General features: G+C 45.0%; 2 protein-coding genes across 3 annotated transcripts; both read right to left on the reverse strand.

The window, feature by feature from the left end:
• Window positions 1-24,835: 24,835 nt before the first annotated feature.
• On the reverse strand, window positions 24,836-37,172 carry LOC142312421 (uncharacterized). Of its 2 annotated transcripts, XR_012754381.1 has the most exons (3): window positions 37,108-37,172; window positions 26,873-31,097; window positions 24,836-26,385 (listed from the first exon to the last, which is right to left on the reverse strand). XR_012754381.1 is itself a non-coding variant. In XM_075351361.1 (2 exons), the coding sequence occupies exon 2, from the start codon at window positions 29,366-29,368 to the stop codon at window positions 27,965-27,967; it is 1,404 nt and encodes a 467-aa protein (XP_075207476.1). In that variant the 5' UTR covers window positions 29,369-31,097; window positions 37,108-37,172; the 3' UTR covers window positions 24,836-27,964. The 2 variants fall into 2 exon arrangements, 1 of the variants encoding a protein (XP_075207476.1); XM_075351361.1 differs by having other exon boundaries at window positions 24,836-31,097.
• On the reverse strand, window positions 32,411-48,310 carry LOC142313092 (uncharacterized). The gene is made up of 5 exons (XM_075352079.1): window positions 48,130-48,310; window positions 47,821-48,000; window positions 47,435-47,554; window positions 47,147-47,237; window positions 32,411-37,265 (listed from the first exon to the last, which is right to left on the reverse strand). The coding sequence occupies exons 1-5, from the start codon at window positions 48,205-48,207 to the stop codon at window positions 36,067-36,069; spliced, it is 1,668 nt and encodes a 555-aa protein (XP_075208194.1). The 5' UTR covers window positions 48,208-48,310; the 3' UTR covers window positions 32,411-36,066.
• Between the last annotated feature and the right edge of the window lie 23,779 nt (window positions 48,311-72,089).

Consider the following 72,089-nt stretch of genomic DNA (forward strand, 5'->3'; position numbering starts at 1 on the left):
TGGGCTGCAGTTTTTCGCACCTAAAAATGGCGGCAAAATTGGCGACTTCTGAAAATTTTTCAACGGATCACCACTGACTGTCCAATTCAAGGCGCACTTCCACCAGGTAGGTGTGGGGTTTGAATCCTGTTCGTGACGCCAAGTTTCAGGGTGTGCCACTCCCGTGCCAGCAGCCGGCGCTGCTCGTATCCGGACCAACTGCGTGGCTCGAGGGATCCTCCGGACCCGGCGGTCACGCGGACACACCAAATGAAAAGGGGGATGCAGTTGTACGGCCTTGACAGTATTCGGTTCGTGACGCCACCCATGGTGTGTGGTGAAGTGGGACACCACCGCTGCTGTTATGGGATACCCGGGGGAGATGTAATGGCAGCCGGATGTTAACCCCTCCGTGGGCAGGGATTGTTGCCCCGGGGCCAAGTGTCTCTGTGCAGGGTATGGCGATGGCAGGGGCTTGCGCGCCCGGACGGATCAGGGAATGTTTGGTTACTCACAAGCAAATGAATCACACGAGTCTTTTGGTAAACTAAGGTGCTGGTGGCTGGCCGCCGCGGCCGGTTGTACTATGGTCCCCCACCAGGGCTGGTGGTCGCCGTCTCTTCCTCTGCACTAGTTGTGGTTATGTATTTGGCCTCCCGGTATGGAACACGGGAGTCCGCTCCCGACTGGTTGTGGGCCTAAGAAGCCGTGCCCGCTGACACTGACCCGTGGGATCTATGGGCCCTGGCGGTTGACCTATCCCTCTCTGTGGCTGGTTGTCTGCTTTTGGAACTTTGAGGGCAGGATTATAGGTCCTGTCCCAACCAATAGGTTGATTAGCTAGGCCGTTGGTTCCGGTCCTGGCTTCAGAGTCCGAGTACCCCCTCTGTGAACGGTTTCCGGTTTGGGTCTCCGGTGTCGGTACCGGCGGGCTCCAACCCTGCTCCGGTCCTCCTCGGATCTGCTGAGCCGTCTTCCCGTCTCCTGGTGATGGAGACCACCGTCTGCCACCTAGCCAAGGTACCAGGGCTCCGACCCTGGCACCGTTCAACTTGAACTTCTCCTCCGCTGGAGCTACACCAAGCTCCAGCCCACAATCCTCTCCACTTGAACTACAACTCAATCTGGACTTGAACCCAAACTGACTGTTTTTCCGCCCTGGGCTGTATAGACCCCTAGATGGGAGTTCCCTAACCGCCTGGTCCCGCCCACTGGTGTGCCGGTCTTGCCCTGGGGGGGGGTGACTAGGGTTTCAGGTCGGCTGTATGTAACCTGGGTGAAAGATGGTGTTATGCGGGGGCCTAATGTGTGACTACCTGTTTTTGCCAGGGCATCACAGCAGTATATAGGAAGATGGGGCTATACCAGGATGAGGGACATATATACAGTCATATGTTAAAGTTTGGGCACCCCTATTAATGTTAACCTTTTTTCTTTATAACAATTTGGGTTTTTGCAACAGCTATTTCATTTTCATATATCTAATAAATGATGGACTCAGTAATATTTCTGAATTGAAATGAGGTTTATTGTACTAACAGAAAATGTACAATCTGCATTTAAATTAAATTTGACAGGTGCATAAGTATGGGCACCCTTATCAATTTCTTGTTTTGAACACTCCTAACTACTTTTTACTGACTTACTGAAGCACTAAATTGGTTTTGTAACCTCATTGAGCTTTGAACTTCATAGGCAGGTGTATCCAATCATGAGAAAAGGTATTTAAGGTGGCCACTTGCAAGTAGTTCTCCTATTTGAATCTCCTATAAAGAGTGGCATCATGGGCTCCTCAAAACAACTCTCAAATGATCTGAAAACAATAATTATTCAACATAGTTGTTCAGGGGAAAGATACAAAAAGTTGTCTCAGAGATTTAAACTGTCAGTTTCCACTGTGAGGAACATAGTACGGAAATGGAAGAACACAGGTACAGTTCTTGTTAAGCCCAGAAGTGGCAGGCCAAGAAAAATATCAGAAAGGCAGAGAAGAATGGTGAGAACAGTCAAGGACAATCCACAGACCACCTCCAAAGACCTGCAGCATCATCTTGCTGCAGATGGTGTCACTGTGCATCGTTCAACAATACAGCGCACTTTGCACAAGGAGAAGCTGTATGGGAGAGTGATGCGAAAGAAACCGTTTCTGCAAGCACACCACAAACAGAGTCGCCTGAGGTATGCAAAAGAACATTTGGACAAGCCAGTAACATTTTGGATGAAGGTCCTGTGGACTGATGAAACAAAGATTGAGTTGTTTGGTCATACATAAAGGCATTATGCATGGAGGAAAAAAAACCACGGCATTCCAAGAAAAGCACTTGCTACCCACAGTGTGGCCAATGCCGGCCCCGGGAATCTCGTTAAAGTTGAGGGTCGCAAGGATTCAACTCAGTATCAGCAGATTCTTGACAATAATGTGCAAGAATCAGTGACGAAGTTGAAGTTACGCAGGGGATGGATATTTCAGCAAGACAATGATCCTAAACACCGCTCCAAATCTACTCAGGCATTCATGTAGAGGAACAATTACAATGTTCTGGAATGGCCATCCCAGTCCCCAGACCTGAATATCATTGAACATCTGTGGGATGATTTGAAGCGGGCTGTCCATGCTCGGCGACCATCAAACTTAACTGAACTGGAATTGTTTTATAAACCGGAATGGTCAAAAATACCTTCATCCAGGATCCAGGAACTCATTAAAAGCTACAGAAAGCGACTACAGGCTGTGATTTTGCAAAAGGAGGATCTACAAAATATTAATGTCACTTTTATGTTGAGGTGCCCATACTTATGCACCTGTCAAATTTAGTTTAAATGCAGATTGCACATTTTCTGTTAGTACAATAAACCTCATTTCAATTCCGAAATATTACCGAATCCATCATTTTATCAATTAGATATGTCAAAATGAAATAGCTGTTGCAAAAACCCAAATTGTTATACAGAAAAAAGGTTAACATTAATACGGGTGCCCAAACTTTTACATATGACTGTATATACAAGGCAGGAGGAGCATTACCAGGATGGGGTACCTTAGTAGAGAATTTGGGGACATTAACCCCATAACAGTGTCAGCAGCAGATCCTCGCCCCATAACAGTGTGTCATGACCACATTTTTTGCTTAAAATTTTATTTTCCTATTTTCCTTCTCTAAAACCAGGGTGAGTCTTATGGTCCGGTGCGTCTTACGGTACGGTAGTTTTGTTGCGCACTGAAAGCTAAAGTTGGATTTTAAAAAGTATTTTAAATGATATAAGATGTAACCACAATCTAAATTCCCTACATTTATGTCTTTAGAGTATGGGAGGAAACCGGAGAATCTGGAGGAAATATGCAAACACGGGGAGAACATACAAACTCATTGCAGATGTTGCCCTTGGTGTTAACACCTGCAAGGAGTTGGTCACCACTGAGCCACCGTGCCGCCCTGTATCATATGTCAGTATTATGCTTTATAGAGAACCTATCATTAGGATTTTAAACTTAGCATAGAAAATAATTTTAAAAACTTGATCACACCAGATGTTCCCACAAAGAAGTAATGGATCGTAGATGGAAATTATAATTTGTAATATGCGCATGTTTATTATTGTAGTATAGAGAAGTTACAGACATTGGTCAGACATGGAGATTGTGCGCTGAAAGTAAAGCGGGCTTTACACGCTGCGATATCGCTACTGATTTATCGTCGGGGTCACGTCGGTAGTGACGCACATCCGGTGCTGGTAGCGACATCGCGTGTGACGCAAATGAGCGACGATCAACGAGCGCAAATACGTGAGATATCGTAGCTCATTGACACGTCGTTCATTTCCATAAAATCGGTGCTGCAGCAGGTATGATGTTGTTTGCCGTTGCTGCGGCAGAACACATCGCTGTGTGTGACGCAGCGGGAACGACAAACATCTCCTTACCTGCCTCCAACAGCAATGCGGAAGGAAGGAGGTGGGCGGGATGTTATGTCCTGCTCATCTTCGTCCGGAGGAGGGAATGAGATTGGAGCGCACCACTAATCATGCAAATAATCAAGGTGGGTGCTCCCTGATGCGGTGTAGGAATGACCAGGAAGGGAGAAGAAAAGATACCGCATAAAAAACAGGGGCACACCTACAACAATAATAGGGTGTACAAATAGGCTTTATTCAAAACACACAAAGGTAAAAACATTTAAAAGAACATGAAGGACAACACACTCTGAGCAAAGCTTGAACCAATGCCCATGGCAGAATAATTATACATGCGTAAATATAACGTTATCTGTATACATATCCGTACATTCATATGAACTTGCACATGTCTGTGATAAGGCACAATGTGTTCCTATAAGTTTAATGCCTCAAAGGTAATGAACCACAAAATCCCATGCAGAGGGGTCAATCTATCACCTATATTCATGTATAAATGTTTCAGAATGGATAGCCAAGGGAATGCTAGTATGCCAGACTCTAGGGTTGTAATATGCACATATACCATAAAGACAACTTGTTCTAATAAAGCTAATAACATGGAAAGGACAACAGTGTCCTGTAGCAGCAAATGAACATTACCATGTGTAAGAATGCAAAAAAGTAGTCAGTATAATGGGGAACACTATGACCGTGCTGGTATGCAAAGAGTCCGGCAGTGATAAGACTGAAACAGCCTGTCCTAGGACGCCGCAATCAACATATGATGTTAGTACCCACCAACTTAGAGCCCTGGGGCTCAATATATGTGGTCTAGCCAATGTATAAGGAGCATTGTAGCCATACAGTTATATATAAGAAGCTGGGGTTAAAAGAAGGGCTCAAGCAACCTATCAATGAACGCCGCAAGCAGCATATAATATTTGTAACCCTAAGCTGGGAGCCCTGAGGCTCAGCTTAATCATATCAATAATGCAAAGACTCCACAATCGGCATAAGATATTTATAACCCTCAGCTTAGAGCCCTGGGGCTCAGTAAATACGGTCTGACCAATGTATAGAGGAGCAATATGACCATGCTAATATGCATAAAGGTGGAAATAAAAGACCTCAAGCAGTCTATCAACAACCGCCGTGGACGGCATATAATATATGTACCCCTAGGCTTAAAGCCCTGAAGCTCAACTTGGTCATATCAAACATGCAAAATAAAGGATAGTTCAGTAACATTACATGCGGCGGAAGATTACAGAGAGCAGAACAAATATAACATGTAGGTACTACCCATACAAGGGAGTGAGAATGGTCGAAAAGAGCTGAAAAGGGGGCAAAAGTCCCTATAATGCAGAGCGTCCAGCAATCAGGAGCTCACACAGGCAGATAACCATCATGAATCACAGGCAGTAAGAAGCCATAGAGTTATCATTGAGGCATCTAGCCCAAAAATACAGGATGGCTAGTAAGGGGAACACAAGGTCCAAAAAATACTGTTACCATGTGGCAAGCATAAGATGGCTCAGAGTGGGCGACCCCACGCGTATCGCCACGAAAGTGGCTTCATCAGGGTGAGGTGCTGGAGTGTAAAGAAAGACGCCTATATATATTAAAAGTAAACCACAACAAATGCACCCACCTGTGATGTCAATCGCATAGCACAAATAGTGTTGAAAAGCTCCAAGTGTGCTCACGCGCAGCATGACCGGCGGAGGTCTGAAGTAATTAAATAAACAGCTGAAGACAAAAGATCGTCCCTCATGCGAATGCGCGGGGCTCTGCAAAGCTCATACAAGGGGAACCCACGTCAGTGAGAGACTCCCCTGCAGCAACACCATATATGGAGAGGAACCCATGCGCCTGCGCAAGATGTTATTTCAGGGACCGCAGTTATATAGTGTTATTCAAGTACATTGATGGTAACGGCTATTTATAAAAAAAGTGAAAAAATGATGAAAAAAAGGGGGGGGTTTGAGCGGATATATGGAGAGGTAGAGTCTGATGCCGGACATATTAGTGAAGGCGTAGTAAAGGCAAAAAAATGCAGATGTACACATATAAAAAATAATTTATGCTCCATGCCAAAAAGGATACCAGGCAAGACAGTAAAAGGATGTGAGATGTGGTCATACCTGGTTAAGATGTAATACACACATACCACATGTGATGAGTTTTTAGAAGGATAGGGTAAAGTATTAAATGACATGCTAAATCCTTAATAAAAAAATCACTGATGCATGATAAACCTGTCCCAAAAACGCTATTATGAAAAGGAGAATATATTGAAGAGTTGTATCACTATTTCTTTATTAATTAACAATCATGATGCTCCAAACACCCCATCTATGTATTATTAACATTGCGCTCATGCGTGATAGAGATGTCACATATACAATTAGCGGATCACGCACTATAAATACCAATGCTGCTATTGTAAATATTCACAAACGGGGCTGCACAGATTACAACACCCATCTGTAAGATGGGCACCCGTAGGACTGAGCAGATCTCCCAGGGCCAGCAAAGGGGTCCATGCAGGGAGAAGCAGACCAGGTGAGGAGGGGGGGAGGGAAAGAGGGAGGGGGAAAGGGTTTGTGTAGTGAGGGGGTACCATGGTGTAAATATACCATCACACAGGAAACCCCATAAAACAGCGATCTAGCCAAGGAAGAAAGGGTTCAATAAATGGGGAAAGACACATGGGTTAGGGACTAGTGAAAACAAATTAGAGTCACAAAAAAAGTATAAAACTACCAAATTGCTGATCTAGGGAGGCATTACAGTCTAATGTAAGACAGGCTTCCATGCATACCAGCAGGTAAAGGACACATAGCAATAAGTAGGCCCCCAGGAAGATTCCATTGAGGACTACTACAACCTAGTTTACCCAACATAGTATTGCATATCAAACACTGGGGGTCATGAATCAGTCACAGGGGCCATATGAAGAAACACGAACAAGGAGATGCTGACAGAACGATCAAAGCATGAGTAAATATGTATGCTGCAAAAAAAAAAAAAAAAAAAAACCCTAAAACCTGAATATATCAAAAGTCCATATACCCATTGACCATAGGAGAGGAACATGTCCAAAGTTGGAGATCCAATGGTCATGGGCAAGCGGAGATCCAAAAGTTGAGGCTTCAGTAGATGTACCAAAAGGAGGAGGAGACCATGCAGCGCATGGTGGTGTAAGTCCAGGCGCTGGATGTTGAATAAAGTGGGGGAAGGGCCTGTAAAAAAACGGAAAAAAAAGAAAGAAGCGATTAAGGGACAGATACTTAGCCCAAAAAAACAGTAAAAAGTAATTCTTCATTCAGGCCCCAGGGAGCCACTGAGTGTAGCTTGAAAATCCAACGAGCCTCGTTCTGGAGGACCCATCTAGTGCACGAGCCACCTCTAGCGTTGCTCGTGTGTTTCTGAAGACCATAAACACAGGTACCACGAGGGTGGCCGCGATGGTAAGTTAAAAAATGAGCGGCTACCGGAGTTAGTGGTTTACCTTGTCTGGAGTCAGATGCTGAAAGGTTGATGGTAGAAAAGTGCTTCTGAATCCGTTTGCGCAATTCTTGTGTAGTTTGCCCAACGTACACCTTATCACAGGGGCACACCATGCAGTAGATAACATTTTTACTCTTGCAATTAATGTAAGAGTAGATAGAATGATCCGATGAATCCTGGGGGTTATGGAACACATTGTGAGTGGCTTGCATATACCTACATATATTACAGTCCCCACATGGAAAGGAGCCTTTCAAGACAATGCCACGTTGGAGTTTGTGCGTGGGTCTAGTGAAATGGCTGCGTGTTAGCAGGTCCTTCAAGTTAGGGGCCCGACGGGCAGTGAGGAGAGGATGGGGAGCAGTCACCAAAGACGTCTGTGTGTCGGTAGTTAGTATCGGCCAATGCCTTTGTAAGATCTCTCTTACCTGCCTCCACTCGTTATTATATGTAGTGATGAATCTCACAAAACCATCCTTTGGTCTGGGCGATGTTCTAATTAAGGCAGCTTGAGTTTTGGACTTAGCACTTTGGTAGGCTTGCGAAATCACCCTTTTGGGGTAGCCACGGTCCACAAACCTACGGGTGAGATTAGAAGCCTGTTGAAAAAAATCACTATCCTGGCTACAATTCCGTCTGACCCGTAGGAATTGTCCAGTAGGTATACCTGATTTGATGTGTAATGGATGAAAACTTGTAAAATGCAGTAGACTGTTCGTGGCAGTGGATTTCCTATAGAGATTGGTTGAAAGTTTTTGACCCTTGATTGAGATCTCCAAATCAAGAAACGTGACAGCTGTGGACGAGATACTGTGGGTGAGGAAAATATTGAGAGTGTTAGTATTCAAATTTGAAATAAAAGTATGACACTCTTCCTCAGAACCCTTCCAAATGAACAGAACATCGTCTATGTAACGATGCCAGGCAAGTACCCGCTCCTTAAAGTCACAGGATGGGAAAACAATGTTGGATTCCCACCACCCCAAAAAAAGATTTGCAAAAGAGGGTGCGCACCGCGCACCCATTGCCACTCCAGAGACCTGTCTATAATAGGTACGATCAAAAAGAAAATAATTGTGGCGCAGTATAAAATCCAGAAGATCCACCAAAAATGAGTCGTGCATGCGGTCTGATTGTGTCTGTAAATCCAAAAAATGAGTGACAGCCCGCATGCCATCCGTGTGCCCAATATTGGTATATAGGGATTCGACGTCACAGGTGACCAGAAGGGCACCTGGAGGTAAAAGAATCCCTTGACACACTTTAACCATATGGGTGGTATCCTGGATAAATGACGGGAGTTTGTTGACCAATGTTTGTAAAAAGAAGTCAACGTAAGTGCTGGCCTTTTCGCATAAACTCCCTATACTGGCTACAATGGGTCTACCAGGGGGTCTAGTTGTAGATTTGTGGACCTTTGGCAGCATGTAAAAAGTAGGGGTAATGGGGTCACTGACCCACATGTACTGTTTTTCCTTTTCTGTAATAATACCCAAACGATGGGCAGAGGACAGGAGGTGGTGAAGCTTAGACAAAAAAACCTTGGTTGGATCAGAGGGCAACTTGATGTAAAATAATGTATTGTTAAGTTGTCTGTGGGCTTCTTCCAGGTACATATGGGTGGGCCAGAGAACCACATTACCCCCTTTATCTGCTTCCTTTACAAGGAAGCTGCTGTTGTTCTGAAGCTGCCGAATGGCCTTATTCTCTGAGATCGACAGGTTCGGGGCCCTGGGAGTACTAGAAGTAAGTTTGGTGAAATCATTTCTTACCAGTTCAAAGAAAATTTTGATGGCGGGTACCAAGGAGAATGAAGAAGTGGCAACAGATTTGTTCTGAAGGGGAAAGGATCGTCTAGTAGATGCCTCTGAGCTCTCGTCCAATAGATCAAGAAGATCTTGAAATGTTTGTCGTTCGTCGTGTTCCAGTTCATCCATGAGTTGTGGTCTCCTGTACATAACGTGAAAAATGAGGTTCCGACAGAACAGGTAGAGATCCTTAATGAGCACAAACTTGTCACACCCATGAGTGGGTGAAAAGGTGAGACCTCTCTCCAGCACTGAAATTTCTAGTGCTGATAGGGGATATGAAGACAAATTAATAATTTGTAAGGAATCCCTTACCTGGGGATGGTTCATGGCCACAAGATCACTGTCGATGTCTAAATTCTGTACTTCGAGTGTCGGAAGGGTAATGTCCGGTTAGCATGGCCTGCTTTTCTTCTTGTGGGCCTGCCCCTTGCGGCCCCCTCTTCTGACCCTGCGTCGGGGTCACTGCTGGTATATAAAAAATCACTCGACCCACTGTGATGTGCTACAGAAGAGTTTTCCATGGTCTGTCCATGTGATCTGGTTGTATTGGGACCCCTTGGGTTGCCTTTATGCCTCCATTTAAAAGCCATCCTGTTATCAAAATCATTTTTGTCTCTCTGGAACTTGCCACATTTTTTGTCAACAATCTCCTTCTCATACCTATCCATTTGGTCTTTCAGTTTGGTTTGGAAAGAAGTGACCAGTTGACGGTCCTCAACCCTTGCCAACTTGGCCTCCAAATCCTTGATGTTGGTTTTAGTAGTAGCAAGTAAGACTCTATCATGTTCCAACAACATATTAATCAAAATGTTTGAACATTTAAGCAAGCCCTGTTCCCATGTATCTTGGAACGCAGCAGAGGGTTCCCAAGCGGGAAAAATGTTCACACGTAGACCTCGTGGAACAATACCAGCCCTGAGGTACTCCTCAAGGCTGCGTATGTTCCACCATAAACGTATACCCGTTTTGTGGGCAGATGTTAGGTCAGAAGTGAGGAGAGAAAATTCATCAGAAATAATCGGGGTAGCCCCTGAAGAAAATATATTGTCAGAACGCTCCCGCCAAGCAGCCTCACGAGTATCCCAGTCCATAATCGACTGCGAGAAACCGCAATGTGAACAACCGGGGGTAGATCCAAAAGGTTGTGGAAAAATTGAAAAATATATAGACTAAAATCAATAACGTTTGTATATAACGGTGTGCTGCACCAAGAATATGTCTCAAAAGAGACAAACCAGTTACAAGAGGAGGGAATGAGATTGGAGCGCACCACTAATCATGCAAATAATCAAGGTGGGTGCTCCCTGATGTGGTGTAGGAATGACCAGGAAGGGAGAAGAAAAGATACCGCATACAAAACAGGGGCACACCTACAACAATAATAGGGTGTACAAATAGGCTTTATTCAAAACACACAAAGGTAAAAACATTTAAAAGAACATGAAGGACAACACACTCTGAGCAAAGCTTGAACCAATGCCCATGGCAGAATAATTATACATGCGTAAATATAACGTTATCTGTATACATATCCGTACATTCATATGAACTTGCACATGTCTGTGATAAGGCACAATGTGTTCCTATAAGTTTAATGCCTCAAAGGTAGGGAACCACAAAATCCCATGCAGAGGGGTCAATCTATCACCTATATTCATGTATAAATGTTTCAGAATGGATAGCCAAGGGAATGCTAGTATGCCAGACTCTAGGGTTGTAATATGCACATATACCATAAAGACAGCTTGTTCTAATAAAGCTAATAACATGGAAAGGACAACAGTGTCCTGTAGCAGCAAATGAACATTACCATGTGTAAGAATGCAAAAAAGTAGTCAGTATAATGGGGAACACTATGACCGTGCTGGTATGCAAAGAGTCCGGCGGTGATAAGACTGAAACAGCCTGTCTTAGGACGCCGCAATCAACATATGATGTTAGTACCCACCAACTTAGAGCCCTGGGGCTCAATATATGTGGTCTAGCCAATGTATAAGGAGCAGTGTAGCCATACAGTTATATATAAGAAGCTGGGGTTAAAAGAAGGGCTCAAGCAACCTATCAATGAACGCCGCAAGCAGCATATAATATTTGTAACCCTAAGCTGGGAGCCCTGAGGCTCAGCTTAAAGAAGTTGTCCAGTTACCAAAACTGATTTTTTTTTTTCTGATAAATCTTGCTAATATGTGCCCCTCAACACATCTATTATGTTTTTTCAGCAAAATTACCTTTTATTGTGCACTAGCAGCACACGGTCATTGCTGGCTCCAGCTCTGATGGGGTTAATCTCTCCTCTGACTTCCTGTGTTCAGTTCCTACAAGTCCCAGAATTCTTTGTGGCTCTAGGGCGGTGTCTAGCTTATCTAACACACCCATTGTGTCTAATACACCCACTCTGCTCCCACCCATACCCTCCTCCCTGCCTCTTCCCTGTGGATGCACTGAGATCAATCATACAGAGACAGCAGCAGCTCTATACAGCCAGGGGAAGAAAGTGTGTGTGCGCGTATATACAGTGTATGTGTATATACAGTGTGTGTGTGTATATACAGTGTGTCTGTATATACAGTGTGTGTGTATATACAGTGTGTGTGTGTGTGTGTATATATACAGTGTGTGTGTGAGTGTGTATGTGTGTGTGTATGTCATACTCGCCTGTCTGCAGGGTCCGGGTGCCATGCCTGCTTCCAGCCCCTGTCTCGGTCCCGCCGCTTCGGCTGTGTGCAGTCTCCCCGGGGCACGTACGAAGCTTGCAGGACCTGGCGGTGGATCACCTGATGCAGTCACCTGACGCATCAGCTGATCGATCCTCGTGGTGTCGCCGGCTTCTTCGCGCTCGGCCGGCTATCAGCTGATCCTGCCGTCAGGGGACTTCATCAGCTGATTACCGGCAGCTCCTGCAGTGATGGGCCAGGATCAGACTCCGCTGCAGGAGCTGCCGGTAATCAGCACAGACGTGAGTATTATTTTTTTTTTTTTTTGCACTGATGCTTCAGCTGATTGTATAATCGGCTTTTATACAATCAGCTGCTGTGTCATGTGATTCACATCCTTTAACCTGACACATCATCTGATCGCTTTGCCTTCCAGCAAACCGATCAGATGATATTGGATCCTGATTGGACGGCGCGGGACCCTAACCCAGGATTACTGCGGAGGGGGGTTTATTTCAATAAAGATGGAGTCACTAATTGTGTTGTGTTTTATTTCTAATAAAAATATTTTTCTGTGTGTTGTGTTTTTTTTTTTTATCATTACTAGAAATTCATGGTGGCCATGTCTAATATTGGCGTGACACCATGAATTTCGGGCTTAGGGCTAGCTGATAATATACAGCTAGCCCTAACTCCATTATTACCTAGCTAGCCACCCGGCATCAGGGCAGCTGGAAGAGTTGGATACAGCTCCAGAAGATGGCACTTCTATGAAAGCGCCATTTTCTGGGGTGGCTGCGGACTGCAATTCGCAGTGGGGGTGCCCAGAAAGCTTGGGCACCCTTCACTGTGGATTCCAATCCCCAGCTGCCTAATTGTACCCGGCTGGACACTAAAATTAGGCAAAGCTCACGTCATTTTTTTTTAAAATTATTTCATGAAATTCATGACATAATTAAAAAAAAAAGGGCTTCTCTATATTTTTGGTTCCCAGCCGGGTACAAATAGGCAGCTGGGGGTTGGGGGAAGCCCGTACCTGCCTGCTGTACCCGGCTAGCATACAAAAATATGGCGAAGCCCATGTCATTTTTTTTTCTTTTTGGGTAAAAAACTGCATACAGTCCTGGATGGAGGATGCTGAGCCTTGTAGTTCTGCAGCTGCTGTCTGCTCTCCTGCATACACTAGTGAATGGAGGAAGCTGAGCCTTGTAGTTCTGCAGCTGCTGTCTGCTCTCCTGCATACAATGAACATTTTGAATAAGGAAATGACATCAGACCTTTTTTTTTTTTTCATCAACAATCTTTAATGGCATTGTGCACTGATTAAAAACGCAGTGAGCAAAAACGCAGCAAAAAAGGCACCAAATCGCGGCAAAAACGTGACATGCAGCACCGCAGGTGACAGAGCAGAGTAAGTTGGTGACATGCTCTGCTCTGACACATAGTGTGCTGCATGTCACTGTATCCACTCTGGGACTTGTTGTGCAGGCAACCGGATGATACATGTCACTAACTGCCCCACTCTGTGATTTCTGCTGCATAGGACCAACTGTATACACTCTCACCTGCAGAACAAGTCCCATAGTGGAGACAGTTAGTGACATGTAGCATCCGGTGACCTGCACAACAAGTACCAGAGTGGAGAAAGATAGTGACATGCAGCACACTATGTGTCAGAGCAGAGCATGTCACTGTCTCCACTCCGCTGACCTCACAGCCCGTACACGCTGCGATGGATGCAGGGGGACACAGAACAAGTAATCGGCCGACACTGGAGTCATCTGATTACTTGGGATGAATTGAGCAGTAAAATGCTCTGGTGCTCGATGGGCGAAGCCCATGCCGATTTTTCTTAAAAAAAATTCATTAAAAATAAAAAAACAAAAAAATCACATTGTTTGTGGGCTCCCGCTGCATTTTCTATTGCTAAGGGTAACCAAAGCAGCTACTGGCTGCTAGCCCCCGCTGCTTGGTGTTACTTTCACTGGAAATAGAAATGCAGGGAAGCATTTTTTTTTTTTATAAAGGTTTTTCCCTGAAAACGTTTTTAAGAAAATGACGTGGGCTTCGCCATATTTTTGTATGCTAGCCAGGTACAGCAGGCAGCTACGGGCTGCCCCCAACCCCCAGCTGCCTAGTTGTACCCGGCTGGGAACCAAAAATATAGAGAAGCCCTTTTTTTCATGAATTTCATGAAATAATTAAAAAAAAAAAAAAAATGATGTGGGCTTCACCAAATTTTTGAGTCCAGCCAGGTACAACTAGGCAGCTGGGGATTGGAATCCACAGTGCAGGGTGCCCAAACTTTCTGGGCCCCCCACTGCGAATTGCAGTCCACAGCTGCCCCAGAAAATGGCGCTTTCATAGAAGCGCCATCTTCAGGCGCTGTATCCAACTCTTCCAGTGGCCCTGGTGGCAGGTGGCACGCTGGGTAATAAGGGGTTAATACCAGCTATGTTTTACCAGCTGGTATAAAGCCCGAGATTCTTAATGTCAGGCCAAGTTTAACCTGGCCATTAAGAATCTCCAACAAAGGGTTTTAAAAAAAAAAAAAAAAAGACATCACACAGAGAAAAATACTTTATTAGAAATAAATACACAGACACAGTAGGGACTCCATGTTTATTACTCCCTCTCACCCCTCCACGATGGAGAGATTTCTGTACTGACCATGCCAGGAGAGAGCGAGGAAAAGAGAGCGAGCGGGGGGGGGAGAAGAGAGCGAGCGGGGGGGAGAAGAGAGCGAGCGGGGGGGAGAAGAGAGAGAGGGGGGGAGAAGAGAGAGAGGGGGGAGAAGAGAGAGAGGGGGGGAGAAGAGAGAGGGGGGGGAGAAGAGAGAGGGGGGGGAGAAGAGAGAGAGGGGGGGGAGAAGAGAGAGAGGGGGGGAGAAGAGAGAGAGGGGGGGAGAAGAGAGAGAGGGTGGAGAAGAGAGAGAGGAGGGGGGAGAAGAGAGGGAGGGGGGAGAAGAGAGAGAGGGGGGAGAAGAGAGAGAGGGGGGGAGAAGAGAGAGGGGGGAGAATAGAGAGAGAGGGGGAGAGAATAGAGAGAGGGGGTGAGAAGAGAGCAAGGGGGGGGAGAAGAGAGAGAGGGGGAGAAGAGAGCAAGGGGGGGAGAAGAGAGAGAGGGGGGAGAAGAGAGAGAGGGGGGGGAGAAGAGAGAGCGGGGGGAGAAGAGAGAGCGAGGGGGGGAGAATAGAGAGGGGGGGTGAGAAGAGAGCGAGGGGGGGAGAAGAGAGAGAGGGGGTGAGAAGAGAGCGAGGGGGGGAGAAGAGAGAGAGGGGGGGAGAAGAGAGAGAGGGGGGAGAAGAGAGAGGGGGGGAGAAGAGAGAGAGGGGGGAGAAGAGAGAGAGGGGGGAGAACAGAGAGGGGGGGAGAAGAGAGAGAGGGGGGAGAAGAGAGCGAGGGGGGGAGAAGAGAGCGAGGGGGGGAGAAGAAAGAGAGGGGGGAGAAGAGAGAGAGGGGGGAGAAGAGAGAGAGGGGGGAGAAGAGACCGAGGGGGGGAGAAGAGAGCGAGGGGGGGAGAAGAGAGAGAGGGGGGAGAAGAGAGAGAGGGGGGGAGAAGAGAGAGGGGGGGGAGAAGAGAGAGGGGAGGGAGAAGAGAGAGGGGAGGGAGAAGAGAGGGGGGGGGGAAGAGAGCGAGGGGGGGAGAAGAAAGAGAGGGGGGAGAAGAGAGAGAGGGGGGAGAAGAGAGAGAGGGGGGGAGAAGAGACCGAGGGGGGGAGAAGAGAGCGAGGGGGGGAGAAGAGAGAGAGGGGGGAGAAGAGAGAGAGGGGGGGAGAAGAGAGAGGGGGGGGAGAAGAGAGAGGGGAGGGAGAAGAGAGAGGGGAGGGAGAAGAGAGGGGGGGAGAAGAGAGAGGGGGGGAGAAGAGAGAGAGGGGGGGAGAAGAGAGAGGGGGGGAGAAGAGAGAGAGGGGGGAGAAGAGAGAGAGGGGGGAGAAGAGAGAGGGGGGGGAGAAGAGAGACGGGGGGAGAAGAGAGGGGGGGAGAAGAGAGAGGGGGGGAGAAGAGAGAGAGGGGGGAGAAGAGAGAGAGGGGGGGAGGAGAGAGAGAGGGGGGGAGAAGAGAGAGAGGGGGGGAGAAGAGAGTGGGGAAAGAAGAGGGGGGGCAGAGGTGCTCTGTCACCAACTGTCTCCACTCTGTGACTTGTGGTGCAGGTGACAGAGTGCAGACAGTTGGTCCCATGCAGCAGGACAGATGGCAGAGCACAGCGGTGACATGCCTGTCAGTGTCTTGCTGCTGGGAGGAGCACACGATCACACTGCCCGACACCGGCCGCTCTCCTGACATCGCAGCAGAGCGGGCGGGTGGACAGTGTGATCACATACTTACGTGCAGGGGGGGATTCAGCTGAAGAACCCCCCCCTGTACTGCACACTGGCGCCCCGTGCCTCACCATCTGCAGGACGCTTCCGGCTCCACACTGACGTCCTCCGGCTCCTCCCCTCGATGCTGAGCTGTGACGTGCGGTAGTCACCGCCCACAGCCCTGTCACTCAATCTGAGTGGTGCCAGCCTCCTCTGACGTACCCGTCTTGTTTGAGAGCCCGGAAATGCCGGGACGTCAGAGGATGCCGGCGGCCACAGCTCCAGGGGGTCATGTGACAGGCACTGAGCGTGCAGCATAGCGCCGCTCAGTGCCAGAAATGGAAATACAAGCCAATGGAGAAAATACCTAGAATTGTAAGTAGAACTTCGACAGAAAATAAAAAAAATGGGTGAACCACCCCTTTAATCATATCAATAATGCAAAGACGCCGCAATTGGCATAAGATATTTATAACCCTCAGCTTAGAGCCCTGGGGGGCTCAGTAAATACGGTGTGACCAATGTATAGAGGAGCAATATGACCATGCTAATATGCATAAAGGTGGAAATAAAAGACCTCAAGCAGTCTATCAAAAACCGCCGTGGACGGCATATAATATATGTACCCCTAGGCTTAAAGCCCTGAAGCTCAACTTGGTCATATCAAACATGCAAAATAAAGGATAGTTCAGTAACATTACATGCGGCGGAAGATTACAGAGAGCAGAACAAATATAACATGTAGGTACTACCCATACAAGGGAGTGAGAATGGTTGAAAAGAGCTGAAAAGGGGGCAAAAGTCCCTATGATGCAGAGCGTCCAGCAATCAGGAGCTCACACAGGCAGATAACCATCATGAATCACAGGCAGTAAGAAGCCATAGAGTTATCATTGAGGCATCTAGCCCAAAAATACAGGATGGCTAGTAAGGGGAACACAAGGTCCAAAAAATACTGTTACCATGTGGCAAGCATAAGATGGCTCAGAGTGGGCGACCCCACGCGTATCGCCACGAAAGTGGCTTCATCAGGGAGAGGTGCTGGAGTGTAAAGAAAGACGCCTATATATATTAAAAGTAAACCACAACAAATGCACCCACCTGTGATGTCAATCGCATAGCACAAATAGTATTGAATAGCGCCAAGTGTGCGCACGCGCAGCATGACCGGCGGAGGTCTGAAGTAATTAAATAAACAGCTGAGGACAAAAGATCGTCCCTCATGCGCATGCGCGGGGCTCTGCAAAGCTCGTACAAGGGGAACCCACGTCAGTGAGAGACTCCCCTGCAGCAACACCATATATGGAGAGGAACCCATGCGCCTGCGCAAGATGTTATTTCAGGGACCGCAGTTATATAGTGTTATTCAAGTACATTGATGGTAACGGCTATTTATAAAAAAGTGAAAAAAAGATGAAAAAAAAGGGGGGGGTTTGAGCGGATATATGGAGAGGTAGAGTCTGATGCCGGACATATTAGTGAAGGCATAGTAAAGGCAAAAAAATGCAGATGTACACATATAAAAAATAATTTATGCTCCATGCCAAAAAGGATACCAGGCAAGACAGTAAAAGGATGTGAGATGTGGTCATACCTGGTTAAGATGTAATACACACATACCACATGTGATGAGTTTTTAGAAGGATAGGGTAAAGTATTATATGACATGCTAAATCCTTAATAAAAAAATCACTGATGCATGATAAACCTGTCCCAAAAAGGCTATTATGAAAAGGAGAATATATTGAAGAGTTGTATCACTATTTCTTTATTAATTAACAATCATGATGCTCCAAACACCCCATCTATGTATTATTAACATTGCGCTCATGCGTGCTCATCTTCGTCCCTCCGCTTCTATTGGACAGCTGCCGTGTGACGTCGCTGTGACGCCGCACAACCCGCCCCCTTAGAAAGGAGATGGATTGCCGGCCATAGCGACGTCACAGGGCAGGTAAGCTGTGTGACGGGGGAGCGCGATTTTGTGCGCGACTGGCAGCGATATGCCCATGTCGCACAAACGAGGGGGCGGGTACGCACGATAGCGATATCGTTACCATTATTGCTACCGTGTAAAGCTCGCTTAACTGTAATGAATGGCAGATCGCTGAGATTGGGAGTTAGGAAGAAGAGGGAGGAGGAATGTTGGGTAATTTTTGTGGCAGGTTTGCAATACTCTTGTCCATATAGTGAATATATAAATTTACACTGATTAGCAAAAGGGTAACAATGTTTTGAACATGTGACTTTCAGGCTCCATATCTCACCATCCACTACATATGTGAGAGTGAGACTACCATCATTTTATAAATAATCATCTCAGCTATCTCATACATAAATTTGACTTACAACTATATATCACATGATTAGATATGCAGATTTTTGTGAGGTCAATGCATTGTTACTGTTTTGCTGCTGGTGTTTTAATTTTTTTTTCCTGTGTACTACGTATTATAACCTGTTCCCATATTCCCTAATAGCTCAGTGTGTTGTTAGGTTGATTCCCAAGAGAAGGGTCACTGGTTTGAATTGAGGAGTAGCCATGAAGATATCCAAAGAAAAGAGAATCAACATCATCCAGTTCATGGAGAGCGGTCTATCGGCCAAGAAAATTGCCAAACTTCAAAAGCCAAGAGGTGGACGTCCAGGAAAAATATCAAAGTCAACTCATCACAAGATCTACCAGTTCTGGTGTGACAAACACTGCAATGGAGGTGGTTCGTATGCTTTATAATAGTGAGATCACTGGCGTCCATTCAAGTATCGTCAATAGACTAAGCTCTGATGTGTGCAAATAAGTTTGGAAGAAACAAGGGAAATACGTAATTACTTACTGGTAATGTGTTTTTTCTGAACCCATGACGGCACCACGAGAGAGGGGATCCGCCCTTCAAGGACAGGAAACCTCCAGAATACAAAGGTGCGGCACCTCTCCCTGCATCAGTTGGATTACCGAGCATGACAGGACCTCCGAAAAATGGAACATCATTAAGACATATCCTGCCACCGCAACTGCCCAGTGAAGAGGAGCGAAAAAGAAATTAAAACTATCAACGCCTAAGTGCAGGGAGGGAATGTAAGGGTGCCGTCATTGGTTCAGAAAAAAACACATTACCGGTAAGTAATTACGTATTTTTCCAGCACCCATGACGGCACCACGAGAGAATTACATAGACGAACACCTAGGCAGGGACAACAGTCTGCAGAACCCGTCTCCCAAAGCTGAGGTCGGTGAATGACAAATCAAGGCGATAGTGTTTAAAAAAGGTGGACGGAGAAGACCAGGTTGCCGCCTTACAGATCTGCTAGATGGAGACCTCTGATCTCTCCTCCCAGGAAGATGCCATCGCTCGCGTGGAGTGCGCCTTTAGACCAGGAGGCACGTCTTCACCCCTACCCGTGTAAGCAATGGAGATGGCATCCCTGATCCACCTGACCAAGGTGGACTTAGAAGCCTTAAGCCCCTTTCTACAACTCTGGAAGATTACAAACAGAGACTTGTCCTTCCTCCATTCAGAAGTCACCAACAGATACTGCTGAAGACACCGCCTAACATCCAGGCAGTGCCACTCTAGCTCCTCCTGAGTAGAAGGGTTGTCATAAAAAGAGGGGAGCACTATCTCTTGTGACCTATGGAAGTGAGAATGCACCTTCGGTAAATATGCGGGGTCAGTTCTTAAAACTACTCTGTCGTCAAAAAACTGGGTATATGGAGGAGTTATGACAGATAAGGATAGATAAGGACTGTAGGTCACTAACCCTGCGGGCTGAAGTGAGGGCGACCAGGAGAATTGTTTTGAGGGACATATGTTTGAGTGAGATGGGATCTAAGGGCTCAAACGGGGGCTGTGTTATGGCCGAGAGGACTAAGTTAAGATCCCATGACGGTAGGGGCATACTGCACCGAGGGCTAGAGCTAGCACAGGCTCTAATGAACCTAGAAAGCCAGTGCTCTTCGGCCAGGGCATGGTTATACAAGGCACTCAACGCTGAAACTTGCACTTTAAGGGTACTAACCGACAGACCCAATTCCCAACCCCTCTGGAGGAATTCTATTATGACAGGGACATGGGCCGGCTGAGCAGGATCTGCACCCGTGGAGGCTAAGAATTTGTTCCATATGCGCCCATAGATGCATGTAGTGACAGGTTTCCTGCACTGCATCAAGGTAGAGACTAGACCTGGAGAAAACCCTTTGTCTCCTAACAGTGACCTCTCAAGTTCTACGCCGTCAGATGTAATCTGGTGTTCTGTGGGTGGAAGGCTGGACCCGGAGATAGGAGATCCGGTATCTCCGGAAGAACCCATGGTTCGGTTATGGACAGATTGGTCAGCCAATAAAACCATGGTCTCTTTGGCCAAAAGGGGGCTATGAGAATCACTGCCGCTCGTTCCTCCCGTATCTTCCTGAGTACCGCAGGAATGAGGAGGGAAGGCATATGCGAGGTGGAAGTCCCATCTGAGCAATAGGGCATCCACTGAGTGAGGATGATCCCTCGGATCCAGGGAACAGAATTTGTGAACCTTTCTGTTGTGTTTGGTTGCAGAGGTCTATCTCTGGTACCCCCCACCTCTCCGTTATCTTGTTGAAAACGGACTGATTTAATGACCATTCTCCTTGGTGAAACCTATTGCGACTGAGAAAGTCTGCCATGGTGTTCTTCCCTCTGATGTGTACGATGTGTACTGCCGATAGTGATTCTAGGTGAGTCTCTGCCAGATTCATGATCCTGCTTGCAATGGTCAAAAGATGCCTGGAGCGAGTACCCCCCTGGTGGTTGAGATATGCTACTGTTGCCTGGTTGTCTGACAGAACTTTGACATGGTGACCCATCAAGGATGGTAGGAAGTGACCTAACGCCCTTTCTACTGCCAGCAATTCCCTTGTATTTGAGGAACTTTGAGCTTCTCCTCCAGACCATCTTCCCTGGATGAAATGAGTGTCCAAATGTGCTCCCCAACCGTACAAGCTTGCTTCGGTTGTCACCACCACTGGCTCTGGTAACATCCAAGGTACCCCCCTTTCTAAATTGACTGGATTTAACCACCAATAGAGGAACTGCAGCATGCGAGGACTGAGAACAATGAGACTGTCTAGGCGATCTCCCTGAGCGTTCTGATGCTGGTAGACATTCCACTGCACGACCCTGGTGTGTGATTGAGCCCATCGGACTGCTGGGATGGCTGAAGTCAAGGAGCCCAGAAGGGACATTGCACCCGCGAGATATGTGCTTGGTCCGCAGAATCCGGTCTATCTGGGTCTGGAGAGCTTCCACTTTGGAATGTGGTAGGTGACACATCTGAGTATTGGAGTCCCAAGAATGTCCCAGAAACAGCTGAAGCTTGGACGGGATTAATCTGGACTTCTCCTGGTTGATCAACCAGCCCAATTCCAGCAGGGAAGCTTGCACCTGTTGTAGAAGGGCTGCGCAATGTTGAGCTGAGGCACCTACAATCAAGAAGTCGTCCAGATAAGGAATAAGGACTTCCCTCTGACGGAGACATGCAGTCACTTCCGCTATCAGCTTCGTGAAAATTCTTGGGGCTATCACAAGACCAAAGGGGAGGGCTTTGTATTGAAAATGGCAGACCCGACTGCCCATGTGCAGGGCTACTCTGAGGAAGCTTTGCAATAGAGAGTGGATCGGTACATGATAGTATGAATTGCGCAAGTTAATGACTGCCATGTGACATTGGGGATACAGATATTTCACTATGGACCTCACTGATTCCATCTTGAAGCTGTCGATCCGAAGGAACTGGTTGAGAGCTTTCAGGTTTATTATGGTTCGATATGAACCGTCGGGATTCCTCATCAGAAAGAGGGTGGAGTAGAATCCGTCCCCTTGTTCTTGTTCGGGAACCTCCATCAGAACCCCTTTAAAGAGTTGTTGGATCTCTGTTTCCAAAGCCAGTTGTTCCGTAGCAGAATGTCATAAAGGGGTAATACGGAACCGTTGAGGAGGAGGGTGATGGAAGGGTAGCTGGAGGCCTGATCTTATTAGGCCCAGGATCCATGAACTTGATGAAATCCTTTCCCAAGCCGTAAGGAACCGAGAGAGCCTCCCTCCGACCTGGGAAAGAGAGTCACTTGGATGATTTATGCTGATCTTTTGAGGGTCCCTTGAACATGAATCCTTTTCCCGGTTTCTTCAATCAGACCAGGTATTCCGATCTCTTGGCTGGGTGTTCCAGTGCACTGGCTTCTTTCGACAGGACCGCCTTGAAGATGGAAAGGACGGAAAGGGAAAGCCACTTTTCTTATCACTAGCCTTTTCTAGGATGTCATCCAGGACCGGCCCAAACAGATATTCACCTTGACAAGGGATGTTGCAAAGCTTAGATTTTGTTTGCATATCCCCCGGCCACCATTTTAACCAAAGTGCTCTTCTAGCAGCATTGGAGAGGGACGCAGACTTTGCAGCCAATTTAGTGGAGTCCGCTGAGGCGTCCGCAAGGAAGGCCGCCGTTCCCCGCAATCTGGAAAGGGATGAAGCAATTTCTTTCTTAGGTGCCTTTGATCTAAACTGGTCTTCCAGTTCATCTATCCATATTGTCAGGGATCTAGCCATACAGGTAGCAGCAATGGCGGGTCTCAGTCCTCCAGCAGAAGCCTCCCAGGTATTTTTCTGGAAGTGATCAGCTTTTTTATCTAACGGGTCTTTCAATGAACCCATGTCCGCAAATGGCAAGGCAAACTTTCTAGATGCCTTGGTGACCGCAACATCTAAATTTGGAGCCTCATCCTAGGTGGAGCAGGAGGCGTCCTCAAATGGATATTTCCTCTTAAAGGAGCCTGGAAGGGAATGCTTCTTATCAGGTTTCTTCCATTCTCAGGTAATTAAAGCTTGTACCTTATCTACAACTGGGAAGGTGCGCCGTTTTTTTTTGCTCCATGCCCCCGAACATCCGATCCTGGATAGATTTTTTGGGTTTCTCATCTGGGATGCCCATAGTGGACCGTACAGCCTTAACTACCTTCCACATATTCTCGATTGGGAAGCACTGGCAACCTCCTGAGTCGCTATCTGAAGAGGAGCGGGAAGCAGAGTCGGAAGAATCCCATTCCCCATCAGACCAATCAGAGTCCTCGTGAGTAGGCGAAGGGGGCGCAGATGACACAAAGCTTTTAGCCCCGGACAGGAGGGATTCCCTGACCTCTTCCCTTATGATTGATCTCAGATCAGAGGTAAATCCCGGCTGTTCCTCTGACAGTGTCTGCTGAATGCAGTCCCTGCACAGCCTCTAAGTCCAGGAACTGGATAGTTCCTTACTGCACAAGGCACATTCTTTATGTCTGGACTTGGACAAACATTTCTTAGGCCTATTCCGGACCTAGAAAAAAAACACAGACAAGACGACTGCCGTTTAGAAAAAAAACGGTGCACCATTGGCCATCACTCACCCACAGATGCAAGAGGTTGTACCGGGTCAGGAGGGACATCATCTGACTTCCCTCCTTTAGAGGGTTTTTTACTGTCACGGGTGCCAGAATCCACCTTTCGCTGGCTGGACCGGGCATCACTCGTCCCCCGCTTGTTTTCAGAGCCAGTGACACTGCTATCCCGGCTACCTCTTTGCTGCCGCTTCTGGGAGGCAGTATCCAGATCAGAGTGTGGTTTTGGGGATGAAGGAGGGGAAGGAGACACAGCTGACCGCTTGTTAGCCATGTCCTGAAGCGTGGCTGAACACAGACACCACTGTGAAGATTGCCGCTAATTTTTTTTATAAGAGCTGACAACCCCTCCCATCTATTTCCGGGAGATGACGTCACAAACATCTGCCCTGACGGCTCCTTGCCACAAACAGCATGGCGCTCCGTTACAACCCAGAAGCGCCACAGTGTCTGCAGCTGCGAGGACGCCACCGCAAGCAAGCGCAGCAGCAGCCCCGTCCATCTCGGCCCCTGGCACCCGCTTCCACATGATAAGGAAGGGAAAAGGATGGAGAGACCCCGTGCGCAGACAAGACCCCCGTGGGTTCGCTGCGGCGGGAGAGCGCTGCGGCCGACAGGCCCTTACCTAGATCTCGCAGGCTCCACACCGCGTCCCCACACCTGGATACTCCGCTGGTACGGGGTCACCGGAGGAGGGTGTGCTATTCGCAGGCCTGACCCCTGTGGGTCGGCTGCGGCAAATCCACAGCACCTCGGCTGACCACAGCAGGACCCGTGCCACTGCCAGAGTCTGCCAGCCAGATGCCGGAATCTGTATCTTCGGCCCACTGGGACCATACTGAATCCCAGTGGATTCCTGGAGGCTCCCTGTTCAAGGACAGGAAACCAACTGATGCGGGGAGAGGTGCCACCCCTTTTTATTCTGGAGGTTTCCTGTCCTTGAAGGGCGGATCCCCTCTCTCGTGGTGCCATCATGGGTGCTGGAAAAAAAAAAGAGGCTAACTGATGGAGAAATTGAGGAAACTATCAAGTTCGGTAAAGGAAACCTGATGATATGGAGTTGTGTCACAGCCAAATGCATTGCATACTTGATGGGGATCAATGGTGATCTCAATGTTGAGCTATATCCGAGTATCCTACAAGTTACTTCATATACTGGATGTCTTGCTAAATTCTACTAAAAAGGGGGCTGAAAGCCCGTACTTACGAAGCGCTCACTGATATCCTAATCAGGCACGAATACTAATATTCTTTATAGCAAGATACTATTTATTTTAATAGCACATGAATAGTTAATGGTACATAGGCATTTAGAACTATAGTCATAGAATCTTATACAATAACAGAAATATGCATCAACATTACCGTTTGTTGTAGCAATCCTTTCACATCGGATGGAACTCGATTTAATGATAAAGGAAACAACATGGCATCTTGCATCACAGGAGCAGTGCGTACACTTCAATGTCCTGGAAGGTTTCCCCTAACATTAAGCGAGTCCGGTGTAATTTTATAGGAAAACTTTGTAGGTTGTGTTTAAATGGTCACCAGCATGTGACAGCTGAGTCATGTTCATGTAACTTGACCACAAACTGCTGTGGGCACCAGCAGCTTCCTGCACATTTACTTGTACATCCTGCCAGTTGACAACTGACCGACCACAGTTGACCATAGTGTTAGTGAAATATTGCAATGAGCCGTAAATTTCATATGCAAGCTTCCTTAAACCTGTCTTTAAGCCAACCACAAGTTTCCGGTAAGTGGAACTGTAAATGTGACTTCCTCATTATCTTATTCTTTGGTCATAGTGAAATTGGTTATCCAAAGGACATCTCTTTGATACTGAATTATTGATAGGTCAAATAATATCTGGGATCACTCCTATCTTTTGATTATGATCCCTATCTAATCACACATTCTTCAGTCATATCACATTGGTATCACAATCGGTCCTTGATCCCAGGGATTATTTTCCATCATCAGTATTCCACTAGAAGAAGATCACTCGGAATATACCATACCATGACCAAGAAATATTGTTTGCCACAAATTTTGTTTTCTTGGTTTGTTTAGATAAACATTGCACTTTCACTACTTTTGTACAGTATATTAAAACTAAAAGCAATATTATCTGAAAAGCTCCCTTGAATATCATGTGTTTTGGCATTTGCTCGATATTCAAAGGAATCATTACACATTAAATTTCCCGATATGTTACTACAAGTTTCACTAGACCCATTTATTAACATATTGGCATAAGGCCATAACATATCATGAATTGTCCTTTCCACTAAGCTGGGTTTAAAAGCATCTACAGTATTTATAGCTGTCCCAAAACTTATTTTTATATTCCCCATAGAGATGAATCCCAGGTTGGTCAGTCCAGTCTTTTTTCTTGGTACCCAAATTCCTCCCTTAAAAGCCAGATATTGCAAATTGGTGACTGTTGCATTCATATTGCCTTGCTACCATGGAAGATTGACCCATCCCACTACAGAAATGGGTACTGTAGTATTCTATAGACGAACATTTCAAGTGTCTTTATCAGCAAGATGATCAGAACAACTTTTCCACTTTAAGATTTCATCGATACCGAGACATCCAGATAAGGGATATTGGTGGCTGTAAGCTAAGAATGTGTACAGATCCAGCAATCTGTGTGTTGAAAATGTGATGATGCATCAGAAATTTATTCGCCATAGGTTCCTCCTGATGTAGACTTGTCCATCCAACGACCAAAGAGGCAAACATCAAACACAGGAATTTCTCCATCTCATCACTATCGAGCTCTTTCCAGTAACCGATACCATGGATTCCGCTTATTTACCACACCTTCTGCAAATAAAGATACACTATTATTCTCGTAAATAACATTTTTCTTGTGGGACATATTCCCACTTCTCCACTCCTGGTCTCATTATCAGGAGAGTACGATCTTTTCCGACTGCTATTACCTCTGTCTCTGAGGGCGGTCCTTGGAGGTTTTGAATCCATATTTTTGCTCCTACATTTTTAATATTAGAGGATCCAAAACCTTTAGTACCCCGTATTGTTAATTCTGCCGGGGCAGTTCCTTCTCTTATTTCAGACAAGTTTATTAGAATTATCAACACCTGAGCCACCTTCTGGTGTTTCATCAAGATCAAAGGTTCATTTCCAAAATTTAGCATCAGTACCTTGATTTATCCCTGATAATCTCCTACTATTACCCCTCCCACCACTATGGCTCCTTTTAACACTAAACTAGAACGAGTGGCTATTTGACCATAATGATCCTTTGGTATCTGGCAACCCAATCCTGTTGAAATTGGTTTTACCTTACCTGGGGGTACCACGACAGTTTCCAATGTACTGAGGTCTAAACCTGCTGAATAAGGTGTCGCTCTTTCTGGTGTGCCCAAACAGCTGTACCTTGCAACCATGCCTCTTTTTTCCTTGTCAACTGTTGGACTGATTTGTCTGATGGCTGCTGCTTTATCTGCTTCTGAATTAAACAAACGTTCAAGTGAGTTAGTAGGGACATGAGCATCAACATGAAATACAGTGGTCTTGGTAGATTGAATAATCCCTTCAATGTCTTGCCACACTTCCCTGACCATCTCAAACACATTTTGCTGTTCCTCTCCCCAGTGGAACTCATATTTTTTCCTCGTTACTTTGTACAAATGAGCCAACATTTGTCCCAAATGAGGGATATGTTGTCTCCAAAAATCAAACAATCCAATATAAGACTGAGTCTCCTGTTTGGATTTAGGGACCGGAAAATTAATAATTTTCTGTCTGGCATTGGGCAAGATCTCTCTGTGCCCCTTGTTCCACTGAATCCCTAGAAATGTTACCACCTGAGACGGTCCTTGAACCTTGGCATCACTGATTTCCCATCCTTTACTCCACATATGAGCAACCAGTTTTGTCAATTGATCTTTCACACTTTGCTCATCTTGTCCTTGTATCATTATATCATTGATATAATGTGAGATCTGCATTTCCTTATGACAAGACATAACCCCAAAGGAGAATTTTCCTTCGGTTAGATTAAGAGTCATCCATTTTAGGATATCAATTCCCAAATTATATTCTGGTATAGGAACTACCAGCACCGTGTACTTCTTGATAGGTAAATTACCTATCTTCAAAGCTACCTGTGTCTGAACCCCGGTGATCAATTGACCACCTAGTCCAGCAATTTTTACTCGAGGTCCTTTTATTTTTTTCTGGGTTTCCATGAATTAAAGTAGCCTCCGCCCCCGTGTCAATCAAAGCTGGGACTCTTTGAACATTTCCCCCTTTCCAATGTATGCTAAGATTGACGTAGGGACGTTCGTCCCTTTTTATCAATAGGGGGGCTTGGCTGGCTACCTATGGTAAATCACTTCCTTCTGAACTTTCATTTACACAGACTTCAGTCTGTGTATTAGCCCTTCCTTCCGTGACCTTTGTGGCCACGGCTGCAGCCAGTTCTTCCCATGGATAAACTGACTGAATATCTTCCCAAGACACTTTCTTTGGGGGTTTTTCCCCTTTTCCTTCTGATTTCTTTACCTTGGGGGTTTTTGAGCCCCCTTCCACATTTGTAGTGGTCACTTTCTTTGCAGATATAACTTTGTTTGTACAACTTCCATAATTCTCCTGTCTCCTTTCCATCAATCCTTTCCTTATTGATCCCGGCTTTAAGCAAAGCCTGGAACATGTCTTTGCGAGACACTCGTGGGGCTTCCCCTACTGATTTCTCTTTCCAATCAGGATTGTTTGGCTTACTGTTACCAACATGGCCTCCAAGGGATGGTTTATCCCACTGTCCCATATCCGGTAACTCCCTCATCCTCCCTAGAACTACACCGATTGATTCTCCAGTCAGCGCTACAGTTAAGGTTAAAATAACTGTTTTGTATGCTGGAGGAGCATGTTTAACCAGCCTATTTCTTATGCTGGCTTTCAATGGGTACTGGAGATAATCATCATCCATTCCCAAAAGAGGAAGAGCATTCCTCATTGCTTCTTCCTTCAGTCTTTCCATACCATCTTTTAAGGTATACCAAGGTTTATCATTGATAGGAAAGTCTGCTTCTGATGGGTATTTGTCCAGAAAAGCATGGGCTAAGATCATGATTAAGTTTTGAGTACCATGCTCATTACGATCAACAAAATAATTTTTTATTGATCTCTGAATTACTGGGTCCCGAGACATGGTGACAAATTTTGCCACGTCTCCGGCGTCAAAGTGCACTCCACCTCCTCCGAGATCGTGCACCCTGACCAACCAGGGAATTTCTCCTTCTCCTGGTTTTTGTCTAAACTGTGTTAAAATGCTATCAACTTCTCCCTGAGAGTAATCTTCAATGGTTACTCGATTTTTTAAATGAGGAATCGTTCTCTCATTTGTGATGGCATTATCATCTTCGTCATATTGCAGATTCCCCTGACCATCCCGGACATGTTCCCGGATGATCTCATTCTCTGCCCTCTCTAGGCGCCTTCTTACTGGATTAGCCTGAATCTTCCCTTTATGGTAATCCTCCTCATCAGATGATGAAGATGAATCCCACACATCCCCATCCCAAGTATCGGGATCCCAGTTTATAGAAGCTGAGACGATACTTTTATGTACTTTGGTTTTATTTACCTTTCCTCTTCTTTTCTTATACTTATTTTGAGCAATTTTTATGGCAGCTTTTTCTGCCACATTCTGATAATGTTCCAATTTATCCTTCAACAGTCTGGTATTACATTCCAGAACTGTTTTCAGGCCACCTAATTCTATCATCTTTTGTTCCATCTGAGAACTTTTCTTCTGCATCTTTAGATTACGCTCATGCATTACACTATATGCACTTGCCAAAATCCAGATGCACCATCCTAAAGACACTACATCACCTACTTTCACAGGGACACTACCGAATACATTCACAACATCAGTAGCTTCACTACCCTTAAGCTTATCCTGCCATTGTTTGCGCCGTGCTAAAGACACTACATCACCTGCTTTCACAGGGACACTACCGAATACATTCACAACATCAGTAGCTTCACTACCCTTAAGCTTATCCTGCCATTGTTTTGCCAATCCACAAGACACTACATCACCTGTTTTCACAGGGGCACTACTGAGTACATTCACAACATCAGTATCTTCACAACCCTTAAGCTTGTCCTGCCATTGTTCTGCCAATCCACAAGACACTACATCACCTGTTTTCACAGGGGCACTACTGAGTCCATTCACAACATCAGTAGCTTCACAACCCTTGAGCTTATTCTACCATTGTCCTGCCAATCCACAATTGGCCAATTCATGTGCTATAAGATTGTAGGGAGCCCCAGTCCAGCTGGGGATCTCCACAACAACCTCCTTAACATTATCTTTAGATTTTCTGAACATTTTGACACTATGCAAAAAGATTGAAAAAAAATATCTGGAAATTTGCCAAATATATGTTTTTAATTAAAATTCGTTAATTACTTCTTATAGAAGTAATCCTGCCGACTACGCCAATTTATGTCTTGCTAAATTCTACTAAAAAGGGGTCTGAAAGCCCGTACTTACGAAGCGCTCACTGATATCCTAATCAGGCACGAATACTAATATTCTTTATAGCAAGATACTATTTATTTTAATAGCACATGAATAGTTAATGGTACATAGGCATTTAGAACTATAGTCATAGAATCTTATACAATAACAGAAATATGCATCACCATTACCGTTTGTTGTAGCAATCCTTTCACATCGGAGGGAACTCGATTTAATGATAAAGGAAACAACATGGCATCTTGCATCACAGGAGCAGTGCGTACACTTCAATGTCCTGGAAGGTTTCCCCTAACATTAAGCGAGTCCGGTGTAATTTTATAGGAAAACTTTGTAGGTTGTGTTTAAATGGTCACCAGCATGTGACAGCTGAGTCATGTTCATGTAACTTGACCACAAACTGCTGTGGGCACCAGCAGCTTCCTGCACATTTACTTGTGCATCCTGCCAGTTGACAACTGACCGACCACAGTTGACCATAGTGTTAGTGAAATATTGCAATGAGCCGTAAATTTGATATGCAAGCTTCCTTAAACCTGTCTTTAAGCCAACTACAAGTTTCCGGTAAGTGGAGCTGTAAATGTGACTTCCTCATTATCTTATTCTTTGGTCATAGTGAAATTCGTTATCCAAAGGACATCTCTTTGATACTGAATTATTGATAGGTCAAATAATATCTGGGATCACTCCTATCTTTTGATTATGATCCCTATCTAATCACACATTCTTCAGTCATATCACATTGGTATCACACTGGAGTACTCTGCATATGAAAAGGACGACAGTGTTGCAGAAAGACGACCTGAAGCATACTTCGAGATTGGTGAAGAAATGGTTCAATGACAATAAAGTAGAGGTGCTGGATTGTCCCCCACAGTCTTCAGTCCGCAACCAACACTTGTGGGTAGAGTTGAAGAAAACGCTGTATACATACCCAAAAGAGTAAACCAGTATGCACAAACATTGGGACTGTGTAGAATAGACCTGGAATCAGATTTCGGTCGAGACATACTTGAATCTGTTCAAGAACATGCAGAGAAGGCTTCAGGCAGTGTTGAAAGCCAAAAGGTGGATTTACAAAATGCTAACAAATGAATAAAAATTTTGATTTTTAGGCGCAGAACCAAAAATGCAGTGACATGAGAAGAATCTGCATAACTAATGAAATGCTAATAGTTACAAGTCAAATTTTTGTATGAGATATCCAAGATGATTAATTAAAAATTATGGCAGTCTCATGTTCAATAAAATAGCGGATGGGGAGATATGGAGCCTGAAAGTAAAAAGGTTAAAAACATTTTTACCCTTTTGCTCCTCAGTGTATAACACTGTGAAATTTTCTATGCACATGGAATATTGCTTTTGATTTGATTTTTAGAAAACAGACGTCTATTAGTAACTGTATATATTATAATTCTAATGTAACTTTTAACATGCTTTCCCTTTCTTGTTTCTTTTCTTGCCTTTACTTTGACGGTTTCTTTTGTGTTTTCTTGTTTAATTTGTCAAATACAGGTGCATCTCAATAAATTAGAATATCATCAAAAAGTTAATTTCAGTACCGTATTTTTCGGACTATAAGACGCACCGGACTATAAGACGCACCCTGGTTTTAGAGGAGGAAAATAGGAAAATAAAACTTTAAGCAAAAAAATGTGGTCATGACACACTGTTATGGGGCGAGGATCTGCTGCTGGCACTATTATGGGGGTAATGTCCCCAAATTCTCTACTAAGGTACCCAATCCTGGTAATGATCCTCCTGCCTGGTATATGATCCTGCTATAAACCCCCATCCTGCTCATATACCCCCATCCTGCTTATACCAGCATCCTGCTCATATTCCCCCATCCTGTTCATACACCCCCCATCCATCCTGCTCATATACTCCCATCCTGCTCATATACCCCCATCCTGTTCATACACCCCCCATCCTGTTCATATACCCCCCATCCATCCTGTTCATATACCCCCCATCCTGTTCATATACCCCCCATCCATCCTGTTCATATACCCCCCATCCTGTTCATATACCCCCATCCTGTTCATATACCCCCCATCCATCCTGCTCATATACTGCCATCCTGTTCATATACCCCATCCTGTTCATATACCCCCATCCTGCTCATATACTCCCATCCTGCTCATATACCCCCCATCCATCCTGCTCATATACTGCCATCCTGTTCATATACCCCATCCTGTTCATATACCCCCATCCTGTTCATATACCCCCATCCTGTTCATATACCCCCATCCTGCTCATATACCCCCATCCTGCTCATATACTGCCATCCTGTTCATATACCCCATCCTGTTCATATACCCCATCCTGTTCATATACCCCATCCTGTTCATATACCCCATCCTGTTCATATACCCCCATCCTGCTCATATACTCCCATCCTGCTATATGCCCCTATCGTGCTCATATACCATCCTGGTATATGGCGTGTATCCTGTAGCACAGAGAAAAAAAAACAAACGTTTATACTCACCTTTTCCTAACTCCCTGCAGCCGATCATCTTCCTCTCTGCACCACTGACCTGTGTGTGTGTGTGGAGCCGTTCCCCTGCAGCACGCGATGTCTTCCTGTCTGTGCCGATCAGCTGATCAGCACAGATCAGCTGACTGGCACAGGCAGGAAGACATCGCGTGGTGCAGGGGGACGGCTGCACACACGGGGACGGGTGAGTACACTGATTCACTGCAGCCCGCGCTGATGATGACGCGCGGGGGGCAGTGAATACAGCCGCACATGATCACTCCAGGCTGTAGTTGCCAGGGGTGATCATGCGGACCGGCTCTTTACTATGCACGCGTCCCCGCTCCTCCTCCCACCCACCTGTCAGCGCCGGCTTCTGCGCTGAGAAATGGGCGGGAGGATGGGCGTGCATATGTAATGAGCGGGCCCACGTGGTCACAGCAGGCTGCTATAGCCTGCTCATGCCCCCGATGACCCGCTCCACCGCAGCACCTCATTCCCCGCAGCCACAGTCAGACCATAAGACGCACCCCCAACTTTCCCCCAACATTTGGGGGGAAAAAAGTGCGTCTTATGGTCCGAAAAATACGGTAATTCAATACAAAAAGGAAAACGCACATATTATATAGTCATTACACACATAGGGATCTATTTCAAGTGTTTATTTCTGTTAATGTGGATGATTATGGCTTACAGCCAAAGAAAATCCAAAAGTCATTATCTCATAAAATTAGAATAATGACCACAAAGCACCGGCAAAGGCTTCCTAAGCATTTACAATGGTCCTTTAGATTGGTTCAGTAGGCTACACAATTATGGTGAAGACTGCTATCTTGACAGATGTCCGGAAGGCAGTCATTTACACACTCCACAAGGAGGGTAAGCCACAAAAGGTAATTGCTAAAGAAGCTGGCTGTTCACAGAGTGCTGTATCCAAGCATATTAATGGAAAGTTGAGTAGAAGGAAAAATATGGTAAAAAAAATGTGCACAAGCAACCAGGATAATGGCAGCCTTGATAGGATTGTTAAGAAAAGGTCATTCAACAAATTGGGGAAGATTCACAAGGAGTGGACTGCTGCTGGAGTCAGTACTTCAAGAGCCACCACACACAGACCTATCCAGGATATGGAATACAACTGTCGCATTCCTTATGTCAAGCCACTCATGACCAATAGACAACGCCAGAAGCGTATTACCAAGGAGAATAAGAACTAAACTGTGGCTAAGTGGTCTAAGGTGGTGTTTTGAGATGAAAGTAAATTTTGCATTTCATTTGGAAATCAAGGACCCAGAGTCTGGAGGAAGAGTGGAGAGGCCACAATCCAGGCACAGGTATATGGGTTAAATGTAATAACCCATTTACCTGTGGCCAAACATTTCTGTGCTTCAGGAAAAAACATAAACCACATGAAAGTTGTCATAATAAAAGGCAACTTCAAATAACAGAATCATCAAAGGGTCTGGGAATACAAATTCATTACAACTTTGTGTAACGCCCCTGTTGCATGGTCATTGAAGGGTATTAAATAGTATCCTTTCCCGGGCAGGAGGAGGTAAGTTCACACACACACACACACACACACACACACACACACACACACCCACACCCACCAGGAAGGGGTTAATAGGTTTTCAGCACGTAGCTCAGGTTTGCATGACTCATCCTGTCTCCTAAATGAGCAGGAAGTGGGTCGCTTCACACAGACAGGTCACTATGACGACGTCCTGGTAGGACGGGGGCCTGAGCTAGGAGTGAGCTTGAGAGGAGGCAGAAAGTCTAATCAGAATCGGGTGGGATGTGAAAGAGAACAGACCTCTGCAGGGGTAGCTCCTGTAGAGGGGAACCAACCAGACCAGGGATAGTGACATCTGAGGAAGGGAACTGAGACAGATACTGAGGATCATGGAGAATGTACCTGGTGGTGCCTAAGGAAAGGGAGCCCTGCTGGGGTAGGGGAAAGAGACAGAGAGGCAGCGAGTCCCAAAAAAGCTTCATGCCACGGGGACGGCAACCAACGCACATGACAGAGGGACCCTCAGAGAACCTTACCGGACCCTGCCTCTGACCTGCCCAGGACCGACCGGTGGCTACAACGGCGAGGACCGGCACCCAGGTGCGATGTTGGAAAAGACCAGTGAATAAAAAAGGAACTGGAACCCACACTCAGTGACTCTTGTGAGTAATTTCCGCCGCCCTGTGCCCCGATGCTCCTGTGGACTGCCGCCCTCAGTTCTCACCAACCTCCCAAGGCTCCCCCGCTCTACCCGTGAGGAGCGCTTCCATCTTAGCTGCCTGTAACACCTGCCCCGGATAGAGACTGTGCAGCGGCAGCTAAACACCTGGTCGCAAACCACGGGTGGCACTGCTTGCAACCCCCGTTCCCATACCATATCGTTCCTGGGGGAGAGAAGGGTTGTAGGGAGAGGGGGTCCATGGCAGAGGAGACCGAGACCTCAGTCACCGCTGCAACCGGTGACGTGCTCCCAGGAACCCCGTTATCCTCTTCCTGTTATCCCCTTCGTAACATTGGACTTTCAAGCTTTTTTTAATGAGACCTGCCAGGGTCACGGAAGCTGGGTCGGGCCACTCACAGCTTCACCCTGAACACCACCGGCCCGGTGACCGTGAGAGCCCTGCAAGCCCCAGAGTGGGTATTTCAATTGACTCTGTCCACACAGGACTAAATCTGTCAGGAGGATTTATGACTCATTACAAAATCTGAGGAGTCTGCTACAGAGACTGAGAGGGCACCAGACCTCTGATCCTACATGGATATTGGGACAATAAAACTTTCACACCACTAATCAAGGATAATTAAGGATTCACTCTCTAAGCTCAGTGTTTGTTTGTGTAAATGTCCTTTTATTATAGCATGCCTCTGCTTTGTTTGTGTATATATTTGTGTTTCTTCAGATATTTTGTTATACCATGCCTGATGAATGGAACGGAGAAATCTAGAAAGCTTGCCTTGTAACATCAAATTCCAAAAGAGGTCCCTCCTTGAAGTGTGTTCAGACACAGGAAATGGCTGTAGTCCGTTATGTTCCAGCTACTCCCTGTATTCATGCTTTTAAGATAAATTTATATATAAAGAAAAAAAAACGTTTTATTCACAAGAACGGTGAGTGCTATTCCTATTTTTTGACTCTTTGGAATTTGAACTTTACTACTGCCTGGAGTTTAGCACCTGTAGTCCTGAAGAGTCTGTGGAGATGTCTTTCCATCACTGATTACATGCATATCAGTGGTGCCAGATTTTTTTCTGATTGGACTTATTGCTTTGTAACATCCTTTATATTATTTTAGTTAGCCATTAAAAAGTATCAGAACTACAAGATTATAATTTTGTTTCTGTCACTGAGAGCAAACAATCCTTTTTGTATTTAATTACCGAAATAAATTAACTTTTTGATGATATTTTAATTTATTGAGATGCACTTGTATATGGTTTCTGAATTTTTCTTAGTGGTCAAGAAATTACAATTTTCAAGTAAAACGTCTAGGTATGACAATGGCTTCGACCCATGTGAACTTTGTGATGTTCAAAAAGACTGCATTTGTGTGTAAAACATTTCCCACATTCTGAACATGAAAATGGCTTCTCCCCTGTGTGAGTTCTCTGATGTGTAACAAGATGTGGTTTTTGGTTAAAACATTTCCCGCATTCTGAACAAGAAAAGGGCTTCTCTCCAGTGTGAATTCTTTGATGCTGAATAAGTAGTGATGTACGTACAAAACATTTCCCACATTCTGAACATGAATATGGCTTGTCCCCTGTGTGAGTTCTTTGATGTGTAACAGAATCTGATTTGTGTGCAAAACATTTCCCATATTCTGAACATGAAAAAGGCTTCTCCCCTGTGAGAGTTTTCTGGTGAGTAATAAGATGTAATTTACGTGTAAAACATTTCCCACATTCTGAACATGAAAATGGCTTCTCCCCTGTGTGAGTTCTCTGATGTGTAACAAGATGTGGTTTTTGGTTAAAACATTTACCGCATTCTGAACATGAAAAAGGCTTCTCCCCTGTGTGAGTTCTCTGGTGTCTAATAAGTTGTGATTTTTGGTTAAAACATTTCCCACATTCTGAACAAAAAAAGGGCTTCTCTCCAGTGTGAATTCTTTGATGCCTAACAAGTAGTGATGTATGTACAAAACATTTCCCACATTGTGAACATGAAAATGGCTTCTCCCCTGTGTGAGTTTTCTGATGTATAACAAGATGTGATTTTTGGTTAAAACATTTCCCACATTCTGAACAAAAAAAGGGCTTCTCTCCTGTGTGAATTCTTTGATGCCTAACAAGTAGTGATGTATGTACAAAACATTTCCCACATTGTGAACATGAATATGGCTTCTCCCCTGTGTGAGTTCTCTGGTAACTAACAGGCTCTGAAGAAAATCTTTTCTCCCCTGTGTGAATTTTTTTAGATTCTAAAGTTGAAAATGGCTTTTTTACTGTAAGAGCACTTCTATTTTGAATGCCTGATTTGTGACTTATATTTTTGTTTATAGTCTGTGATAAAACAGAAGGTAGGACCTGTTTAAAAGAATCAGATAATAGATCTTTGCTGTGAAGAGATGATGGTATATCTGGAATAGTTGCATTCACTTTAGTTATATCTTGTGTGATATCAAGGTCATCTGATTTAAAAAATGAAGATGTCAGTTGTGCCTCTGATCTCCTGGTGCAGTCATCTGCCAAGAATAAAAATTATTTTTAAAGAATATATCAAAAAGGTTAGGATATAATTTCTAAAATAGCTAAAGAAATTGCAAGTAATACAGCAATCTAGAATTATAATTACTTGAAACAAAAACATTCACAATTTAACAGTAGACCTCTGAGCAAGTACCACTAGAATAAGATATTCAACCCTCTTTGTTCATTTTGCATCTCAAATATTTGAATAATAATCCACTAAATAATGTTTTCTGGCTAAAATTATAGCAAAAAACGTCTACTCTGTCAGTGTGAAAATAGGATGTTTCCAGACTGGTCATAGCTGAAAAACTCTTGAAAAGAGAAATGGCTTCATAATCCAATCCAAAAAAAATTCCAAAGCGAAATGTCATCGATGCTTCTCAGCGTTGCAGTGGTCCAAACACTGTTAGTATCCACATATTGGGCATTACCACAGAGAAGACCCACAAACATTTACGGTGTGTGTTTCCTAGAGCTCAAACTGGGCACTGTGTGTAGGGCAGTAAAATGGCAGATTTGTAATTTTCTCACTCCAACGTCCATTTCATGCCAATTTCCAGAGACTGCCTCTGGAGTCAAGATAGTCATTTAAACTAAAGTAGAATACAGTAAGTGCTATTTATTAACTATACACTGGAGATCAATATTAGAGAACAACACACAATTTCCTAAATGTTGCGGTCATTGTGTCGTCCTATGTGATTATTTCCTAACATGAAGAAACTCGCAGTATTTAAAGCTTATTTCATAAATTGAATTTTTTCAAAAGCAAATAATAAAAATGTAAATGAAATAAATGTAAAAGAACACTGATCAAAATGAGAGAACACGTTCAGATACCTGCAAGTTATTGGTGTTAATCTGGCACCTGGTGCTAATTTCTTTAATTATCTGACAAACCCAAATTAACTGCAGTCCATAGAAATACACTGCACACACTTTTGTCTTTGCTTTGCAAGTGAAAATTTTTTTTTATTTAGAAGAAACCAAATAATTTAACACAACCAATTGATACATTTCGGCCTAAGAGGCCTTGTTCACAGGGTCGCTAGGAAAAGAGAAATATATACAGTGATTAAACACATATACAGATATATACATTATTTACAATATGAACTGAAGACAAGGATTTTTTCAAAAGTGTGAGAATAATGATAATACACATGATAAGACAGGTAAGGGAGGAAGATGAGGGTAGAGGAAAAGGTTCTGATGATTAAATGTGTTAGGTAGTTATGTACTACATGTAAAGTTGATCTCCTGGTAAGTGTGAGGATTTTGGAGTAATGAGGGCATCCTCTAATATGAAATGCAGGTTATGTCAGAAATGTATAAAAGTACAAAGAGGGGAAGAAATAAACTAAGAATAAGAGTGATGAGTAGTACCTATGAATGGCAAGCACTCCCGTGCCTGTGCTTTCCTGAATGTAGCCCTGCCATAATGTGAGCGTGTGGACTTTAAATAACGCTAACGCCTGCACACTAGCAATCTCACAGACTGCAGGGAAATGACGTGTCATTGTGTGCTGTGAGAGGCCGACACTGGCGCACTGGAGGGCGCTTAGTATATTGTGGGGCGTCTGTGTGATAGTGCACTGTAGCATCCTGGTAGTTATGGAGATGGCAGCGCATGCGCACTGATCAATCTAATGACTCTGACTAATGACTGATCTAATGACTGATGTAGCTGGCGCTTGCGTGTTGTGGAGCTTGCTGAGACAACTTTGTAGTCATGGGGATGGTTGTGCGTGCGCGCTGATGAATCTAATGACGCACTGTTAGTAGCACTGGCCCCTCTATACTGATAGGAATCAAAGCGCATGTGTGAAAAGCACAGCTCTGAATCTGTAATGCCCTGTTTACTATCAGTATTGAAAGGCCAGTTATATTAACAGCGCCGTCACTGGATTCATCAGCACAAAACGCACAACTCCAAAATCCTCATACTTACCAGTAGATCAAATTTACAGGTAGTATATAACTACCCAACACTTATTATCATCACTACATTTTCCTCTACCCTCATCCTCTTCCTTACCTGTCTTATCAAATGTGACATTATCATGTGCACTGCTTATATATACACTAATATATTAATACTGTAACAACTATGTGTACACACTTGCTGTAGACTAGTATTATATTGTTATATAGGTACTCCCAACTTTCTACTACCATGTGCTTTCTTTAATATTTAAAAATATTTAAAAATATCCAGATAGGAGATTATTCTCACACTTTTGAAAAAATCTTTATCTAAAGTTAATATTGTAAATAACGTATATATCTGTATATATGTGTTTAGTCGCTGTATATATTTTCCCTTTCCTAGCGACTCTAGGAACAAGGCCCCTTGGGCCAAAATGTAGGAATTAGTAGTGTTAAATTATAGGATTTCTCCTAAATAAAAACAGTTTTTTCACTTGCAAAGCAAAGACAAAAGTGTGTGCAGTGTATTAATATGGATTGTAAATAAGGGGTTTAACCCGTACACTAGAACCCGAAAAATAATCCAGTGTGCACGCCGTTTATTCATTATTTAAATCCTATGTACCTGGCAGCCTAAGTTTCCAGTTTGCACTGACTTTGCAAAAATAGTGTATCGTTCCAAAGTGACTGAAACCCTCCGACAACAGGTTGTCTAGCTGAAGGCCAAAGGGGTGATCCTATCAGCCATAGCAAGAGAAGTAGGTAGAGCCAAGTCTGTGATTTCAAGAATATTGTTCTTTACAGCATCACAAACTCTTTCAAGTCCCCCAAGAAGACTGATTGCCCTCAAAAGACAAATGCAAGAGAGGACAGGATAATAGGGAAAATCTCCATGGGTAAATCGTTCCAAAACTTCAGCTGGAATTGCTAGCCAGAGTTCAGCACAGAACAGGGTAAGAATCTTATCTCGTCATACAGTGTCATGATGTTTGAGAGCATTTCGACTGAAAGCCCACTCTGAAGTGACCAAACCTCTCATTAGCAGAAAGAATCAAAAGGAGGATGTTGTGTGGACAGAGGAGAAGTGGTCCACAGTTCATTTTAATGATTAAAGCAAGTTTAATTTATTTGGGTTTAATGGGAAATATTATATTATATTTGTTGACAAACTGGGGAAATACTGAATCCGAAGTGTAGTAAGAAGTCAGTGAAAGGCGGTGGAGGAAGTGTCATGGTTTGGGGATTGTTTTCTGCAGTAGTTGGACCTCTCATACAGCTACATAGCAGAGTGAATGCAAGTGTGTATCAGAACCTTCTTCAACAACACGTGGTTCTTCACTTGCATTCATCACTCAATTAGCCAGCAATTACCATGCAGGACAATGCCCCCCGTCACACAACAAAATGGGTAAAGCAGTTCCTTGAAACAGAAAACATTGAAACAATGAAATGGCCGCCCAGAGTCCTGATCTAAACCCAATAGAAAACCTCTGGAAAATTCTTGCTGACAAAGTTATGGCCAAGAAACCCACAACAGTCAAAGAACTGTGGAAGAAACTGGAAGACGAAAGGACCAAAATCCAACCAGAGCAGTGTGAGAGACTAGTGATGTCCTGTGGCCGCAGATGTGCTGAAGTCATTCACAGCGACGGCCGGTACACGTCCTACTGATTGATGACTGCTGTTACCGTAAGAAAATTTAGTTACCGTATATGCCGGCGTATAAGACGACTGGGCGTATAAGACGACCCCCAACTTCTGCCCTAAAAATATAGAATTTGGGATATACTCACTGTATAAGACTACCCCGCTCCCAAATGAAAAAAAGTCTGCTTTGATTGCAACATGTTAATTTTAATTCCGCGAGAGCCGTACAATATGTTTTTAAAGGGCCATTGACAGATCAATCGCTCCAATGTTCACTTAGTACAGCAAGGAATGCTCCTCCCTGCTGTATAAAGCCACAACTGGACTGAAACAATGGTACTACACTCTGCTACAAACAGACACACACAACTCTGCTACAAACAGACAAACACATACAACTCTGCTACATACAGACAAACACACAACTCTGCTACATACAGACAAATACACACAACTCTGCTGCTCTGTGGGGCCTGCACCCGCGGCATCGGCGGGGGGGGGATTGGCAGGGCATACATCTGGGGGGTTAGAAGCAGCTCACCGGGGCCCATAATGGGCACAAGTCCCCCTGTGTTAGATATCTCCCCCATAGTGCTGCCCATGGCCCCTATATAGATCGCACAAGTCCCCCTGTGTCAGATATGGCCCCTAGGCTGCTGCCCAAAGTAAAATAAAACCCTCTTTCCTTATCTCCTGCAGCGCTGAGCTCCCTCCTGTCTGGCTCCGTGCTTCTGTTCTTCCACTTCCTGGTTGTCAGTGCGGTCATGTGATCGGCACAGCAGGCTGAGCTCTCTGCCTGATCACAGTGGAAGCAGGGACACAGGGAGAAACGCTGCAGGGGGTAAGTGAAGCTTTTTTATTTTAGAATGAGCAGCAGCCTGGGGGCCAAATCTAACACATGGGGGACATGTGCGATCACACTGGGACGCAGGCTCATAGAATATGCACCGCTGCTCCAGCCCCTCACTGCGTGCGATTTCAGCACCATTGGAGATGGACAGCGGCTGTGCATATTATATGAGCGGGTGCAGGAGATCAAAGGCTGCAGCCCGTAGCGTTCCCCTGTGCTCCAGAGCTGCTGCCCCCACCTCCCCTGGACGCTGCAGTGTACATACACACCCCACACCCCCCCCCCCGTATATCCGGCGTATAAGACGACCCCCCACTGTAGCCATTATTTTAAGGGGGTAAAAAGTCGTCTTATACGCCAGTATATACGGTATATCTTTTTCTGTGCTACAGTCATTGCAGTTCTCTAATTCTGATCATCACATTTTTGGCAAAATCAAGGTTTTAGGTTGATTAACTTTGGATCTTTTGTAAAACACTATTCTAGTGGCAAAAACCTTCAAGTGTTGATCAATTTAAATTACATAATTTCTGAAAAAAGCAAGTGATCATACATTGTTCTCTAATTTTGATCTCCAGTGTATGTTGCGGTATCACTATTTGTTTTAAGAACATCCAAATGCAATGTGTGATCATTTCTAATCAATTTACATTTTTAGCGAATTTCAGATTTTTTCTAAGTGACCAGGAAACAAATCAATCTTAAATTACAGCTAAGATAAAGTACAATGTGTCACAAAAAAAAATATCAGAAACACTAGCATCAGATTCAGCATTAGAAAGGTGTTTTCATGTAAAGTGACAGATGTCAGATTGGAGAAATGGGGCCTGGATAGGAGCAGAAAACTGGCTGCAGTGGAAAGCCATGAAATAAGAGTGGCTTTGGTACTAACTACTATAGAGAAACTGTGACTATAGACAATAACACATCTACTAAAATGACCGTCCTCCACCCGACAGCCGTCACCGTCAGTGATTTAGTAACTAGAGGTGACACATCTGGAGTAATTACAGTATGTGGCTCGGGGGCTCTCGGCAATCCAAACTATTGTAGGGGCCAATATTTTCTGTCAGATGAGTTTCTTGAAGAAATATTAGACATTTACAGAGAACCTCTTAACATAGTCCAGTAAACCTGAGTTGTACTCATTTAAGGTGAACCATCAGAGCTACTGTGAGTTTTGGCCAGAAAAGTAGAGAAAGTATTAGTGCTCCCCATTTCAGGAGCGATTGTGCAGTAATCTGAATTCCTTAGGATCGGAAACATAATAGAATTCATGACGATCCTGTAGATGTGAGTAACTGTATTTTAGAGCCATCAACCACGCACAGCTTAGCGATTTATCATGGCGGAGGTGTCATGTTATCTTTATAAATTTATCACAATCCCCTTTGAAGGAGACAAGTTGGATTGAAGAGAACATCTGTGCTCGATCCCCACAAAGCAGGACCTGGAGGAAATGTTTACTAGACTAGAGGAGACTCAGACCCGGGGCCCATATTCTTTTAAACAAGACATTACGCAAGTGGGCAAGAGTGGATGACCTAGAATCTGACACAGCGTCTTTATATCAAATAATAGAGGACCAATATCTCATATCTGAACACACCACTCAGATCTCAGATATTCTAACATTTATAGATAACAGAGAACCGTCACATATCAAACAATTTCTGTATTTGTGGCAAGTTTGAAGAAATATCTTCCCATATGCTGAAGAAAACCATTAATACTTTATGATTTACTATACTTCCTATGATTTACTTGGGAGGAAAGAGGACCCTAAAGGACGCTTTACACACTACGACATCGCTCAAGCGATCTCGTTGGGGTCACGGAATTTGTGATGCACATCCGGCCGCTTTAGCGATCTCGTTGTGTGTGACACCTATGAGCGATTTTGAATCGTCGCAAAATCGTTCAAAATCGCTAATCGGTGACATGCCCCTCTATTCCCAATTATCGTTGCTGCTGCATGTACGATGTAGTTCGTCATTCCTGCGGTAGCACATATCTCTACGTGTGACACCGCAGGAACGAGGAACCTCACCTTACCTGCGGTCGCCGGCAATGCGGAAGAAAGGAGGTGGGCGGGGTTTTTACGGCCGCTCATCTCCGCCCCTCCGCTTCTATTGGGCGCCCGCTTAGTGACGTCGCTGTGACGCCGAAAGAATCGCACAACCGATGGGAGCGGGTACGCACGCTAGTGATATCGGGAACGATATCGCAGCGTGTAAAGCGGCCTTTAGGCTATGTTCACACGCAGCATCTTTTTCTGTCAGTGCATCCTGTGTGCATCTAAAATGCACCCAAAACCGAATCAAAAACGCAATGCAATTTTACCGCGTTTTGCCCAATGTGTTTTTTTTAGTCAAATCTATTGACTGGAGGGCTCAAAAACATGGTAAAAACGCAAAAAGAATTGACATGCTGCATCTTGAAAAACGCAGCCAAGATGCAGCCAACAAAAGGTGCCCAGTGTGGACAGCAAAATCGAAATCTCATAGACTTTGCTGGGAGAAGGAAATGCATGCATTTAGGTTCATCTTTGTGACCTCAAAAACGCAGCAAAAGATGCCCTTATTGAAAGGAGTTTAATTCACAGAGCTCTTCTTCCTACCCCCTAACCCCATCTGTATGACGTCGTTCTGCCTGTGTTTTTTTATTGAAATATATGATTGTAAAAAATGTGATAATTAATGAATAACAAAATAAAAACTTACGGAACCCTAAACAATAAGAAATAATTATAAAATTTTGCCAATGTTCTCCTAAGAAAATGAGAGAAGGTTTCAATTTACGGTAATTCACAGGTTACACCGTCTCTGGCTTTTATGCCCGAGATCGGAAATATTAAAAAGGTAGTGTCTCGTGTTTTTTTTTATTTTTGTATAAATAATAGTGATTATGAAATCAATTATTTTTAATACAAAATTAAACTCACTGTTTATTTAGTTTTTATTTAATTCTAGATTTACTCAAACACAGGGGGCTGCCATCTTGGATCTGCTGTGTGTAACGACAGTTACACACCTCAAATACGGCAGTTACATGGGCTTAACAGTCAGATGTTAGGCTGCGACTCTCTAGACACAGAGACCACTTCTGCTGTGATCTGACGCGCCCCCTGGGCTGTCCAGATCACAGCAGAGGGAGGAGATCACCACCATCTTTGTGGAGCTCACAGCGTATGCTGCACTTTCCCCCTGTCACCCGCCGGGATGTGTGAGTACCACTACCCTTCCCATACCCCCCCTCTCCCCGCCGCTACCCTCCCCCCAGCTCTCGCCACCACCCTTCTGCCCCCCCGCCACTCTCCCCGTCCCCACCGCTACCCTGCTCTTGTGTGCTCACCTCGGGCCTCCGCTCCTCAGCTCAGCAGAGCACAATATACTGAGGAGCATGGATATAGCAGAGCATGGAATACATCAGAGCACATAATACAGCAGAGCGCGGTATATTAAGGACTGCGGTATACTGAGGAGCACAATATACGCGGATGGGCATGCGTGCAGCAGAGCATTGTGGGAGTGCGTGAAGCAGAGCGCTGCATACGGCAGAGTATTGCGGTCAGGCGTGCGTGCGGCAAAGCATTGCGAGCGTGCTGCAGAGTAGTGCGGCGGTGGGCGTGCGGCAGAGCATTGCTGGTACGGGGCGTGCAGAGCGCTATGTGGGGAGCACTATGCAGCTGTACTTGGTGACACTTTAGATTAGACATTAGGATAATTTTGCGGTCACCAACACAATGGCTCCGCCCTGTGATCCTAATCTTCATCTTCCCTTATCTTTTTGGAAACACCCAGGTGGGGGGGGGGGGGGGGAGGTGACATCAAACACAGGAGAGTAGATTCCACCCACTTTTACTTCAGTAGTTCTACAGTAGGATTACAGCAGCTGCTCCCCCTAGTGTTTAAGGCCTGTTTCACACATCCGGCATTGCGCTGGATTGCCAGCTCCGGCACACTCTAGTACAGTGTAATACAGTACAATGGCATTGCGGCAACCTCCAGTCACATGCTGTCATGTGACCGGAGCTTACCGCGATGCCATTGAACAGTATTAACACTGTACTGAAGTGTGACGGATCCGGCAAAGTGGCGAAATGCTGGATGTGTGAAATGGGCCTATTTACACGCATCGACATCGCTAATGATGTGTCGTTGGGGAAGCGGGGTCACGGAATTCGTGACGCACATCCGGCCTCGTTAGCGACGTCGTTGTGTGTAACACCTAGCGAGTGAGCGTTAACGATCAAAAATACTCACCTAATCGTTGATCATTGACACGTCGTTCATTTTCATAATATCATTGGTCGTTGTGGACGCAGGTTGTTCGTCGTTCCGGAGGCAGCACACATCGCTACGTGTGACACCCCAGGAACGATGAACAACACCGTACCTGCGTCCTCCGTCAACGAGGTGGGAGTGTCGTTCATGCGGCTGCTCTCCGCGCCTCCGCTTCTATTGGCCGCCTGCCGTGTGACGTCGCTGTGACGCCGCACAAACCGCCCCCTTAGAAGAAAAGAGGCAGTTCGCCGGCCACAGCAACGTCGCTAGGAAGGTAACTATGTGTGACGGGGACTAACGATATTGTGCACCACGGGCAGTGATTTGCCCGTGACATACAAACGACGGGGGCGGGTGCGATTGGCAGCGACATCGCTAGCGATGTTGCTGTGTGTAAATGGGCCTTAACAGTAGGAAAATATCAAACTTTACATTTTTTTATATTTTGCTCAATTAAAAACAAATAATATTTAAACAAAACATTAAAAACATTAATACTTCACATTTTTTCAATTATTGAATTTCTATTTTTTTTTTTTTTGTCGACACCTTCCTTTTAAATATTCTAAATGTCCTATGTGTAACTCAGAGGCTGCAGATCTATTTCACATGTATTACGACTGCCCAAAGTGGGAATTTCACTGCTCATGGAATGGAGTCTGGTCATAAAAGGGAAGGAAGATTGGACCTTTGTAACAACCCGATCAGCACATTCAGCAGCACAGAAGGGAGAGCAGGAAGATTCATCAATAAAATGCCGAGATTCTAGGAGGTCACCAGCATCATTACCCTCCGCTTTCTTTTAGGGGTCCACCATACAGATTAGATTCTTCTTCCAATGAGTTTCTGAGTTGTCTGCACATTCTACATACGCTGTCATTTGGCTTTACAGATTAGAGATCTGGGCAGCAAAGGGTCAATGTCTTCTAAATTTCAGAGGATAGGATGGATCCTACCTGTAAGATCTGGCTGATACAGATCTCACTCCAACAGAAGGGCGTCCAATGCCCAAAATAATGGGGACAGTATTGGATGGAGGAGGATGATCAAGCAGCAGAATGGTGACCATTTGATATGGCCGGACTACAACCCTGATAAAGCAGCCACAGCCGGTGACTGAGAAGAATCTGTGACTTCTCTGCATTTAGTGGTCACTACTCACCTGGGCGGTTATCTGTAGGAATCTCCTCTTTACTCCGCTCATCACCCCTCACATATGTCTCTGTAGTATTAATATGGGGCAGATCTTCCCCCTGAAACAAATATTGTAAAAGTCACAGACAGATGGAGAAGCCCCATCTATGATCAGCTCTAATCCTGCCATCTCCACCACTCTCATTACACAAGTATAACACATATAACACTGGAGGATAGAACAAGACTGAGCACAAGACCTTCACAGCCGTCTACACATCATAGGGAGATTTCATGGCACCTTCTCTCCATCTACCTGATGATCCTGAGGAACATCGGGGTCTTCTTCTTTACAGTCCTGTGGGAGAAGAGGACGGGGACATCTCTCTGGTGTTGTCCTCTTACTGGATAGAACTGGAGGAGACACATACAGGGACTGAATTCATTCCTTACATACAGATAATTATAGGCCGTGTGTATTTAGTCCTGTCTATTACCTGGTGATGTGAGGGGCTGGGGAACCTCCATCATGACGTCCTTGTACAGATCTTTGTGTCCTTCTAAATACTCCCACTCCTCCATGGAGAAATAGACAGTGACGTCCTGACACCTTATAGGAACCTGACACATACAATGATACCGTCACCCCCGATCCCTTCATAGCGTTACTGTATAATGTCCCAGCATTCCCAGCAGTGTCACCTCTCCAGTCAGCAGCTCAATCATCTTGTAGGTGAGTTCTAGGATCTTCTGGTCATTGATGTCCTCATGTATCGGGGGGTGAGGTGGAGGCCCCGTGATTGGGCTCAGGGGTCTTCCCCATCCCTCAGACACAGGGGCATGACAGCGCTCACTAGAGGTCTTCTTCACTACTGTGTAATCCTGGTTATGGAGAGACACAGTAATAAATCTCACTCCAGACATTTCCAGAGTCCTCACCTCTCCAGTTCTGTCCATCTGTTATTCCCATAGATAAGAATGATGTAATGTGACGTCATCAGAATCTCTCACCTCTCCAGTAAGCCGGAAGAGGATCTCTAGGGTGAGGTGTAATATCCTCTCCGCCATCTTGTCCCTGTCCATATCCATCCTTCACGGGGCAATCAGGACAATTCTCTTCTATAGAGCGATTGTTCTCCCCCAGCATCTAATGTGTATGGAGCCTGCGCCCAGTAATGGGGAATCTCCACACACCTCCACCTGCAGAGCCGCACACTAGATATATAATACCCTGCACCTACCTCCACCTGCAGAGCCGCACACTAGATATATAATACCCTGCACCTACCTCCACCTGCAGAGCCGCACACTAGATATATAATACCCTGCACCTACCTCCACCTGCAGAGCCGCACACTAGATATATAATACCCTGCACCTGCCTCCACCTGCAGAGCCGCACACTAGATATATAATACCCTGCACCTGCCTCCACCTGCAGAGCCGCACACTAGATATATAATACCCTGCACCTACCTCCACCTGCAGAGCCGCACACTAGATATATAATACCCTGCACCTACCTCCACCTGCAGAGCCGCACACTAGATATATAATACCCTGCACCTACCTCCACCTGCAGAGCCGCACACTAGATATATAATACCCTGCACCTGCCTCCACCTGCAGAGCCGCACACTAGATATATAATACCCTGCACCTGCCTCCACCTGCAGAGCCGCACACTAGATATATAATACCCTGCACCTACCTCCACCTGCAGAGCCGCACACTAGATATATAATACCCTGCACCTACCTCCACCTGCAGAGCCGCACACTAGATATATAATACCCTGCACCTACCTCCACCTGCAGAGCCGCACACTAGATATATAATACCCTGCACCTACCTCCACCTGCAGAGCCGCACACTAGATATATAATACCCTGCACCTACCTCCACCTGCAAAGCCGCACAATAGATATATAATACCCTGCACCTACCTCCACCTGCAGAGCCGCACACTAGATATATAATACCCTGCACCTACCTCCACCTGCAGAGCCGCACACTAGATATATAATACCCTGCACCTACCTCCACCTGCAGAGCCGCACACTAGATATATAATACCCTGCACCTACCTCCACCTGCAGAGCCGCACACTAGATATATAATACCCTGCACCTACCTCCACCTGCAAAGCCGCACAATAGATATATAATACCCTGCACCTACCTCCACCTGCAGAGCCGCACACTAGATATATAATACCCTGCACCTACCTCCACCTGCAGAGCCGCACACTAGATATATAACACCCTGCACCTACCTCCACCTGCAGAGCCGCACACTAGATATATAATACCCTGCACCTACCTCCACCTGCAGAGCCGCACACTAGATATATAATACCCTGCACCTACCTCCACCTGCAGAGCCGCACACTAGATATATAATACCCTGCACCTACCTCCTCCTGCAGAGCCGCACACTAGATATATAATACCCTGCACCTACCTCCACCTGCAGAGCCGCACACTAGATATATGGCTGCTCTGTGCTTCCAGGACCTGTGATGATGTCACATGGAGGGGAGGAGTCAGGGGTCACATGATCAGCTCCTCAGTGTAGTGTATGCAGGACTCTGCTGTGCTGGGTGTCATGGTGCTGGATGAGGGGAAGTTTATGTGTGGGGTCAGGAGGGGTTTACAGTGTGGATGTAGCAGAGCCGTGTGTGTATGAGGTGTACGGAGCGGAGCCGTGTGTGTATATGAGGTGTACGGAGCGGAGCCGTGTGTGTACGAGGTGTGCGGAGCCATGTGTGTGCGAGGTGTACGGAGCGGAGCCGCGTGTGTACGAGGTGTACGGAGCTGAACCGTGTGTGTAAGAGGTGTACGGAGCGGAGCCGTGTGTGTACGAGGTGTACGGAGCGGAGCCGTGTGTGTACGAGGCGTACAGAGCGGAGCCGTGTGTGTACGAGATGTACGGAGCAGAGCCGCGTGTGTACGAGGTGTACAGAGCGGATCTGTGTGTGTACGAGGTGTACGGAGCGGATCTGTGTGTGTACGAGGTGTACGGAGCGGAGACGCGTGTGTACGAGGTGTACGGAGCAGAGCCGTGTGTGTACGAGGTGTACGGAACGGAGCCGTGTGTGTACGAGGTGTACGGAGCGGAGCCGCGTGTGTACGAGGTGTACGGAGCTGAACCGTGTGTGTAAGAGGTGTACGGAGCGGAGCCGTGTGTGTACGAGGTGTACGGAGCGGAGCCGTGTGTGTACGAGGCGTACAGAGCGGAGCCGTGTGTGTACGAGATGTACGGAGCAGAGCCGCGTGTGTACGAGGTGTACAGAGCGGATCTGTGTGTGTACGAGGTGTACGGAGCGGATCTGTGTGTGTACGAGGTGTACGGAGCGGAGACGCGTGTGTACGAGGTGTACGGAGCAGAGCCGTGTGTGTACGAGGTGTACGGAACGGAGCCGTGTGTGTACGAGGTGTACGGAGCGGAGCCGTGTGTGTACGAGGTGTACGGAGCGGAGCCGTGTGTGTACGAGGTGTACGGAGCGGAGCCGTGTGTGTACGAGGTGTACGGAGCAGAGCCGTGTGTGTACGAGGTGTACGGAGCAGAGCCGTGTGTGTACGAGGTGTACGGAGCTGAACCGTGTGTGTAAGAGGTGTACGGAGCGGAGCCGTGTGTGTACGAGGTGTACGGAGCGGAGCCGTGTGTGTACGAGGTGTACGGAGCGGAGCCGTGTGTGTACGAGGTGTACGGAGCGGAGCCGTGTGTGTACGAGGTGTACGGAGCGGAGCCGTGTGTGTACGAGGTGTACGGAGCGGAGCCGTGTGTGTACGAGGTGTACGGAGCGGAGCCGTGTGTGTACGAGGTGTACGGAGCGGAGCCGTGTGTGTACGAGGTGTACGGAGCAGAGCCGTGTGTGTACGAGGTGTACGGAGCAGAGCCGTGTGTGTACGAGGTGTACGGAGCAGAGCCGTGTGTGTACGAGGTGTACGGAGCAGAGCCGTGTGTGTACGAGGTGTACGGAGCTGAACCGTGTGTGTAAGAGGTGTACGGAGCGGAACCGTGTGTGTAAGAGGTGTACGGAGCGGAGCCGTGTGTGTACGAGGTGTACGGAGCGGAGCCGTGTGTGTACGAGGTGTACGGAGCTGAACCGTGTGTGTAAGAGGTGTACGGAGCGGAGCCGTGTGTGTACGAGGTGTACGGAGCAGAGCCGTGTGTGTACGAGGTGTACGGAGCAGAGCCGTGTGTGTACGAGGTGTACGGAGCAGAGCCGTGTGTGTGTACGAGGTGTACGGAGCTGAACCGTGTGTGTAAGAGGTGTACGGAGCGGAACCGTGTGTGTAAGAGGTGTACGGAGCGGAGCCGTGTGTGTACGAGGTGTACGGAGCGGAGCCGTGTGTGTACGAGGTGTACGGAGCTGAACCGTGTGTGTAAGAGGTGTACGGAGCGGAGCCGTGTGTGTACGAGGTGTACTGTAAAAACATTAAATATTAGTAATACATCTAGCTATCAAACCCATTATAATAGGACATATTGAGTATATATGCTGACAGTCCTGTCTATATTGGAGGCTTACATCATGTGTACAGTAAAATCTCCCTATATGGTTTTGAAAAGCTGCATATATAACATGACACTTCTCAGGGGGGGGGTCACTCTTGCTCGGGAGAGTCAACCTGCAGCATGCGAGATGTATAGAAGACCCACCATGGTAACACATGCTGTCAGGCCTACAGCATATCATCCTTGCCTATCCATTCAGGAACCAGGGAAAGATGAATGAAGACTTCTACTGATTTAGTAAAGATATGGACTATTATTGAACCCTTCACGTAAGCTAACAAAGAATACTATTTTTCATTTCTGTTAGGCTAGTTTCACACCTGCGTTGGATGGGATCCATAGCATTGCGTTGTGTGACGCATGTAACGGATGCGTTGCATATAGTGGCACAACGCATGCTACAGATCGTACAAAATAACGCAATCCGTTATAGTTTTTTTTCCTTAACTTTACACATCTGAGCATGCGCAGTTGTGTAAAGACAGCTGCGTTAACGGAATCCGTCAAATGACGCATTCTAACGGAATCCGCCACCATAGGCGTCCATTATAAAAACAACGGATGCCTAACGGATTCCTGCAGGTTGCGTTTTTTGACACTCCGCCAAGCGCAGAAAAACGTTACATGCAGCGTTCCATCCGCCCGACGCACCGTCAAAATAACGACGCTGCGTTGTCCAGCGGATGCAACGCAGACACTTGCGTTACAGTGCGTCGTCAATACAAGTCTATGGAGAATAGCGCAGTGCGTTAACGGACTGCGCTATTCTCCATAGTGACGTAATGCGCTGAACGCAAGTGTGAAACTAGCCTAACTGAACTAATGAACTGTTCTATTTTTATAATAATAATAATAATAATAATAATAATAATAATACTACAGTGCCTACAAGTAGTATTCAACCCCCTGCAGATTTAGCAGGTTTACACATTCGGAATTAACTTGGCATTGTGACATTTGGACCGTAGATCAGCCTGGAAGTGTGAAATGCACTGCAGCAAAAAAGAATGTTATTTCTTTTTTTTTTTTTTTTTTTTAAATTGTGAAAAGTTTATTCAGAGGGTCATTTATTATTCAACCCCTCAAGCCACCAGAATTCTGTTTGGTTCCCCTAAAGTATTAAGAAGTATTTCAGGCACAAAGAACAATGAGCTTCACATGTTTGGATTAATTTTCTCTTTTTCCAGCCTTTTCTGACTAATTAAGACCCTCCCCAAACTTGTGAACAGCACTCATACTTGGTCAACATGGGAAAGACAAAGGAGCATTCCAAGGCCATCAGAGACAAGATCATGGAGGGTCACAAGCCTGGCAAGGGGTACAAAACCCTTTCCAAGGAGTTGGGCCTACCTGTCTCCACTGTTGGGAGCATCATCCGGAAGTGGAAGGCTTATGGAACTACTGTTAGCCTTCCACGGCCTGGACAGCCTTTGAAAGTTTCCACCCGTGCCAAGGCCAGGCTTGTCCGAAGAGTCAAGGCTAACCCAAGGACAACAAGGAAGGACCACCAGGAAGATCTCATGGCAGTGGGGACATTGGTTTCAGTCAATACCATAAGTAACGTACTCCACCGCAATGGTCTCCGTTCCAGATGAGCCCATAAGGTACCTTTACTTTCAAAGCGTCATGTCAAGGCTCGTCTACAGTTTGCTCATGATCACTTGGAGGACTCTGAAACAGACTGGTTCAAGGTTCTCTGGTCTGATGAGACCAAGATCGAGATCTTTGGTGCCAACCACACACGTGACGTTTGGAGACTGGATGGCATACGACCACAAGAATACCATCCCTACAGTCAAGCATGGTGGTGGCAGCATCATGCTGTGGGGCTGTTTCTCAGCCAAGGGGCCTGGCCATCTGATCCGCATCCATGGGAAGATGGATAGCACGGCCTACCTGGAGATTTTGGCCAAGAACCTCCGCTCCTCCATCAAGGATCTTAAGATGGGTCGTCATTTCATCTTCCAACAAGACAACGACCCAAAGCACACAGCCAAGAAAACCAAGGCCTGGTTCAAGAGGCAAAAAATCAAGGTGTTGCAGTGGCCTAGTCAGTCTCCTGACCTTAACCCAATTGAAAACTTGTGGAAGGAGCTCAAGATTAAAGTCCATATGAGACACCCAAAGAACCTAGATAACTTGGAGAAGATCTGCATGGAGGAGTGGGCCAAGATAACTCCAGAGACCTGTGCCGGCCTGATCAGGTCTTATAAAAGACGATTATTAGCTGTAATTGCAAACAAGGGTTATTCCACAAAATATTAAACCTAGGGGTTGAATAATAATTGACCCACACTTTTATGTTGAAAATTTATTAAAATTTAACTGAGCAACATAACTTGTTGGTTTGTAAGATTTATGCATCTGGTAATAAATCCTGCTCTTGTTTGAAGTTTGCAAGCTCTAACTTATTTGCATCTTATCAAACCTGCTAAATCTGCAGGGGGTTGAAGACTACTTGTAGGCACTGTATAATGTAATATATAATAATATTTTTGTCATTTTTATTCAATATAAAATATATTATTTATTTTTCCATTTTTAAAGCCTATCGGTTCTTATATTTCATCGCGTATATAAAGAAAAATATATTTAAGGGATATATTTTTAACATTTTGGCAAGTCAGCTTAATTGATTGACACGCCTGTTTTTCCCATTTTGGCATGTGTGGTCATTTTTCCTTTTGACACTGGCTACTGCCGTTTTTTTTTGTTGTTTTTGTCTCATTTCCCTAACCTTTTGTACAAAGGGGGGCATGTGCTGATGAATAACAAACTTGTCCAAAAGCTTCAGGGAATTGCACAGAACTGTGTTTAAATCAAACGAGAACCTAAACATACGCATGAGTTTTCAAGTCGCATGAATTCGTTTAAATAAAGTTTGAAGAGTTTGCAAAGCCACAGAAAATCATCCTTTGACGTGTCTTTGGAGGAAAAAAGGATAAGTCAGTCCATAAGAAGTACTACAAGTGCTGAACAAGACGAGTCAAGTCACAAAAGAGTTTTAAGCCAAGGTAAGACAATGGATTTTATCTCTTCTTTTTCTAAACAAAGTAAACTACAGTTCACATACTCAGATATTTCTAATATAAAGGAGCTCTGGGTAAGCTTTTATGGGGAATGTGAACTTTAGAATTCACGTGTAGAATGTACGATGTCTTTTAATAGAGAGAAACAGAAAATTAGAAATGGCTTTCATTTGGTCCACGAATTTCACAAGTTAGTGTTAGAGAAATTCAAAGATTGTGGAACCTTACAACCTGAAATATCAGAAAGCAATACTGTCTGTAATGTTTCTAATGAAAATCGTCCCCAAGATGGCTACAGACATGTGGTGTCCATTGAAGGTGACTTTGAAGACACCGGAAGTGATGCAGGAAAAGATAGTGGAGATGGAGGAAATTACATAGAGGAGCCAAAAGGGGAGGAGCCAGAGAAGGACACGTGCAGAGAGGAGTTAGAGAAGGGGGAGGAGTCAGAGAGCATGGCGATAGTCAGTTTCTAAAAATAGAACAGGCAAAGCTAGAAATTAAAGTCAGGAAGAATCTATTGGATTTATGCAAATTAATTCTGCATATGATCCCAAGATACATATGTGCAGAAATTCAGAAATATTTGAAAGTTTTGTTGAAAAGTTCAATTTAATCAATGATGAGAAAACTAAGATATTCCATCTGTGGTTGCCAGAACATTTTTTCAGACAACTAGCATTAAAAAGGTCTTCTGAAAATGACACATGTGAGTGTCTAAATGATAATGATCTCAATAGGCTGAGGAATCTGATTTTTTGTGAAACAAATGAAGATTGTCCAATTTATGAGATGCTGAAGGAATAACAAATTGGACAGAATGAAGGTACGTTCTCATTTATGTCCGTTTTTGAACATTTATATAGCGTTTATATAGCGCAGTCATCTCTACTGTTGGATCAGATTCAATGATTCACACATTTGTAAAGAAATTCAAATTTTTGGATGATAAAATCTGTACTATTGCTTCTCAAAAAAGGTCCTTATTTGAATGCACCAAATTTATTAATTTTGTTAGGAATCACCAAACCCAATCAAAACAGAAATTAATTAATACCGTAAAACCAAAAAAGGCGAAATTTTATGAAAAATCAACATCAATGCCACCGAGATCAAAATATTCTTGTGACAAAATATATGAAATTCGTAGAAAATTCCATGTAAATTACAAATCATACAATCCACTTCAATTATTATCTAAAAATCCTTTTACACAGGAAAAAACCTCTCTTCCCTTGTCTCCAATGCAGGAGGGAATTGTCACAGGATTTGATACTCACAGACAAGTCACTTTTAAAAGCTTGGACAGACAGAAACAGGTGATGGATTCTCCTGAGAGAGACATTCTGTCTCATTTAAAGAAAATAGCTTTATAGAGTTACAAAATATTTTCAGAAATTCCAAGTTTGAAAATGACCATAATAGATCAAATTTTTGAAGAAAAAATGAGGTTTGATCTTCAGTTGGGTAAAGGGGATTTCTGAATTAATTAAAATCTGATTGTATTTGATATTCATAATTATTCATATACAGTGTATCTACAGTATGTATTACATACTTTCTATAGATTTATCTATATAGTATACTTAAAATTAGTGACAGTAAAATCAGTTATATTTCCATTTAGTTAAAAAAATTATAGTTTAATTTTATAAATTAATAAATTTGATCTCTGTATACGAATAATAATATTTAAAATTTAATAATAAGGAATAAGTATAACTTATTTTAAGTGTTTCATTTTTCCCATAAAATGATAATTTTATTCTTTTTATTTTCCTCAGAATTTCTCAGTAAAAGTAGATTGATGAAATATTAATTCTTTATAAATTTATTCTTATCCTCAAACAGGTAAAATATCTCCTTATATTGTGTAGGGCTAATCATCAAAACATGATAAATAATTATTATCTTCTCAGGTATCAATCGAGGAGGATTATCAGTTTTTAACAATGTTTTTAGATATATTGATACATATATCTTTCTTAGTGCTATTTGTAATGTAACTAATATGTGTAACCTGAGTTTTTTGAGTGGAATACTTACACGGATTGCTGTTGATGGAATGTTTTTTTTGTACTTAACTAAGGCATGTGACATTTGAATACTTAGTTAAAAATTTGTGACTATCATATGGCCAAAGGAACTGTATATCTGTTACTTATGAGTATATGTGATAAATGTCATTCGTATATCTAAAGAAGTACTTCAAATCAATGATCATATCTTTAAAAATGCGCATAGATAATAATTGATAATTAAAGAAACAATATTCGTGTTTGTCCAATGTCTTCTTCGTGTATGTAAGCATTGTAAAACTTTCCATAGTTCTAAAGGTATGTGTTACGGGGGGCTGTCTGATAATAAAACCTAAAGGAATGTCAGACAGTCAGGGTCCACCGTGCAAAGACTCTGCTGCAGACTATGACAGAGGATAAGGGGTATACAGTTAAGTCCAGAAATATTTGGACAGTGACACAATTTTCGCGAGTTGGGCTCTGCATGCCACCACATTGGATTTGAAATGAAACCTCTACAACAGAATTCAAGTGCAGAGTGTAACGTTTAATTTGAAGGTTTGAACAAAAATATCTGATAGAAATTGTAGGAATTGTACACATTTCTTTACAAACACTCCACATTTTAGGAGATCAAAAGTAATTGGACAAATAAACCAAACCCAAACAAAATATATATTTTTTCAATATTTTGTTGCGAATCCTTTGGAGGCAATCACTGCCTTAAGTCTGGAACCCATGGACATCACCAAACGCTGGGTTTCCTCCTTCTTAATGCTTTGCCAGGCCTTTACAGCCGCAGCCTTCAGGTCTTGCTTGTTTGTGGGTCTTTCCGTCTTAAGTCTGGATTTGAGCAAGTGAAATGCATGCTCAATTGGGTTAAGATCTGGTGATTGACTTGGCCATTGCAGAATGTTCCACTTTTTTGCACTCATGAACTCCTGGGTAGCTTTGGCTGTATGCTTGGGGTCATTGTCCATCTGTACTATGAAGCGCCGTCCGATCAACTTTGCGGCATTTGGCTGAATCTGGGCTGAAAGTATATCCCGGTACACTTCATAATTCATCCGGCTACTCTTGTCTGCTGTTATGTCATCAATAAACACAAGTGACCCAGTGCCATTGAAAGCCATGCATGCCCATGCCATCACGTTGCCTCCACCATGTTTTACAGAGGATGTGGTGTGCCTTGGATCATGTGCCGTTCCCTTTCTTCTCCAAACTTTTTTCTTGCCATCATTCTGGTACAGGTTGATCTTTGTCTCATCTGTCCATAGAATATTTTTCCAGAACTGAGCTGGCTTCATGAGGTGTTTTTCAGCAAATTTAACTCTGGCCTGTCTATTTTTGGAATTGATGAATGGTTGCATCTAGATGTGAACCCTTTGTATTTACTTTCATGGAGTCTTCTCTTTACTGTTGACTTAGAGACAGATACACCTACTTCACTGAGAGTGTTCTGGACTTCAGTTGATGTTGTGAACGGGTTCTTCTTCACCAAAGAAAGTATGCGGCGATCATCCACCACTGTTGTCATCCGTGGACGCCCAGGCCTTTTTGAGTTCCCAAGCTCACCAGTCAATTCCTTTTTTCTCAGAATGTACCCGACTGTTGATTTTGCTACTCCAAGCATGTCTGCTATCTCTCTGATGGATTTTTTCTTTTTTTTCAGCCTCAGGATGTTCTGCTTCACCTCAATTGAGAGTTCCTTAGACCGCATGTTGTCTGGTCACAGCAACAGCTTCCAAATGCAAAAACCACACACCTGTAATCAACCCCAGACCTTTTAACTACTTCATTGATTACAGGTTAACGAGGGAGACGCCTTCAGAGTTAATTGCAGCCCTTAGAGTCCCTTGTCCAATTACTTTTGGTCCCTTGAAAAAGAGGAGGCTATGCATTACAGAGCTATGATTCCTAAACCCTTTCTCCGATTTGGATGTGAAAACTCTCATATTGCAGCTGGGAGTGTGCACTTTCAGCCCATATTATATATATAATTGTATTTCTGAACATGTTTTTGTAAACAGCTAAAATAACAAAACTTGTGTCACTGTCCAAATATTTCTGGACGTAACTGTATAAGTGTGCCACTGTAAAAAATAATAGCACAAGTGCAGAGTGCAATACCTCTGTTAAACTCACAGAGGAATATAATTAGAAAATAAAGCAATTCCTCCCTTACTTGGAGGGTGTTTGGAATGGTCTCTGTTAAAGATCACAGAGACAAAAGCAGTGAGTGGGAAATGGCACCTACCTAGTTCCGTTCCTCTAGTGGTGCCAGGAGACGGACAGCAGCGTAAGCCGCACAAAGCTCCTACCTGCGTTCGCTCCACTAGTGTGCGAGGACACGAACCACTAGATATGGCACCTGCCTAGGTCCGCTCTTCTAGTGGTGCAAAAGAGACGGACAGCAGCATAAGCCGCACAAAGCTCCTACCTCTGTTCGCTCCCCTAGTGTGCGAGGATACGAACAACTGCCAGACGCAGTATAAGGAACGTTACCCTAGCGGCAACGTCCACCTACGAGTAGAATCACAAGGCCCAGCCGGACCATGTGCCTCAGGCACCTGCCTATGTCCACTCCACTAAGAGGTAAGGATACGGACTGCAGCCAAAGCTGTAAGGTATAAGAACGCTACCCTGCCGGTAGCGCTCACCTAACATAGACAGAGAGATGCCTAGAGGGACGTGCACAGGGCGTCTACCCTCATGCATGAACCAAGAGGGCTGAGCGCCGGGCGGCGTGCGTCAGGGTCTTATATAGACTCTGTGCCTCATCCAAGATGGAGGACACCAGAGCCAATCCGCTGCCAGAATGACAGCAATGACGTCACGCTGGCCTATCACCGAGCAAAGCGTCACAAGCACATGACCAGCGACCAATCGGCATAGAAGGTGTCAGAGACATGTGACCACGTGTCACAAGCACATGACCAGTGGCCAATCAGCTTAGAAGGTGTCAGAGACATGTGACCTCGTGTCAGCGATGATGTCACCCGCACATGTGCAGTGGCTCCAAGATAGGACTTAGTCTCCAGCGCTTGCACATGTGCAGTAGCAAGAAATCCGGACATAGTCTCCAGAGCCACAGCAACCATAACAGTATGTGTGACAGTCTGAATGATTGATTGTCTGAACAGCTGTTGGCTGAAATTATTTGCTTTGAAGTCTCTGAAGCTTCAAACTTCAAGGTTATATAATATATATATATATATATATATATATATATAATTTAAATTAAAACAAGTTTAAAGTACATAAGTATTAACAATGAAGGAATTTATTCAGAATATATCTTATTCATATACATACTCCTTTAGTAATGATGTGTGTCAGCATTTAATCAAATTGTAGATGGGTAAAACCCACATTAAAGGTTTACTCCGAAGACTCACATTATGGAATTATTATTTTCAATGTCTTTACTTTTATACAGTTATGCTATTTATTTTACTGATACACAGATTGGTAAACATTTTCTTTTCAAATATAGAAGTAATATAAAGTTTTATCCTGAAGATTTACAACATCAATTTTAATTTAATCTTGATATATGAATTTTTTTCATAACATCATATTTCATGATATTAAAAAGGGGGAAAAAAAGTTTTGGTCCTAATTAAATATTTGTTACATGTTTGATTAACATACATGTCTTCACATCATTTGAATAATCAATATTAATCAAGTACAATGAATAATTATTGGGAATAATAAATTGAAGTATGGTAATCATAATGCATTTATATACTAAAGAAGAGTATTATTTTTATTCCAACTTTTAACCTTTTATTGTTATTCCGATTTTCATTTTTCATTTTTATTCCTATTTTTTTTATTATTTTTTATTCAATATTTTAATTTTTAATCAAAATTTTAATTCTACAATTTTTATTTTTCCTTCTAATTTTTAATAGCTCAATTGAGAAAACACTTTATTATTTAATTAAGTAATGTCTAATATAAGAATATTACTTTATTAAATATGATTATGTTTAAATAAATCACATTAAAATAAAAAGCTCCGTCTATTCTGCTGAAGCTCCGGGAAGGGGTACCGATCCTTTTCCAAAAGATTAAGTTGCAGATCCTACCCGACCTCTCTCGTTTTACTCTCCAGAGGAGGAGAGCACTACGGCCTTTGTTGGAGCTCCTTTGGTCACGGGACTTGGTGTACAGCTGGGGCTTCCCTTTTCGCCTTCAAGTCCGCAGTGGCGGCCGAATGTTCTTCATTCACCAGAGGATCTGACCCCTTTTCGGAGGCCTTGAATCTCCCCAGAGTTGAAATCGAGGACTGGCCTTCTATTCCAAGAGAATTCTCGTGGGGGCTTCCTCAGCGTCCTCCAAGAAGTAATCGCGGGGAGAGGAAGACGGGAGGAGGAGGTCGTCCATCTACCAAGGACTGATGTTCGACAAGACGGGGCTTGTATGCTTCTCACACTTTATACTGTACTTGAGTAGTATTGTTATTTGGGGGTTGGATGCGGAGGGCTGATTGAGGGGCTAAGTTTAAGTTAATGAAGTCATGGGAGAGGTTTAACGCTAGATATAATAACTGAGTCGAAACGGTTCCCTCTCTCTGCCGCTACAATTTTGCCCTCCTGCCCCCGATTCTTGTAGTTTCATGCTTTTACAGAATTCCTAGCAGTTTCATATAGGACATGTATGGTTATGATTAACACCCCCCCGTTTTTCATGTTTCCTTCCGCTTCCTCCTTCTGTGTCCCCTTTGGCCTTTTATCGCCTCTTTTCGGGCCCGTACTCCTCGACCTCTCTCTTCCCCCTTTCTTCTTGCCCCCTGTGGCTCTCTGTCCCCCCCTGTCCCCGTCCCCCTTTTTTTTTTCTCTCCTTCCCCCCTTCCTCCCTCCCCTTTTTTCCTTCCCCCCCTTTTTTTTTTCTCTCCTCCCACCCCTTTTTTCCTTCCCCCCCCCTTTTTTCTTTTTTTCTGTCTCCTTCCCCTCCCCTTCTCCCCCCCTTTTTTCCTTTCCCCTGTTTTTTTTTGTTTTCTTTTCTCTTTCTACCTTTCTCTTCTTCCTCCCTTCCTTCCCTTGAGGGGGGTGGGTCGTGGGGGTGTGTGTGGGAATTGCGGGGCGCGCATCTGAGCTGGGGTTTGTCTGTGGTTTGGGGTTTATAATGAGGCCTGGGAGGGGGGGGCTTCCGTCCTGGAAAGCACACGCCTGGTTTGGGTTTACGTGTCGCGGATTGAGTGACGCTTGAAAGCAATACCCAGGAATTACCGCATTTGTTGGGCTTACAGTTTGTAATCTTTGTTTTCCCTTTTCTTTTTCTCTATTTCACAGCCTAATCTTTTCTTGATTCTTGCTGCATTTCTTGCTCCTTACTCTGGTCATCTCTCTTTCCCCTTCTTCACCCCTATCCTTAGGTGTGGGACCCCAGTGCTCGGCATGACGCAACTTAATTTTGGCTCCCTTAATTGTAAAGGGTTGAATGTGCCGCAAAAGAGATCGCAAATATTTTATGCTATGCATAAACAGAGGACTCAGGTGTTATTATTACAAGAGACCCATTTTAAAGCAGGCCAGGTCACAGTTCTAAGGGATAGATTTTACACAACATGGTTTCACAGCCCTAACCCGACTGCTAAATCCGGGGGGGTCTCCATTGCTTTCCATAAATCATTGGTGTTCTCCGTGATCAACTCTTTGGTGGATCCTGAGGGTAGATTTATATTTCTGAAGATCGAGATTGGTGTGGGTGTATATACCGTAGCTAACTGGTATTTACCCAACTCCAGACCCACTGTGGCATGCTCTTCCTTCCTGTCTCGGCTTTCGGAATTTGCAGAAAGGACTTTAATAGCTGGGGGGGACTTTAATTTCACCTTTGAACCGGCAATTGATACCTCCTCGGGGCGGCGTTTTATTTCACAAAAAAGGATGTTGGCACTAGGGAAAAAGTTGCAAGCATTACAATTGGTTGATATTTGGAGGGCACTGCATCCCACGGAGAGGGCTTACTCTTATTTCTCCCCAATTCATTCATCTTACAGCCGTATAGATATGTTGTGGATTAGCCAACACGCCATGCCATGGCGAGCCCAGGCCTCCATAGGGTCTATATGTCTATCGAACTATGCACCGGTGTTCGTCCAACTCACTCCCCCAGACGGTTCGCGGCGACCATGGACGTGGCGTCTTAATGAACATCTACTTAAAGACGACTTATGTGTAGCAGAAATACGACAGGTGATGAGTGATTTCTTGGAAATTCACGCTCAGGACCAGACGGCCTTGCCGACACAGTGGGAGGCCCTTAAATGTGTGTGCGGGGTATATTAATAAAGCATGGATCAAGACTTAAACGGGAGAGGGCCTCTCTGATTACCTCTTTGGTTCAGCGAATACAGACCTTGGAGGCATCCCACAAAAAATCCTTATCTACCTCGGTGTACGCTGAATTGGTGGGATCCCGGGAGGAACTTGGGGGGCTCTTAGATCAAAAATACTATGCACAGAGGGTACGTTTACACAGATACTTATATGAACATGCAGACAAGTGTGGAAGGGCATTAGCCAGGTTTATTCACCCGAGGAAACTCACAAATCATATCCTGAAAATTAAGGACAGAGGAGGACTTATGATTCAGGACCCGGTTAAAATAGCTGAAGAGTTCTGTGCCTTTTATGGGGACCTGTACAAACTAAAGGGTCAGTTTACTGATATGTCACCGACGGCACTCAATAATAAGATTGAGGACTATGTCCAGCGGACTGCCTTGCCTAGGCTAGCGCAATCAGAAATTGAGATGCTGGAGTCAGATTTTACCGAAGAGGAGATATCTTCGGTTATCAGAGACACCCCAGTAGGTAAGAGCCCGGGACCGGATGGTTTTACAACTAAATTTTTTAGAATTTTAAGGGAACAAATTGTCCCCTTTTTGACATGGGTCTTTAACTCGGTGCCTGCTGGAGCATCTTTTGTTCCTCAGTTTCTAGAGGCGCATATATGTGTAATTCCGAAGCCAGGGAAGGACCCGGTTAATGTCTCCAATTACCGTCCCATATCATTGATTAATATAGATGTCAAATTCTTTTCAAAAGCTCTCGCCAGTAGAATGGCACCTTTGCTTCCAAAAGTGATACACACGGACCAGGTGGGTTTTGTGGGGGGCCGAGAGACAAGAGACAACACGAATAAGACGTTTCTTCTGCTGGCTTGGGCGAAGGCAAATGCACTACCTATGTGTTTACTTTCCATAGATGCGGAGAAATCCTTCGACCGGGTCAGCTGGAGTTTCATGTTGGCAGCGTTGAGACAGGTGGGGATAGGTGACAGGTTCCTTATAGGAGTGGCCTCCCTTTATAGTACACCGACTGCCAGAATAAAGGTAAATGGGTCCTTGTCCGCGCCAATTAGCATAAAAAATGGTACCAGACAGGGTTGTCCCTTATCCCCCCTCCTATTTGTTCTCGTAATGGAGCATTTGGCTTTGGCCATTAGACAGAACCCAGATATAAAAGGGATAGAGGTGGGAGAGCATCATTGTAAAGCGGCATTATATGCAGATGACCTCTTCTTATACATTACACAGCCCCACATATCCTTTCCCTCCTTGGTTAAGGAAATTGAGAACTTCGGACATATAAGCAACTTTAAAGTTAACTATAATAAATCAGAAGCCTTGAATTTCACTCTGCCGGGGAGGGAAGTAGATCATATTGCATCCATCTTTCCTTTTAGATGGCAGACATCGGCCCTGACTTATCTGGGGGTGGCGGTACCACGGGACAGTACCAAGATTTTTCACGTCAATTACCTCCCTTTGTTGGAACGCACTATGAGAGATCTTAAACAAATCGATAGACAGAAACTGTCCTGGTTTGGACGTATTAATGTCATCAAGATGGATGTTCTCCCTCGTTCTCTATATATCTTTCAAACGGCCCCTATAGCACTACCATCGTTTTTCTTCACCAGAATACAGTCAATTATTAACAAATTTGTGTGGGGAGGGAGGAGCTCTTGGGTGGGGAGGAGAGTCTTGAGTAGAGGTAAGGGAGAGGGGGGGGCAGGGTTGCCAGACTTTAAAAAGTACCAAAAGGCGTCTCTTCTGCTGAAACTAATGGATTGGCAATTTAATAGGAGCACTAAACAATGGGTGAGTCTGGAGCAGGTTTGGTCCGAAACGCCCCTGCGGTTCCTCCTGTGGATCACACCGCTGCGGAGGGGACGGATAGATGGAGAGGCGGAGTTTCTCAGGGCATCCCTGAGGGTCTGGGACGTTGAGTGCAGGCGGGGATCTCTCTCAAGGGGTCCTGGTCCACTCTCACCGCTTTTCTCTAACTCGGAGTTCCCCCCAGGGATGGGAGTCGAGCGTTTCTTAGGTTGGAGGAGGGGTGAGGACACACGGATAGCCCAGACTTTGCACGGTTTAGAAGTACCCCCATTTTCGGCCCTTTTGCTCCCAGAGGGTCGGCATCCAACGGCTTGGCTGGAATACCTTCAACTTAGGTCCTTCTTGATGGTTGACAACAGACTTGGGCTTTTTGCGGCTCAGCCCACAAAATTTGAACAATTGTTTTTGCGGGAGGATTCTCCCGGGCAACTCTTGTCTCTGGTTTACTCCTTCCTAATTACAGAGGCGGACATGGGAGACCTTAAATATATAGAGAAGTGGAATAGAGATTTGGGGACTTTCATTCCTGAGGACGACTGGAAAAAGTCCTTTATCCTCACTCATAAATTTTCCATCGCCTGTGCAGCACAGGAAACAAATTATAAGATTCTGACCCGTTGGTACAGGTGCCCGGATACTCTACACGCAATATTTCCTGGGGTCTCAGATAGCTGCTGGAGGTGCGGAAGGGGAAGGGGGACAATGCTGCATATCTGGTGGGACTGCCCATTGATAGAACCTTTCTGGAGGTCCGTGTTCAAAGCATACGCTGTGATTTGTGGAGAGCAGTTGGTGGGTTCCCCTCAGATGGCGCTGCTTTCAATTCTCCCGGGATCGCTTAAATCACAGAAAGCGGGCCTTCTGAGATACTGTCTTACGGCGGCACGCATGGTGATCCCGAGATACTGGAAATCGACTGGGGTGCCATCTGTGAGGGAGTGGTTTGCGGAGATGGCCATCATCCACAGGATGGAGTCCCTAACGGCAGAAACCAATGACTCAGTGCATAAATTTCTTAGGATCTGGACCCCCTGGACCCTGGCTCTTGATTCTCTACCATTTCAGACCCTTATTGGTAACGCATGACGCGTGTTACGTTAGTCCAATGTAGCGGCCCGAGAACTGGGGAAGTAATCCCTACCATGCCTTCCCTCCCTCTCTTTCTGTTGCTCTTCTCTCCCCCTTTTCCTTCTCTTCTTTTTCTTATCTTTCCCCCTTGCTACTTTCCATTCTCTCTAGATCTCGTTAAATCTTCAAATTTTTTCCTTTTCTTTTTTGTTTTCGGCAGTAGCCTCACTTTGTTTGAGGTGTAGTTCTCATTTGGAAGGAGATTGTATGTATTATAAAAGGTGGTTACATGTCATATGCGTGCCTTATGATAGTTAGTAAGAGAGGGGTGTTAGTTAGGATGTGGCTTATACTCTTCTCTGTAAGTTGACATGAAGTAATCACGTATTTGAATCTTCTTTTTTTTCTTCTTCCTGAAAATTCTCTTGTTTACTTTAATAAAGAAAGATTAAACATAAAATAAAAAGCTCCGAGGGGGCGGAGCTAGCCGATGTCGTGCTGAGACGCTGGAAGACGGAGCTCCCACACACCCGCGGTGAATTCTCACACTTCAAAGGCACTCACCAGGTCCAGGATCAGTAATGGCACGCAGGAGAGGACGGGCGATGGGTGTACAGACTCCAGAGGGTGAAGGTACAAATATTGCCCGCTTTTTCGGGACCTCAGCCTCCCAGCCTGACACCGCTGCTCTCTCCAAAATGGCGCCGGCAGACACTTAGGCAGGAGGTAACGCTCAGCAAACATGCAGCGGAGCGACCTCACTGCCTCCTCACATAAGGGGTGCTTCACACACAGCGAGATCGCTGCTGAGATCGCTGCTGAGTCACGGTTTTTGTGACGCAGCAGTGACCTCATTAGCAATCTCGCTGTGTGTGACACTGAGCAGCAATCTGGCCCCTGCTGTGAGATCGCTGCTCGTTACACACAGCCCTGGTTCGTTTTTTTATTGTTGCTCTCCCGCTGTGACGCACAGATCGCTGTGTGTGACAGCGAGAGAGCGACGAAATGAAGCGAGCAGAGAGCAGGAGCCGGCATCTGGCAGCTGCGGTAAGCTATAACCAGGGTAAACATCGGGTAACCAAGGTGGTTACCCGATATTTACCTTTGTTACTAGCCTCCGCCGCTCTCACGCTGCCTGTGCTGCCGGCTCCTGCTCTCTGCACATGTAGCTGCAGTACAAATCGGGTTAATTAACCCGATGTGTACTGTAGCTAGGAGAGCAGGGAGCCAGCGCTAAGCAGTGTGCGCAGCTCCCTGCTCTCTGCACATGTAGCGACGTTATGATCGCTGCTGCGTCGCTGTGTTTGACAGCTAAGCAGCGATCATAACAGCGACATACAAGGTCGCTGTTGCGTCACAGAAAATGGTGACGTAACAGCGACGTCGTTGTCGCTGTCGCTATGTGTGAACCCAGCTTAACAGCAGCCAGCTCAGCCATAAGCATAGATAAAGCACAGCAGGACACCACAGAAGGGAGTGTTGAAAACCCCCTGTCCCAGCCACAAAAGCGACTCCCAGATGAGCTGCAGGCAGAGCAGGGCCCCAGCTCTGTGTTACAGCAGACCCCAGCAGCCATGGGAAGCAGATCTGTGACACCCGGAGAGGAGCCTGTAATACCACAACAACAGCACTCATCACCTAAAGAACAAAGACCCCCCACCTCCAACACCTCCACCCGCAGAAACAAGGGAGAGAATAAATCAGACCAGACACAGGAACAAGAAGAAGATTGGGATTGGAAAGCACATATCAGATCACTTCCAACCAGGCAGGAAATGGACTCTTTGCTGGGGAAATTGAGGGAATCCCATAAGCAAGACATGGCCTCTATACAATCAGAGATCAAACAAATTGGCCAGCGTGTAGCAGCTACAGAAGAGGTACAGGAACAGATATTTTCCCATATAGAATCACATCAACAAGTCCTATCAGAGCATACGGCCCAGATACAGGACATTCTGACCCACTTAGACGATATTGAAAATCGGCATCGCCATAATAACTTGAGGATCAGAGGCCTCACAGAACCGGTACCACCACAGCTGGATGAATGGGCACAAAAATTCTTTGCCCGTCTCCTCCAACGCGACCCAGAACAACGCATAGAACTGGACCACATCCACAGAGACCTAGGCCCCAAATCTCCTGATCCGGCCAGACCAAGAGATGTGATATGTCGGGTCCACTTCTATAAAGAAAAGGAGGCCATACTACAAAGATGCAGAGAGAAAGGAGCGGGTACATATAAAGGGACACCTCTGATTGTCCTACCAGACCTAACACGGAGGACACTGCAACTACGCAAGGCCTTATGACCACTACTCCAATCCCTCAAAGATAAGGATGTTCCATATCGCTGGGGATATCCTTTCCACCTCACAGCAAAGAAAAATGGGAAGTCAGCGGTTTTCCGGTCCTTGGGAGACCTCCCCAACTTCCTAGGGACTTTTGAACTGCCTATGATCAGCCTGCCAGATTGGCCAACCCCGGGAGGCCCTGCACCCTTGCCACCAAGAGAGCATTGGCGACAAGTCCCCACCAGAAGGGGTGGAGGATTCCCCCGGGATATACACCGCTGAACATCGCTGACCATCCAAAGAAAAGGAGAAAACTTCTTGGAAAACCAGGAGGCGAGATATAAATTGATTGTATTGGACTGTTTACCTGTTCATAGAGCGTCATGTATCAGTATCCTCTCTCCTCATGCTTACTTTCCTACTCCCCACTCTTTTTTTTTTTTCTTTTCTCTCTCTCTCCCTACTCCCCTCCACTCACCCCCTCTCCCCTCCCCCTATCCCTCTTCCTTCGTATCACTCCCACCTTGCGTCTTCCTCTTCACACACCTTCCAAGAGCGCACTACTTCCTACAAACTAACTCAACTCAACCCATCTTCCCCTCCCCTGCACACATACTTACGAAGGACACATGCCCTACGCTATTTTCTACCCCCTTCCTCTCCCCCCTCTTAGTCATGCTCTCTACATACAACCCTCCATACACCTCCTACACTCCGTCCTCCCACTTCCCCCCACGTCCTCCCCCTTGGTCCTTTGCCCTACACCACTTCATATTTTTATTTATTTTTTTTATTTTTTATTGTCTCACTCAATCTGTTGCTCCCCCCCCCTCTCCTTTCCTCATTCTTTACATCTGGATCTGATACTGAGCTCTGGTTTAATGGCATTTTATATTGAGTTGATAGCCTCGTGTTCTCCTCCTAATGTGCGATCCATACCCAAAACCCACCAAGTAATTGGGGGTATGGGGGAGGGGAATGGAAAGGTGATTAATCACTATTAGACTGCATACGTTGATTGTTATTCATATTACTTGTGGGGGTTCGCCGCGGAGGGGAGTTCCTGAGAGACCGTAGGCTTTCCCGCACCTCTATTAGGGACGTGGCAGAGTGCCACATTAGACAATAGTCTACCAGTAGAAACCCAAGATCAGTAGGCACCCTAGTCCTACTTAGCTTATCTAATTTCACCTTTCACCACTATCTTATCTCTGCTCTTTCTCTTCTCTCCTTGGTTTTCCCTATACCCTGCCTACCCTTTTCTGTGATGTTGCACCTCACCTTTTGCACTTACAATACTAAAGGCTTAAATAAACCCGAAAAGAGAAGTCAGATCCTATATCGCCTGCACAGGAAGGGAGTTAAAATAGCCCTATTTCAAGAGACACACTTCATAGCCTTCAACACTCCCAACTGTAAAACCAAGAATTACCCGACATGGTTCCATGGCCCACACCCCAACAAGAAGGCATGTGGGGTTTCCATTGCTCTTCACAAGACATTCCAGCCAACAGTTCTCGACATGCTCACTAGCCCGGAGGGACGCTGGCTATTTCTTAAAATATTTTTCCTGAATAATACTTATACAATCGCTAACATCTATTTCCCAAATCAGGACCAGGTATCCTTTGGAGTGGAGACTCTGGAGAAGTTGGCAGAGTTTGCGGGTGGCACCTGTATCATCTTGGGAGGAGACTTCAACCTTGTGCTGGATCCAGCCATGGATTCGTCCTCTGGTAGGTCTGCAATCCCCTCGGCACTACGCAGATTAAAACGAGAACTAACATCCCTAGTCGATCTTTGGAGGGTCTTACATCCCGGAGTCAGAGACTACAGTTTTCATTCCACAGTTCATAACAGCTACACCAGATTAGACAACATTTTCATATCCCACGACCTGCTAGACAAATCCCCGGTTTGTTCAATGGATGTTTTTATCTGGTCGGACCACGCACCAGTATATGGGGAAATTGGGGTGAGAGATATGGGGGGGTGGGACACACATGGAGACTGAATGATAACCTGCTCAAGAATGAGCAATGCCTGGAAGATATTCATAAAACCATTGCAAACTTCAAAATAGATCATATGGCAGATCCCACACCTGCCCCGGTCAAATGGGAAGCGTTGAAATGTATGATCAAGAGGGTCTGCATATCCCATGGATCCAGAATTAAAAAAGAAAGTGCAAGGGAACTAAAAGAACTGTTATCACAACTAGGCCATAAAGAATAAAACCAAATCCAGTGTCACCCTTAAAACGGAAATTTCTACTATCCGCCACCAAATATTATCTATCCTTGACCAAAAATCACTGTGTATCAGAGATACATTTCATAGGAATATCTTTGAGTTTGGAGATAAAAGTGGACGATTGTTGGCCAGGACCCTTCACCCCAGATAGGCACAAACCCGAATATTCGCGTTAAACTCACAGACAGGAACCCAGATACATTCCACCCCTGACATATTAGAAGAATTCAGAAACTACTATACAAAACTTTATAACATCCCATCCCCACATGCCCCATCACCCGATGCGAGACATCGTGACATTTGGGAATACTTAAACAAATATGCCCCAGACCCCCTTGAAGATGCGGTAGCCGAAGACATAGACGAGGATTTCTCAGACACAGAGCTAAGCGAAGCCATTAAAACCCTTAAAGTGCGTAAAAGCCCTGGTCCTGATGGGTTCACCCCCCGGTTTTACAAAATACGTGGAGAGGCCTGCAGCCCTATAATGCTGAAAGCCTTCAATTCCATAAACAACACATGCCAGTTCCCTAAACAGACACTCCAAGCCCGAATAACCGTAATCCCCAAGCCTGGCAGGGACCCACTGACCTGCTCTATTACAGACCTATCTCACTAATAAATGTGGATATTAAATTGTACTCTAAAATGATAGCCCTGAGACTAGGCCCCCTCATACCCAAACTAATCCACAAAGACCAGGTGGGATTTGTCCCAGGGAGGGAGGTGCTGGACAACACTATTAGAATCCTGTCCCTAGTGGCCCAGGCACGTCAGCGTCAAATCCCAATGTGCCTCTTGACAGTAGATGCCGAAAAGGCATTTGACAGAGTCCATTGGGGTTTTTTAGAAGCCACGATGCAGGCAATCGGCGTCCGTTCGCGCTTACTACAATGGATAAAAGCATTATATCACAAACCAACGGCACAAGTGGGCGTGAACGGACGCCTGTCAGCTCCATTTAATATTAGAAATGGTACCAGACAGAGATGCCCCCATCGCCATACCTATACATTCTGGTAATGGAATCCCTGGCAAATGCACTCAGGGAAAATCCTTCGATAAAAGGGATACAGATAGGACAAACATCTCATAAATTAGCACTATTCGTGGACGATCTCTTGATATATGTGACACAGCAGAAGACTAGTTTGCCCAACATACTGCAGGAGTTTGAGATCTTTGGCAATATTATTATGGGGAGATAAGGTATGCACACCAGTGACTATGTAAGGGGAATACATGAAATAGCAGAAACTGCTGTGTGAATACTGACTTGAAAAATCCAATAGCTATATGTAAGAGTGAAAATGTGAAAAATGGAATCTGCATTACTACCATGAACATATGAATCAAGAGAAATTTAGCTACTGAATTGATCAATGCAATAGAGCCCCAACACTACGCCAAAGTATTTCTCTACGTTGGGGTCCCTAGCTTGTGTGTGTCCTCTCATGCAGTTAAAAAACTTACCGTGTATGGGAAGCTGAGACCCAGGCTATTTATGCGTATGATGTGGATTGACAATAGGTGTGGTTGGGGAGGGTTCACAAACGAAAAACTACTAACAATAGCAGTTTCTGCTATTTAATGTATTCCCCTTACATAGTCACTGGTGTGCATACCTTATCTCCCCATA

The sequence above is a fragment of the Anomaloglossus baeobatrachus genome, chromosome 5 (genome assembly GCF_048569485.1).
Source record: "Anomaloglossus baeobatrachus isolate aAnoBae1 chromosome 5, aAnoBae1.hap1, whole genome shotgun sequence".
Classification (NCBI taxonomy): Eukaryota; Metazoa; Chordata; class Amphibia; order Anura; family Aromobatidae; genus Anomaloglossus; species Anomaloglossus baeobatrachus.

Coding starts and splice junctions, on each gene's coding strand:
- LOC142312421 (XM_075351361.1), bottom strand. CDS start 29,368: ATGCATGAGCGTAATCTAAAGATGCAGAAGAAAAGTTCTCAGATGGAA.
- LOC142313092 (XM_075352079.1), bottom strand. CDS start 48,207: ATGGATATGGACAGGGACAAGATGGCGGAGAGGATATTACACCTCACC. Junction 48,001..48,129: donor TCTTCCGGCTTACTGGAGAG/GTGAGAGATTCT, acceptor CTCCATAACCAG/GATTACACAGTAGTGAAGAA. Junction 47,238..47,434: donor ATGTTCCTCAGGATCATCAG/GTAGATGGAGAG, acceptor TATTTGTTTCAG/GGGGAAGATCTGCCCCATAT.